The following is a 72,089-nucleotide window of genomic DNA, read 5'->3' on the forward strand; positions in this document are numbered from 1 at the left end:
GGCAACAAATATTAAGGTATCTACATCACATAGACATTTTTTATCACCATTATGCTAAAATACAATTAATAACAAAAATGTTTTAAAATGCTCACATACTTGGAAATTGAGCAGAAAACTTCTAAATGGTTAATAGCTCCGAGAGAAAATAAAAACCTAAATTAAAAAGCATTTAGAACTAAACAATAGTGAAAATACTACATAATAGTATTTATAGAATGTAGCTAACATGGCATTTTTAAGTAATAGTATTTAATAGTGATTTGGGAAGAGAAAAAATTCTGAAGAGTTTTCAGTGGAGCATGAAACACAAAAAGTTAGAAAATGGACAATGATAGTGCTTAGGATTGTGTGATATTGCTGAAGCAACAGATAAACAAAGAAATAGGATAGAATAGAGAGCCCGGAAATAGATCGATACATGTATAAAAACAGAATATGTGCTTAGAAGTCAATGAAGGAAAGGATGGATTACTTTGTCAATGGTAATAAAAGAATTCCTGATAGAACTAGGGCTTCATCTGAAAAATGCAAGATTACAAATTTTAGAAGAAATTTTAGAATAATTTTACAACTTAAAAGTAAGGGAAAATCTCTTAAATGCAAAACAAAAAGCACAAATCATAAAGAAAGTATTGATACATTTAGTACATTAAAATTAAGAAGTTTGGTTCATTAAAAGACACCATAAATAAAGTGAAATGTGAAACCATGACAGGAAAATTGATAATCTCAACTCTATGACTAACGAAGGACTGGTACCAGAATATATGAAGAATTCCTACCAATCAATAAGAATAAACTAAGCAATGAAGAAACTAGGGGAAATCTGTAAACTGGCAATTCATAGAAAACTAAATCTGAAAGGCAAATAAACACAAAAAGATGCTCAATATCACAGGTCATCAGGGAAACAAAAATTTAAAATGATAAGAAAATACTGCTCTGGTCTAAATATTTGTGTCTCTTCAATGTTTGTATGTGGAAACATAACCCCTGAGGTGATGGTATTTGGAGGTGGGGATTTGGGGAAGAGACTGAGTCCTAAGGGCTGGGATTAGCACCCTTATTAAAGAGCCTCCTCCCCCCATGGAGCTCCCAAGCCCCTTCCACCAGGTGAAAATGCAAGGATTAGACAGCAGCCCAGGAGACCCTCACCTGAGGGCACTGGAGCCCTGATCTCAGACTGTCAGCCTCCAGAACTGTGGGAAATAAATTTCTGTTGTTTGTAAACTGCCCCGTTTGTGGTCTTTTATTATAGCAGCCTGAACGGGCCCAAACAGGTACCATTTCACACGTATCAAAATCTAAAAAGTTTAAAAAGTACACAATACCATACACTGATGAGAATGGAGAGCAATGGGAATGTTCCTACTGAAAGTGGTAATATAATTGGTACAATGACTTTAGAAAGCATTGGGTAGAAGCTATGAAAACTGAATATATGCATATTTTCTACAATCTAGTGTAGTTTCCGGGGGCTGCCATAACAAAGTGCTACAGACTGGCTACCTTCAAACAACAGAAATTTATTCTCTCACAATTCTGGAAGCTAGACGTCAGAAATCGAGATGTTAATCTGGCCATGCTCTCTCTCTCTCTGAAGCCTCTAGGGGAAGATCCTCTCTTGCACCTCTGAGTTTCTGGTAGCCCTAAGTGCGCCTTGGCTTGTGGCAGCAAACTCTAATGTTGCCACTGTCTTCACATGGACTTCTCCCTCTGTTTCTGTGTCTTCTCATGGCCATCTTCATGTGCTCTTGGATTACGAGCCCAGTCTACTCCAGAATGACCTCACCATAACTAATCATTCCTACAAGCACTCTATTTCTTAATAAGGTCACATTCTGAGTACGGGGAGTTAGGGAGACTTCTTAGGAAGGTATCTGTTAGTTACAAATTCTAAAATATACACATGAAAACATGCATATAAATGTTCACTGCAGCATCTTTCATAATTTTGAAAATAGGAAAATATAAATATCTTCAACAGAAAATGAGTTCATCAGTTATGATATATTCACGCAATGGGATATTACATAGCAGTTAAATAAAATTAAGTAAAACTCACAGGGCTCCCTGGGTGGCTCAGTCAGTTAAGCCTCTGACTCTTGGTTTCGGCTCAGATCATGATCTCACAGTTTGTGAGATTGAGCCCTGCATTGGGCTCCGTGCTGACAGCATGGAGACTGCTTGGGATTCTCTCTCCCTCTCTCTCTGTGCCTCCCCTGCTCATGCTCTCTCTCTTTCTCTCCCTCTCAAAATAAATAAAAGGAGGAAAAAATAAAAAAGATTCATATCAAATGGGAAAACCAAAATCCATGATGATAATCATAAAATAAAAATCGAAAGTTTCCATCTTCAACAGTATAATAGATTACGTATTTCAGTAATGGACAAAACAGAAGAGTTTTCAATACATTGTAGGACTGATGCAAAAATAACGATTCTATAAAATCCAAAATGAAGTAAAACCAGAACCCCTGGAAAAGGTATGAGCAACAGAGTTGGTTTGGCCCTAAATGATTTACTTCATGTCTGTCTAGCACGTGCTGCTCAGAACCTAACATCTGTGCCAGTCTAGGAGGTCACACCTTTACTATGAGAGAGAATGGGGAATAAAAGTGACCATGCAGAAAGGAACAGCAAGGACTTTTGGTATCTAAATCTATCCCTGCATACATTAAATATGTTAACTGTGCATTCCAAAAAAAAAAAAAATCAAGCAAAAAATTGAAATGAAAGTCCTATGGTGGGAGCATCTGTAGGTGGCAGAAACAAATTTATACACTGAGGTGTCACACTTAACATAGGCCTCAAAGAATCACCACAGGTGAAGTTTTGTTTTGTGTTTTTAAGTTTCTTTAATTTGAGAGAGACAGAGCATGAGCAGGGGAGGGGCAGAGAGAGAGGGATACAGAGCATCCCAAGCAGGCTCCATGCTGTCAGCATGCAGAGAAGGACATGGGGCTTAAACACATGAAACCACAAGATCATGACCTGAGCCAAAATCAAGAGTCGGATGCTCAGCCGACTGAGTCCCCCAGGGACCCCCACAGGTAAAGTCTGGAGTGAGACAAACAACACAAACTCAACTTTCACCTAAGTATGATTACAAACTAACAGAAACAAATGACAGATGGCAGATAGCAGGTTAACAGGCACACGCAAACATGAGACATTGGAATTTAGAGACACAAAAATCTGAATAAGTATGTGTAATATGCCTAAAGAAATAAAAAAGAGGCTTGGCAATATCAACAGAATAGAAAATATAGAATACACCTGTAGATATAGAAGACAAAAGTGGACATATTAATGGAAAAATTAATCAACAAATACACGTAGCTGAAGAGAGAAATTTCAAACTGCAAATTGGATCCCAGTAATTACTAAAAATTCAGGCCAGAGAGATGATGAAATTAAAAAATATAAAAGAGAAGTGAAAATAAAGGAAAGATATAGGGAAAATCCAATATAATTAGAATTCCAGAAGAAGACAAAAGAGGGAAAAAAAGGAAGAAATAATGTAAACATAGATAATTTCTGAAAATACTCCAGAATTGTTGAGAGTCGCCAAGTCTCCAGCAGAGAAATTCTAATAAATTTGAAAATAGGTAAATATTTTTAGAAGTCAACGTCAAAATACATCAAAGTGATATGTGAGAACACTGTAGAAAAAGAGGACTCAAAAGCAAGCAGACAAGGAACGGTTTGATGACTTTTCTATAGCAACAGTGGGAGCCAAATGCTGAAAGAAAAGAAATGCCAAACTATAGTTCTATGTCCAGCAAAGTTGTCTTTCAAGAATGAGAATGAAATAAAACCATTTTCAGACCCAAAAAAGAAGAAAAAGAAAAAGCTTACCACCAAAAATACTCTCATTAACAGAAATTATAAAGGAATAGGGAAATAATCCCAGATGGAAACTCGTTACAAGAAGAAATGGTGTGGTGGGTAGAATAATGCCCCTAAAGATGCCCACATCCTGATCCTGGGATATGTGAATATATTACCTAACATGGCAAAGGAGAATTATGGTAGCAGATGGAATTCAGGTTGCCATTCAGCTGACCTTAAAATAAGGAGAACGTCCCGGATTATTGGAGTGGACCCAGTGTAATTACAGCGGTCCGTAAATGTGGAACAGAAGAGAAGACTGGAGAGACGGAAGCAAGAGAAAGATTTGGCCCAACATGCTGACTGTGAAGACAGAGGAAGACAGTCAGGAGCCAAGGAATGTGGGCACCTTCTAGAAGCTGGCAAGGGCAAAGAAATGGATTCTCCCTAGAGCTTCCAGAAAGAATGCAGCTCTGCTGACACCTTGATCGGGGTCCCAGTGAGACACATACAACTGAACCATAGAACTGCAAGACAATAACTTCGTGTTGTTAAAGCCACTGAGTTTGCAGCAAATTGTTACAGCAGCAATAGGAAACTAATACAAATAAGGAGCAAAGGTATTGATAAATATGTGTAAACAAATGTTCCCAGTGTAAAATAATAAGAGCATTGTCAATTTTGAAGGAAATGGGATTGAATTTAAATATTGGACAATAATAGCATACATACTGTAGAGAATATATTAGTCAGAGTCCTGACAGGAGATTAGAAACATCACAGTGATTTGAACACAGAAAATTTGGCATAAAGAATTATTAATGGCTACTGGAGTAATATGGAATTAGCTAGTGAGAGTGAAAAAGAGTTATAAATAATACAGGAATGGCAGATATAAGAAACAACCTCTGTCTCTTGGGTGGGCTAGATTGCCAAGGAAGAGTCCTCCATGTTTTCCCCAGAACTGAGATCCAGACACCACTGGAAAAGGCAAAGCCTGGCTCACTGGACAGCAGAGAATTCACTGAGGTGCAGTGCTGATAGGACCTGCTAGCATCTGCCTCTGGGGTGCCACTAAAGGCTGCAGTCAGGTGGGCATAAGCCTCAGAATTTGGGAGGTGCTAGAGGAAGTTGCTGCTGCTTCCTGCAAAACAGGAAGTGGAAAGGCCACTGTTGGTGGGAGTCTAGACACTTCTGTAGGCAGCTTCGGTCAGTGGTTCTAGGACAGCTGTGTGGGACAAAGGGCATGTAGAAGAGTCACTAGAAACTCTTATAATTTGCTAAGCACACATGCTGAAATAGCAGTGTAACCACCAAAACAGTAAACACAGAAGACATAACTGCCAAACAGCTACACTGATGAAAATAAAATTATAAGAATAAATAATATTAGCAACAGCAACTCAGTCAATCCAAAGAAGTCAAGAAAAGAGTAAGGGAGAATAGAAACAGAAACAGTGGGACAAATAGAAAGTACATACTTAGAGCTTAGACATAAACACAACTTTTTAAAAACATAAGCTCTTCAGTTACTAATTCTTCAGTGAAAAGACAAGGATTGCCTGATTAGAAAATAAATCCTACTATATATTGATTTCAGGAGATGTAATTAAACATATTGTCTAAAACATAAGGACTCGGTAAGATGAAATTCAAAGATAGCTGAAGCAAATGTTAACCAAAAGAACACAAGTAGTTCTATTAACATCTGCCAAAGTAGGCTTTCAGATAAAAAGGTTCACTACATCAATATCAAACATTCAATTCACAAAGAAGACAAAACAGTTCTAAACTTCTAGTTTCTTTTTTTTTTTTAATGTTTATTTATTTTTGAGAGACAGAGAGAGACAGAGCGAGGGTCGGGGAGGGGCAGAGACAGAGGGAGACACAGAATCTGAAGCAGGCTCCAGGCTCTGACTGGTCAGCACAGAGCCCGACGCGGGGCTCGAACTCACCAACTGTGAGATCATGACACGAGCCGAAGTCAGATGCTTAACCGACTGAGCCACCCAAGTGCCCCTAAACTTCTAGTTTCTTAATAACAGAGCCTCAAAGTACCCCAAGGTAAAATGTTGAAGGAGCTAAGAGAAAACAAGAAATATTTACCATTCACAGTAGGGAACTTAACCAGACTTCTTTTAGTAACTTCTTGTAGGCATTAAGTAGGTAAAAAATGAGTAAATGTATAGAAGATATAAATCGCAAATTACTAAGGTGAATAAAAAGGATGTTATAGCACATCACACCCAGCAATCAAAGAATATGCATTCCTTTCAAACACACAGGAACCTTGTGCATTAGTCAGGACTGCCAGTCTCCAGTCAATGAAAAGACTGACATATGACTGTTTTCTCTGTATTTAACACAATTAAGTTATAAAACAAAAGCAAAAATACAAGAAGACAAATAGCTTTAAATTTTTATGTTTGGAACCTGGAAGTCACAACAAAAACACTCATAAATCGAAGAAGAAAACATACCAAAATTATAAGACTGAACAAAAATATTAAATAGCAAACATTTGGGCACAGCCAAAGCAGCACTGAGAGGAAAGTTATATCCTTAGTGGTTATATTTGAAAATAAAATTATTCACATTTAATGAGCCAAGCAAAGAACATTAAAATAGCTTCCAAATCAAGCAAAATAAAAGGAACAATAAAGATAAAACGAGAAAACAATTAAATAGAAAGCACACAACGAAAAGAGGAACAATGAAGCCAGAATCATGCTTTGAAAACTATTATTGAACAAGGCAAAACTCTGAAATAATTAATCCAGAAAAAAAGAGAGCATACATAAGCAATATTAAACATAGGCAATATTAAGAATGAAAAGGAAGACAAAATTACATGTGCTACAGACATTAAAAGGATAAGAGGATATTACAAACAATTTATGCTGATAAATTTTAAAACTGATGAAATAAATTCCTAAAAAGCTGAAAATCATCCTCAAAATGTCAATATTATGACAGATATTTTTAACAGGCTTGGGAATCATTCTAGTGAGAAGAAAACTAAAGAAAAATAAAAACTGCAACATGTGATTATTTTCTTGGAGACTAGATCAATTTAAAAAATTTTAAGGGGTGCCTGGGTGGCTTAGTCAGTTAAACATACAACTTTGGCTCAGGTCATGATCTCGTGGTCCAGTCGGTGAGTTTGAGCCCCGCATCGGGCTCTGTGCTGACAGCTCAGAGCCTGGAGCCTGCTTTGGATTCTGTGTCTCCCTCTCCCTCTGCCCCTCCCCCCCAACTCTCAAAAATAAATACACATTAAAACTTTTTTTAAACCTATAAATGCTATTACTGTAACATTAGGGGAAATGTGAATACTATTGAATATTAGAGAATAGAGTAATATCAATACCAAATTACCTGTGACCTAATAGGAAAACACTACATGGTGAAGGATTCATGGGTGATATAGTATATCTACAGCTAACTCTTAAGTGACACACATAAAAAATGTATATGTATATATAGTCATGCATGTTTCTGTGTATCTGAGAGTGATAGAGGAAGAGGGGGAGGAGGAGGGAGTTCATGAAAACAGAACACAAATGTGGCAAAATGCTAACAATCAGTGGATCTAGGTGAAGGGTATATGAATGTTCATTGAGATATTCTTGAAACTTCTAGATAGTTTGAAAATTTTCAAAATAATTTAAATGTAAATGAACAATGTAAACATTACATACAATAGAATTATAATAAAAACACAATTAACAATATTAACTCGAACAATATAGGAAGTCATCCAGTAATTTAAATCTTCTGTCAACAAAAAGCTCGGCTAATGTTTTAATAAACTTTTAAGGAATTGATCATTCCAATCTTACATGAAATTTTCTAAATTATAAAAAAGCAAGCAAATGATTCCAAATTCATTTTGTTAGTATACATAATCTTGATGACCAAATCCAAGAAGGACAGTACAGAACAACGAAAATTACAAGACAAACTCACTTGTAAACTTAGATGCAAATATTCCCCTTCTCCAGAAAAAAAATAATCAAGCTGACCTAACAGAGTATTAAAAATTGGTGCTTATTTCAGAAATGCAAGGTTCATTTATTTTTAGAAAGTAGAGTAATGTAATTTACTACATTAACATATTTAAAGAAATAAGTGGAATGCTAATTTAAAAGATGCAGAAGGTATTTTTAAAATTCAATATATATTCATGATTTTTACAAAGTCTCAGAAAACTGTGAGTATAAAAACTATGGTGGAAACTTCCACATCCTCATCAAATGAACATATGTAATCTGTATACATATCTATATATGTAATATATATCAAACATGATATTTTAATACATGCATTAATCTTATGTTAAACATCATATTTAATTATGAAGCTGCAAGCTTTCCCTTCTGTGACCAACAATAAGGCAAAGATGCTGTCCTCACTTCTTTTGTTCAGTTTTGCGCTGGAGGACTTAACATGATTTTAAAAAATAAAGAAAGAAGAAGAAGGTATAAAGATTGGAGGTAAAAAAGGAAACAAACAATTATTGTTTGCAGATCATATGACTGAATGTGGGAGTAAAATAATCCATAGAAAAATCATTAGAGTCAATAAGAGCCTTTAGCAAGATTATTGGATACAAAACAAATGCAAAAATCATTTGTCTTTCTGTATACAAGCCACAATAATTAAAAATATTTCTTTAAAAACCATCAAAAAATAATTAGGAGTAATTATAATAAGAGACCTCTATAGAGAATGTTATAAAACATCAAGAGACATTAAATAGACTGAAATAAATGCTTAGGGATACCAAGTTATGAGATTTAAAGTATTTTTCTATATTAAAGATGTCATTTCTCTCTAAAAACTGTCATATCAATTCAATGCAATCCCAGTAAAAATCTGAAAAGGTTATTTATTTGTTTATGTAGTGGGACTTTATAACCTTATCTAAAATATATTTATTAAGTATAAAGGGCCAATAAAAACTAAGACATTCTTGCACAACAAGGTGGTAGATATTAAATGCTTGTTTCAAGAATTAGATGTTAAATCCTTGTTTCAAGAATTATTATAATGCCAGGCTCCTGGATGGTTCAGTCAGTTAAGTGTCCCACTTAAGCTCAGGTCATGATCTCACAGTTTGTGGGTTTGAGCTCCCACAAACAGTGTCGGGCTCTGTGCTAACAACTCAGAGCCTGGACCCTGCTTCAGATCCTGTGTCTCCTTCTCTCTCTGCACCTCCCCCACTCACACTCTGTCTCTCTCTCTCTCTCAAAAATATATAATAAACATTAAAAAAAATTTTGAGAAGAATTATTATAATGCTATAGTAATTAAGATAGAGTGCTATTTGCTCAGAGACAAACAGCCCAGTGTACTAGAATAGAGTATAAGGAAACATACCCATGCATATATGGATAAAAAGATATATGGATAAAGAGATATGCCAATGAGGACTTGATACCTTTTCAATAAATTGTGCTGAGACAATGAGATATGCATAAGGAAAGACCAATGAAATTCTATCCCTACCTTACACCAATTCCAAGTGCATAAAAAACCTACATGAAAGGCAAAACTATAAAGTTTTTAGAAGATAATACAGGAGAATATCTTCATGACTTAAGGGTAGAGGAGTTTTAAAAATACATATGTATGTGAAATGCTAATCATAAAATAAAAATTAGTAAATATGATTACATTAGCTTAAACATATGTTTTCACCTAGTATCATAAAAAGGGTGAAAATAGGAGCCACAACTGGAGAAGATGTTTGTGGTACATCTAACCGAACTAAGGTCTAGTATCCCAAATATATGTAGATTCTTCCTAATTTATAATGAGAATTATAACCAGCAGATTGTCCAAATGAAAAGTTTGCTCTTATCAAACATTAACGACAACCTGAAGTAATGATACTACCTTATCCTACTGATGGGGGTGGAAGGCGCTGCAATTCTTTGACAAACCGTTACAGAGTAAAATTGAAGATACATGCCCAGTGACCCAAAAGCACTACTCTATAGATATTTGCCCTGGAGAAACTCTTGCACACATGGACCAGGAGACATGTACAAGAGCACTTATTGCCACACACCATTTGTGACAGTTGCCAACTGCAAACAGCCCAAATGTCAATCCACATCAACAGGGATAAGCAAATTGTAACATCCTCACTCAATGGAATAAAATAAAGCCATGAAAATGAACAAAGTACGGCTACACACTCAAAAGCAAAACCGTGGATAAATCCCCAAAACACAATGTTGAGCAACAGAAGCCCAACACAACAGACTGGTGAGTTAGGGTAGTATGCCATTTGCATAAAATCTCAAACCTTGGCAAAAGGAAATTGTATTTCTTCTGGATGGATTCATATATGGTAAAAGTGTAAAGCAAAGCACAGAAATGATTATGACAAAATCCTGCAGAGCTGCAAGCCCCTGGAGGGTAGGAACCAAGTATCTTCCTCTTTATCTGCAGCATCTAGCACAGACTAGACACACAAGAAGTTTTTATTAATTAGATGCTATAGTGTCTACAATATAAATTATTAAAATTTAATTGTTAGACACTTTGTGGCCTAACCTCATCTCCATTCCAGGCCACACGTTCCAGTAGGACAATCACAAAACATTGTCTACTAGTCATGACTTTTCATGTAGTGTCTGCAGAGAGCTCTTATAGGCAACATTTGTATTTTAGGCAATGGATGAGGAAGGGAAGGGAAGGGAAGGGAAGGGAAGGGAAGGGAAGGGAAGGGAAGGGAAGGGAAAGGAAAGGAAAGGAAAGGAAGGGAAGGGAAGGGGAGGGGAGGGGAGGGGAGGGGAGGGGAAGGAAGGGGGGGGGAAGGGGGAGGGAGGAAGGAAGGAGGGAAAGAAGGGAGGAAGGAAGGAAAGAGGGGAGAAGAGAAGAGAAGAGAAGAGAAGAGAAGAGAAGAGAAGAGAGAAGGAAGGAAGGGAGGGAGGGAGGAAGGGAAAAGAACAGCACAGAACCCCAGAACTTCCCCACAAAGGTCTCATATCATGAAGGGGAGGCAGGAAAAGAGACAATGACACAAGAGGATAGGGCATTAAAGCATTGCTAATGATTACCAATGTTACATCTCTTACAAAAATGAGTTGCTTTTAACAGGACCTTCAGTCTTCTACCAGCACACACCAAAGAAGGTCTGGGTGAAAAAGTCTGGTCAGTGAGGAGGGAAGGGAGGAGAAATTGAAGGTAACCCAAACCTTACCACTTCTACTTACCCCTACTGGTTGCCAGTTACTTTTTCTAGAAGGAAACATTCTGAGCTCACCTGCCCCTCATCCCTGCTCCCACCACCGCTCCTCAGTGGACACAAGAGAGGCTGGGAAACTCGTGCTGGATTTTAATAATGAGAGTGGGGGCCAGGAAACCTGAGAAAGGCAGTGAGGGGCATCGCTCATGGAAGCAGATGGTCATCTGACAAGAGGTTGTATCTTGGACGGAGGCTGGAGGAGCCTGGAGTCGAGAGATTTGGATGTGCTGGCCAGAGTGCTAGGCAGAGATGGCCTCTGGTGAAGGGAGGTGGTCCAGGAGGCCTCCCAGAGGCCGCAGATGGACTGAGCTGCCAGTTACTGTGTGTTTATTTCCCTAGTGTTATCCAGGCACTTATCGTGGAGTCTCACTTAAATTATTCCTGCCTGTTGCCAGCTGCTGCCCACAGGGAAATAAGAGAAGAGCCGCGAGTCACTGGATTCAGAAGGGCAGTGACACTGCCTGAGGCCGCCGTGGTGATGCAGCCTTGACTTGCCAGGAGTCTCCAAGGAAAAGCTGAACATGGGAAGATGGGAATCAGGGCTGCTGAGCCCAGTCTCATCTCCTCTCCTCGCCTCCCCTCCTGAGCATCTCTGCCCACTGCCCATGTGACAACCCCCCCCCCAACATACACTGCCCACATGACAAGCCCCTTCAGCTCCATTAATGGAATCAGCAGGTCCTGCTCTGCCCGGGCAGCTGACTTCAGGGCAGCAGGAGTGGCAGAAGTGACCAGGGTGGCAGAGGGACTATGTTTCTCACTAGGAGACTGCATTTCCCAAGGAAGCTGGGGGACGTTGGAGTAAGTTGCACAGTGGATAACCACAAAGCGGGACAGATGGGGCTTGTAAAATCTCTTTTCCAAATATATCTCAGAGGGTTTTGGAGACAACTGTCAGTGCCTCCACAGGACGCAGGGTGCCTGATGGAGACACGGGGTGAGAACGGCCTAAAAAGCCAACATTTCTCTGCGGCCTAATTTGTCACTCTTAGGTCGGTAGGGGAGCAAGCATGGTCATGTTCCAGATTTAGTCTCTGCCTTGTCACTTTCTGAAGGAGACTTATCCCACATCCAGCAGATCTGCCGCTCTGTTTTCACAGCTGTGCACTGGTTGCTGTTACCAGCTCAAGGGAGAGATACTTCCAGCATAGACAGGACTCCCAGAAGAACAGAGAGGGAGCAGAGTCCCCGAACGAGGTTTTACAGACAACAACAATCAAATAGCTCAGATTTGAAAACTGGGGCCAGGGTCTTTCATAGCAGAGGCTGACTCAAAAGAACAACTTCACTTCCAGACTCCAAGATTCCAGACTCCAGAGGCTAACTGTCCTGGAATCAGGCTCCATGTGTAATCAAGGCTATGAAAAAAGGAGATCATCGTTGCCTGCCGGTTTTAATTACATTGTGGGGAACTAATGAGTAACTAGAGCCCAAGACAGGTTCTTAAAATACCAAGGAGAGCAGCCACATGCCATTTGAAGGTAGATTGTTGCCATCACAGCAGAAACAAAGGCATATCAGATGTCGCTCCCCGTCTATAGATCCTAGATCTCCAGTCAGGTTTCCCGTCGAAGAAATAACAGCAAGGCACTAAGATTCCCGCTCCAAATTGTTCCTACAAGCACTGCATCTCCAACTACATCCCATCCAATTACAAAGTGGGGTTTTAGGAAAATATATGATCTCATGAGTCTGGTAATATCCAAAGTGGCACATTGTTTTGAGACGTGTCATGGTAGTTCTGCTTAAATCTCTGCATGGGACATTTGCACAGGCAAGATCAAGTCAGTCGGGGGAAGGTGGAAGCCTCTCCTGGCTGTGTTGAGCAGGTGCGAGTGGAGTAGAATGGGGTGTATGTTGAGAAAGTCCAGGAGGCAGCTTGATTTAATTGATGCCAAGACCCTTCCTTCCAGATCACCTCTACTCTTGGTAGAGTGGACATGGCCCCAGCTGGAGAGAAACCTCCAAATCTCATGCCTATCCAAAGACTAGAGAGGAAAATAAGCCTCCATGGATGAGAAATGCACTAGAAAGAGTTGCAGAATTTTCCTATTTAATAAAAATAAAATTGGACCACCATTGAGGGAGATGAACACGGACTTCTGAAAAGGGATGAATTTGGTAGTTCTGACCCATGGAATGTGGTCTGACAGCTCTGAAAGAAGAGAGCACATATCCTGAAACACTGGTAACAAAAAAAAGATAAGGCAGTTATGGACAAGCTGTGTTCTTGTGGATTGGACAGAGATGTCCAAATTAAACTGGTTAGATGTTGGCCATGCGTGAGGAAGTGTCTGATTTGGCCATTTCCACGCAAGCCCTTGGTGGTAGGCAGTCTGGAATCCACTCTGTGCCTCTGTCCTCAGACTGTGATGTGCTTTGCAGGCCATTGATGCCTCCTAGCCTGGTCTGACAGAATAGTCTTCACAGAGCTCCAGGTTCTCCGCCCTCCCAACTGTGGAGCCCAGCCTGGCCTCGTGACTAGAGCTTTCTCTGTGCCATTTGGCAGCTTAGAAACAAATGGAAGTATACACGTCGGCAGTGTGGGCAGCTGGCCTCTTCCTCTTCCTAACAAAGAGGTTATGGCAAACGCAGGTCACTCCAAATGAAGCTAAAGATGATATGTAAATCTTTCCTCTTGTTGGAAGGTTGTTGCTTTTCAAAAGAAATTTAAAATGAATTATTCTGCATTACAAATGTGTCACAGAAAGTAGTAAGATGACCATGGAGTGGATATCAAATAAATAATTATATCTCAAATATTGGAGAGCCTCAGACGTATATACACAAAACCCCCCAATTTTGAGCTCTCAAAAAAACTAATCCCTTTAGCCTTAAAATACTCACCATGCACACATGCACACACACAAACTTTTTTTCCCCAGGATATGCAAACCTTATAAAAAAAAAAAACTGAGATTTGATTCGCTGATGTGGAAATAAACATGACTCAATCCTGCTTCTTAACAGAGTCCCACATGTGAAAATGACTTCAGTAGGAACAATAAAGGTATTATGATGATTTTCCTTGGAGGTTAATCTTCTGGGTCTCATGGGGAGTTTACCTTACCTAGATGCTGGGAGGCTGAGCCAGTGGACATCTTACACAAAACCCCCTTCTGGGAATGGCTGGAACATCCCTCAGCAGGCCAGGCAGCAAATCACAGGTCTCTGCTTGCAGGATAGTTTTCAATTGAATTCAGCAAGTATTTATCGAGCTCCTTGCTGTGCCCAAAGCCTGAGCTAGACTAAGCAGTACACAGGATAAAAGATAGAAATGGGATGGACTGATAGCTCTAGCCAGAGAGGAAGATGAACTAGGCTGTGGGTAGATCCCAACCCTGGCCTCAGCTGGGTTGGGATTTGGGAACATGTCAGCCTTTAGAGTGCGTTTCCAGCCTATTCACCCAGAGTCTGCCTGTGTCTAGTTACATCAGAAGCCCTTCAAAGGAGGCAACATGGAGGGAGAGGGCAATTCAAAAACCCCATCCAGAGGCAGAGGGAGGAGAAGAGGTGAGTCATGGCTGGACATGAACTGAGGAGTAAGGCTGGTGGCCCAGAAGGAAGGGGAGTGGGGAGCCACAAATGCAATCAGTTATGTGATATTGAAGGCCAAGCAGGGGAGCCCCTGAGCCTGTCCTCTCACCCGTGTTTTATTTCCAGAGGGCAGTTTCTCTGCAGTGATAATGGCCTTGGAATCCCAGCCTTCCTCATTGTGGTAGGGAAGGACTTCATTTCTGACAAAGAATGCAAGCTCCAGAGCAGATATGGTCGGGCTACATTCTGGCCCTGAGGGGTGCCTGGGTGGCTCCGTCAGTTAAGTGTCTGACTTCAGCTCAGGTCATGATCTCACAGTTCTTGAGTTCGAGCCCTGTGTTGGGCTGTGTGCTGCCAGCTCAGAGCCTGGAGCCTGCTTCGGATTCTGTGTCTCCCTCTCTCTTGCCCCTCCCCCACTTGTGCTCGGTCTCTCTCTGCCTCTCAAAAATAAACGTAATTAAAAACATTTTTAGGGGCGCCTGGGTGGCTCAGTCGGTTGAGCGGCCGACTTCGGCTCGGGTCATGATCTCGTGGTCCGTGAGTTCGAGCCCCGCGTCGGGCTCTGTGCTGACTGCTCAGAGCCTGGAGCCTGTTTCAGATTCTGTGTCTCCCTCTCTCTGACCCTCCCCTGTTCATGCTCTGTCTCTCCCTGTCTCAAAAATAAATAAAAGGTTAAAAAAAATTAAAAAAAAAACATTTTTAAATTCTGGCTCTGACACTTAAATTTCTAAACCTCCATTTCCTCACCTATAAAGGGGGTAATAGTAATAATACCTCCATGACAGGGATGACATGGGGCTGATGAGATCATCTCAGCACAAGGACAGGCAGACAAGAAGCTTTCAGTACACATTGCCTGTCATTTCATTCATTTCTCCAACGAATATATATTAAGTGCTTAGTAAAACTGTGTCAAGCCTGTGCTCTGGGCCTCACAGGAATAAACCCAACAGAATTACCATCCTGCAGGGACGTACAAAGCAATGAGTGAAGAGAAAGCAGTTATAGCACAGGTGGCAGATGCTATGAGAAAGGGAGCCAGGAGGCTGTTGGATCATGAAGGAAGGTCCCCTGACCCAGCCTGGGGATGAGCAAGGCTTCTCAGAGAGTTTGATTCCTGATCTGCCTTAAAAGGGGAACAGCAACAACTTGGTGTAGAGAGATGTGGAGAATCAGAAGGGCATCTCAGAAAGGGGACCCAGCATGAGCAAAAGTAGGAAGATTGTAAGCAAGCAAGTCAGTGTTTAGAAACAAAAGACAATTCGCCCAGAGCTACAGGAACATTCTGCACAGAGTAGGGGGTATAATAGCTGGGCAGGAGCTGGAGCTTTACAGGAGACGCTGAACAGCTTGGATGGTCTCCTGAGGAGGAAGTGGAGAGTCAGGAGAAGGGTCCCTCTGGTATTATTGACTAGCTCCCAAAAGAGAGAGCGAGCCTAGGAAGGCCAAATAACTAGGAATCCTTGGCAGTAATCCAGGCCAGGGATAATGGGGGCTAGACTGAGGGCAGCGGAGTCTAGAAATGTTCAGGAAGTAAAATTGGCAGAACTCAGAGGTTGGTTGGATGTAAACCATGGAGGGAGAAATCCAGGCCAGGCTTCTAACTTGGGAAGCTGAGTGATGGCCATGCCAGTGTCCAAAACAGAGCAAGCAGGAGAAGGGCAGATTGGGACAGGAGGGTAAGGAGCTTGGGTCTGAGGCAAGGTAGACTGGGCTGGCTCAAAGAACCAGCAGTGGGGCAGTCAGGAAGAAGCACTGGTGACCAAGGTGATAGGGCAGGACCACATACACGACACTACTTCCTTCTTTCATCTCCCAGCGTTCTCCACTGCCTTCACAATTCAAGCAAATCTCTTCATCGTGGCGGCTTGATAACTTTCTGTTCATACAGTATCTACATGGTTTTCAAACAACTAAATAGGAAAAGGAGAAAGTGTAACCAACTACCTGGATACTTTAGAACAGGTAGATATGGTCTCAGAATCTTACAGTATCTTCAGCCTACCATTCTATCAGGCAGTACCTTGGCCCCAAATATTGCCAAGTACTTGCTTGGCAGCTCTAAAATTCTAGTCCTAGAATTTTAGAAACTGGAGGACTCTTAACACCAGAGAATTCCCTATTTCCTACAAGGTCTTCATGTTTGGCTCCCTAATGTCACTTCTCGACCCTCCTCCCTTTCCATACCTACCGCCTTTCCTCAGAGAAATCCATATTAATGCAGGTCTCTGATGCTATCTTTTCTTATATCAGACTTCTTCTATACATGTTTTTCCTCTTTTCCTCTATCTTTAATGCCCTTTTATCACCCCCTCGCTTTTATTTTTGCCAGACTAATTACACAGAGGCCCAGCATGGAGTGGGCATCCAGAATAGATAAGTTAATTTCTCTGAAAGCCCATGACTAAGTTTGTTTCTCCATCATGAGCTTCATCTAGATGCCAGACAACTGCTCAACCCTAGCCTCCTCCAAAGAGTCAGCGAGGCCTGTGGTAGTATCAGTTTCTAAGCATGAAAACTCGTTAACACACCAAGGGGGAAGCCACTGTAGGAAGGATCATTTGCTATCGTGTGGCAGGAACACGATTATAAACTGGAGCAAGTGGTCTTTGGGGAGCGGCACCATTTAATTGTTCTATCTGGCCTTCTCCATTATTCTAAGAAGCTAAGGTAGAAAATGAATATGAAACACTATGTCATTCCCCAAAGTAAATAGTTTAATAACTTTATTTTTCGACAATGTCCACATGGTTTCTAAACAACTGGATGGAAAAGTAGAAAGTAAGTCCATTGCTCATCCATTTTAGACCAGGTAGGGATGGTCTCAGAATTCCCCAGCATCCTCAGCCCTTTTATTCTGGTGGGTGGCAACCTGGCCCCATCACCAGGCCCAACTCACCATGGAGTCCTTACTGGCATTTTAGGACTAGAAAAGAACCCCAGAGACCATATAATCCCACAGCCTCATCACAAATATCAAAAGAATGAATTCCCAGGCACACGTATCAGTCTTTGTGTAGTACACTCAATTAACTCACCAAACTCCATACCCGAAAAACAAATAATCCAGTGAAGAAATGGGCAGAAAACATGAATAGACACTTCTCTAAAGAAGACATCCAGATGGCCAACAGACACATGAAAAGATGCTCAACATCATTTCTCAACAGGGAAATACAAATCAAAACCACACTGAGATATCACCTCACTCCAGTCAGAGTGGCTAAAATGAACAAATCAGGAGACTATAGATGCTGGCGAGGAAGTGGAGAAATGGGAACCCTCTTGCACTGTTGGTGGGAATGCAAACTGGTGCAGCCACTCTGGAAAACAGTGTGGAGGTTCCTCAAAAAATTAAAACTAGACCTACCCTATGACCCAGCAATAGCACTGCTAGGAATTTACCCAAGGGATACAGAAGTGCTGATGCATAAGAGCACTTGTACCCCAATGTTTATAGCAGCAATTTCAACAATAGCCAAATTATGGAAAGAGCTTAAATGTCCATCAACTGATGAATGGATAAAGAAATTGTGATTTATATACACAATGGAATACTACTTGGCAATGAGAAAGAATGAAATATGGCCTTTTGTAGCAACGTGGATGGAACCAGAGAGTTATGCTAAGTGAAGTAAGTCATACAGAGAAAGGCAGATACCATATGTTTTCACTCCTATGTGGATCCTGAGAAACTTAGCAGAAGACCATAGGGGAGGGGAAGGGGGGAAAAAAGTTACTGAGAGGGAAGGAGGTAAACCATAAGAGACTTAAAAACTGAGAATAAACTGAGGGTTGATGGGGGGTGAGCAGGAGGGGAAAGTGGGTATGGGGATTGAGGAGGACACCTGTTGGGATGTGCACTCGGTGTTGTATGGAAACCATTTGACAATAAATTTCATATTAAAATAAATAAATAAAATAAAATATCACAAAACTGGAAAATCTTCTAATAAGGTCAAAAGACTAAAAATGTGCATCCTTCCAGGAGTTTTGAGCATGAGGTCTCTCCCTCTAGAAGTTCAAGTTCTGGTGAGGAAACAGATAATTTAAATGGTAATAAACAGATAACTAAATGGGAAATCATAAGGAAAGTACTGGAATCTGTGTAAGCACTGGTGGGAGGGGGCAGTTAACCCAGAGCAGGGAAAGCAATGCCAGCCTCTTATAAATGGAAATATCTGGACTGAGGTCTCAGACATGAGTTAGCCAGGTAAAGTGAGGGGTGGAAGTATAGTGTAGACAAAAGAAACTATATGTATAAAAGCCTTGAGGTGAGAACTCAGGGCAAATTTGGGGGATGGCAAGGGGTTCCGAAAAACTGAACCCTGAATTTGGAGATCGAATGGGGAACAATGGGAGGGGAAGCTGGACAAGAAGGCCAAGGCCAAATTCTGACAAGCCTTGTGTTGTAACAGTAATGCATAGTAAGACTGAGCAATTTAGATCTTCTCCTGAGGTCAAAGGGGAGACATTGAAGAGGAGTGACATGGGAAAATATGAATTTTAAAGTTTATTGATTTATTTTGAGAGAGACAGAGAGACTGAGTGGGGGAGGAGCAGAGAGAGAGAGAAAGAGACAGAGACAGAGACAGAGACAGAGACAGAGAGAGACAGAGAGAGGATCCCAAGCAGACTCTGTGCTGTCAGCAGTGAAGCCCAATGCAGGGCTCAAACTCATGAACCATGAGATCATGACCTGAGCTGAAACCAAGAGCTGGATGCTTACCTGACTGAGAAACCCAGGTGCCCCAAGATATGCATTTTAAAGTGATCACTTCACTCTGGTTGCTGGATGAGGGAAGGCCTGGATAACCAATAGGGAGCTACAGCCAGACAAGATGCAAAATGCAGCATGGGCAACAAGAACGGAAAACGGGGGAGGGGGGAGAAAAATTGTAAAGGTATACTTGAGAGTCCTTGATTATCAATTGATGTGGGAGGTTAGGGAGAAGTAAAGAATCAAGGGTGATAGTAGGTTCTGACTCAGGTGACTGAGTGATAGCTGTCACTGAATGAAGAACACTCAAGAGAAGGCACCAGTGTAGAGCAGAGAACATAAGAAAAACTGTCTTGCTTATTACTTATTGTTACTTATTTATTACTATATGCCAGCATTAAGATCAATGCTTTTCATGTTATTATTTCATTTAATCCTCACTACAATGTTATGTTAGGTAATATTATTATGCCTAATTTACAAATAAGATACTGAGGCACAGAGACATTAAGCACTTTTTCTCACTACGTCATAACTCCTGAGTGGCTGAGCCAAGATTCAGACATAAGATTGGGTAGAAATTAACAATATTGCTAAGCGTGAAATGCTAATTAGACACAAGAATGGAGCGATTGAAGAGGTAGCCAGAATCTAGATTTCAGGACAAAAAGTCCACCTGGTGTCTTGGAGGTCAAGTGAAGAGAGGATTTCAAGAAAGGAGTGATTGACAATGCAGATGTTGCTGACAGAGGAACCCAAAGACTGAGACTAGATTATTGGATTCAGCAACATGTAGGTGATTGAGGTCGACACGAGTGGAGTCAGTAAAGTGGTGAGGACAGCAGCTATTTGGAGTGGGCTCAGAAAAGTGGGAGGTGAGGTGTGGAGACTGTGAGTGTATACTCTCTCAAAGACCTTTGCTTTACAACAGGGAGCAGAGGACTAGGGCAGTAGAGAGGAATACGAGGTCAGGGAAGGTTTTGCTGTTAAGACTGCAGCAGGCTTGTATACCCATGGGAATGAGTCAGTAGAGGAGGGCATTTTCATATTACAAAAAGGAAAGGGAGGAAACCCCTAGGAGAAAATTCTGTCTGTAGGCAGAACGGTTGGCTTCCAACAGAAGCAGGAGGAGTGAGCCGACTGTCACAGAGAGAAAGGCAGAGCACTTGGACACGTAAGGTTAATGGGCATTCTGGTAGAAGAGCAAAGCAGTTCTCTTCTCCTTCTCTTTTCTTGGTGAAAACAAGTGCATGATTACAAACTGGGAGTGAGGAGATGCTGGAAGCTTGAGAAAAGAGGGAACATGGCAAATACTGTCTAAATCTGGGGACCCACTCGGGATCTTCAATGATAAATTTGAAGTGAGACCTGATGTGTCTCTCCAGCCATGTTTGTCTGTTTAGTTGCATGTGTAGAATGGATGGAAAGCTGGCTTCGACCAACAGGATTTGGGTTTCCTCCAGGGAAGTACAATGAAAGGAAAGAAAAGCAAGGGTGTGTTCAAGAGTAAATAGTAATAAAACATATGTTTGAAAATAAGCAAAGTAGGGCTGATGAGTAGGGAAAATGTGGCAGGACGCAATGTTAGAATCCCAGGGAGTCTAAGAATTGGTGGACTGAAGGCAGCACAGGAAACTGATTGGAAAGCTGGCAGTGGTCAGTTTGCTATGCTCTGAGTTACGACTTTGAGTGCGCAGTGATTACTAATGAGAAAGTCTTTGGTGTGCCCGTGGGAGGGGTGACTGAGGTGGAATGGATGAAAATAGCACTGGAGGTGAGGCAGTTAAGCAACTAAGAGGTCAAAAAGTTGGGTGCCTCCTTCCATGAATGTCCAAGCCACCAAAAATGATGGTAGTAATGGTGGAGGAGATAAATACAGTGAGCCAGGGACAAAAATCTTCGATGACTGAAACCTGAAAACAACTAAGAGGATAGTATATAATTGCAACAAACAAGATAGATGGCATATAATCTGAGGATATGCAAGTCAAACAGGGTGGTGGCCTGTCCAGGAAGAAGGAAAAAATGATCATCAGGAAATGGAATAAGGACAAAGAGGACATCAAGCTTGAGTCTTGGTTCTGAAGGGCAAAAGACGGCCTTCACTTGAGAAGGCTGCTTAGGAATCCGTGTCTTTGGAGGAAAATTGGGTGTCAACAAGAGCAAGAAGGTGGAGGGATCATTCAGAGAAGAGGTCTCTGCTTTTGAGGGAGCATAAGGGAGATCTAAAGGGGGGAAGTCAGTGGGGAGCCTCGGCCACACAGAGCTCACAGAGATGAAGAAAGAGATCCAGTGACTGAGGTCCACAGTGATGGAGGGTCTGATGAGGTAAATCCCGATCACCCCTTAGGACTGCTGTGTCACAATTTCTCTTTGGGTTGTCCCTCAGGTGACCACAGGGCAGCTGAGACATTGATGTCCAGTGGGTGGTGGGAGCTTCAGGTCTGAGACAGAAAAGAGAGACCACTCTGGGGACACAGACTTGGGAGCTGGAAGCTTGTAGATGGAATGTGTGAGACCACCCAAGGACGGGGACACTGTGGGATGAGCAGAAGACCTAGCACAGAATTCCCAGCAACACCAACATTAAGAGGCAGCAGAAATTAGAAAAGTCACTCAGGAGACAGGAAAAGATGGAGAAAACCAACAGTCTTGGGGCCATGGAGGCTGAGGGAAGATGCCCTTGGCAAATGCTGCAGAGAGGTCCTCCAAGGTAAGGAACACTTTCCATTGGATTTAGCACTATTCACTGGTGCCCCCAGGGAGAGCCACCGTAGTGGCCCCATGGAAGACGAAGCTGGGCTGCCATGTGGTGAAGTGTGAGTGGGAAGAGGTGGAGAAACTCCTCCCCCCACAGTGCAACTTCCTAGCTGCAGCACCTTGACCAAACTTCTTGACCTCTTTGAACCTCCATTTTTTTAAAACCTAGAAATAAGGGTATTAACACCAATCTTACGGGGTTGTTGTGATTAAGTGAAATTAGGTAAAACAATATGTTTGACAAATAGTAGGTGTGGAATAAATGCTAGCTGTGGTAAACAGGACACATATTATTGCTGCTGCTTGGCCATAAAGGATTTGAAATATAAGACTGGAGCGAGCATGGGATGTGGGGTTAATGGAATTATGTTTCGTTTTGTTTTTTTTTTTAACATGGAATAGATTCACTGGAGCATGTTCAGAGATGGAAAATATAGCTGTAGAAAGTGAAGAAAACTGTCCCCTGCTGAAATGAACCTGCGACCTTGGCTGTATCAGCTCTGGTTATAAGGAAACAGAGCTGACTTGAAAATCCTCAAATGTATTTGGAAAAGCCACTAGGGTTCCCAGAAAGCATAGCTGTTCAGAAACCTCAGGAAATGCCATCCGCAGTTTCAATAGGCCTTATCACTCCAGCTATAATATGCTTTCTGGAATGAAATGTTGTTGATTATACAGCCAGGCTATGATTTTCTGATTTGTGCAACAATATCTCTCTGGAAGGAAGATAGATTGTCATGCATTGAATTCCTAATCTAATGCCTAATTTTGTCCAAGGTACTGTAAATCTTGATGTGTTACCTGAAGGGAAACCTTCGATTTCCAAAAAATGAGTATTATAGAGTTTTCTATGACCCAAAGAGACTTGTGCTGCAGGCAGCAACCGCATGGCATGGATTTTTGCCAGCCGCATTAAGATGCTGAATATAGAAAACAGCAGATTCTGATCCTGACCAACTGTCACCCTGTGTCCGGCGGCCCCTCACCTTCAGCAAACTCAATTTCTGAAAGTCTGAATTAGCACCAGAAATAAATGAGAAGACAATGCTGCTCTTTATGCTGCACTTTAGCAGCATAATGCTGGACTTTAGCAAATAAAGCCCAGAAAGGTTAAGTGTGCGTGTACATGTCACTGGGCAATTTTGGTCTACCTAAGGGGTCTGCAGGAGAACCACCCAAACTTCAGTCACCTCTCCAGGCCTGGTAGGAGAGAGACAGTGGGGTCAGAAGACCACAAAGGCAGGTTTTAAAATGAGTTGCCAGGAAACAAACTTGCCCATAATTTTCTAACTTAATTCAATTGGCTTCTTCCAGGAAGTCTTCCCTGGTATCCTTAGGTGTAGTGTCTCATCTCTGTGTTCCCACAGTTTCAAGTGCTTAAACTCTTAAAGTTCTTATTTATTGAAGACTCCAGAATGTCTGTACAGGAATGGGTTAATGGGCTTCAATCTGGTGTGTAAAGGCCCCTGGAAGCTGTAGTTTTCTATCCTTTTACGAAGGATTGTGGAAATATCAATTGTCCACATCAACAATCGTTGGGAAGGGGCCCCTGGAAGATTAAGGAAAACCTCAGCAAATCGACACAGTGTCTGCATATGGTAAGGACTCCAGAAGAGTTCATGGGAATTATTTCATTGATGGAATGTGATATTTGTAGTCTGGATCACTGCTTGCCCTTCAGTGCTTTGAGCTCACTGCCCTGGGTGTGTATTCTCCTCCCTACTGTGGTCCTCTGCCTGCTGCTTTGAGAAGTTCTGGAGGAAGAGGGAGCTGGTTGAATTGTTGGCAATCAAAAAACGCCTCATGAAGAGATGGGAGATAAAGATGAGGGGTCATTGTAAGTAGTAAAACAAGACTGAGAAAGATGGCAAGAGGAGGGCTACGGTGAGAGCCATGGTACCTGGAGGATGAGGCAAGAGAGAGAATGGAAAGGAATGCAAGACCATACGCTGGGGGTGGGGGGTGTCTTGAATTCAGCTCCAGGACTTTGAATGTAGTTTAGTAGTCACTAGAAGCCACTGAAGTTTCTGGAGAATGGGATTCTGACAAAATTGTTACTTATAAGGCATGGTTTCCCAAGTTTGCATTAAAATGATAACTTTCTTAAGTATCCAAGTGTCAATACTAAGCATGTTTTAATAATTTTTTTCATGTCTATTTATTTTGAGAGACAGAGAATGCACACACATGTGTGTGAGTGGGGGAGGGATAGAGAGACAGAGAAAGAATCCCAAGCAGGTTCTGCACTGTCATCACAGAGCCTGATGCAGGGCTCAACCTCACAAACTGTGAGATCATAATCTGAGCTGAAAGTGAGAGTCAGATGCTTAACTGACTGAGCCAGGCACCCCAATACTAAACATTTTTAATACCAACCACTGTTTCTTGAAAAATGTTATTTATGTATGTGCTTCTCTGTAAGAGACAAAATAAGGTTGCCTGTATATATTTTCTACTATGAAAAGTCCATTTATTTGGCAAATTTGTAACTGAATCCCTACTACCTGTATCACACTGGACTAGGCACCCCGAGGATACAAGGATGTATGGAATCAGGTTCCTGCCCTCTGGGACCTTAACACGCAGAGGAAAGATGAGGTAACTATAAAACACTATGTGAAAATCCAAGTGAGTCAGAGGTGTGTGGTCATCAGTAGCAGAAGCCTGTTCAAATTAGTTTAGAAGTGGTTACAGATGTAAGCCATGACAGTGTTTGTGGTCAGGATTCAGATGTGACGGGGGCCCAGGAAAAGGCGGAGCAGCTGGGCCTCCCCGAGGGCTGGTTCAAGAGACCAGAAGCAGCTCCCCCTTGCCTTTCCTTCCACCTCATTTTTCTCTGTGGGTGAACACTCCCTGCAGCACAGGCCACATGTGGCTGTTCCACATGCTTAGCTCCAGCCACACCCAAAACACTGTCCGAAATCAATGACTTTCAGGCCCTAAGTAGGAGTCCCATTTTGGGTCAGCTGTCCAGCCTGGTCCAATCAGTGGTGGAGCAGATATGTAGAGATGGGTCACATGGTATAACCAGCTCCCAACGCCACCCTTGTGGCAATAGGGCATCACTCTGTCCAAAAAGGAGGAAATTGTGACGTAGACAGACATACATACGTAGGAGACAAAACATACCCCCTTGCCAGTGTGATTGCAAGAGCTTAGAAGGTAACTGGTTTGGGGGTTCAGAGGAGGTAAGATCCCTAACAGCTAAGGAATGTGTGGAACCTTCCAGCCATCAAGGATCAAGGACTTCCAGACACATGGGAGGGCATTGTAAGTAGTAAACACAGACACACACAGACACACACACACACACACACACACAGACATGCACTTGCATGCACACATACAAAGTAAAAAGACCAGTAAAGGTAAATATAGATAAGGGCTGCAAAGGAAGCCATTGAAATTTCAGCTATAAAAGAAAGGTCTACTTCAGATGGCCTTGCACTAAGTTGTCTCTCCATTCTCCCTGAGGAGGTGACATTTAAAGGAGAACTACATGATAAAAAGTTAGCCATAGGAAGTACCATTCCAGGCAGAGTTCAGCATGTGCAAAGGCCCTGAGGTTAATGTGAATTTATGTGTTGAGGTGGAGCCCAGTGACTGAGGGAGGGCCACCTGAGGTAAGAACAGAGAGGGGCAGGAGAAGGTCATGTTGGCCTAGCAAGCCATGGTAGGAGCTGGGTTTTGTGCAAAGTGAGATGGGAAGCTATTAAAAGATTGTAAGCAGGGGCATATTATCAGAAAATTTAAATGTTAAAGGGCAACTTCTGGCAGCTGTGTGAAGAATGGGAGGCAAAAATGAAAGGAGGAAGCCCAGTTTAGAGGCTCCTATGGTAATCGAGGTAAGAGATGATGATGGCTAGATCCTCACCTCCAGGAGATGGACAAATGAGGATGGATCAGACACAACTAATGGGACAAAATGCTGGTTGGCAGCAGGGGCTGCGGGAAAGGGAAGAATCAAAGGTGGCTCCTAGGTGTCTGGTTCTGGAGGGAACAATCAAGAGTTCTGATCTGGAAGGGTTAGGTTTTTCATGTCTTTGAACCTTCTAGTACAGTCATGTTTGTGCAAAACTGCAGTGTGGAGGGGACCTGTGGGCTGAACTGTGCATTGAATGTTGGGGAGAAACCCCTCAGGTGAGCTTAAGTAAAGTGGGGTTTGTTATGAGGACTCAGAGGAATGTCACCAAACCTGAGGGCACAGGTAAGCCTGGCAAGCCTTGTGCACTCCGGGAGCCAAAGCAGCCTTCCCATCTTTGTACACGCGACGAACTCCTACAGCCCCCACTGAGTCTGCGACTCCAATGTGTCCGTCTCTCTTTCTCTGCGTCTGCTGTGTCTGTCTCTGGATTTTTCTCCATGTCTATTAGTATTTGGGTTTTTGCGTCTCTTTCTCATTCTGAACGTGTGGCCACGTGTGTGGGCGTGTGCCTCTCCCTGTGTCTCGCACTCCATGATCATTTCTCTGCTTTTTCTCTCTTCATGCATTAGGAGTGCCTGTGCTTTTATCTGTCTCTGTCCATCTGTCTGTCTGTCTCTTTCTCTGGCTGCTCTGTCTGGCAACTGTCTCTTGCACTGTTTCCTTTAACATGCTTATTTCTTTCTCTCCCTGCAAATGATGAAATGCGGCTGCTCCTATCCGACTTTGACCACACCTTCCAACTCACCTGCCTAGCAGAGACTGACCACCAACTCAAAATTCCAATTTCAAATTCCTGGGGGAGAGGATCTAATTGGCCCAGCTTGGGTCAGGCACTAATTTCTAGTTCAATTCAGCTGTGGCCAGGAAGGCATGAAGCAGGGGCAGGGAAATGTCAGGTGCCATAAAAATGATTGTACGCTACTCATCAACAGAGCACTAAGGTCCTGGCCAGTGGCAAAGAAGATAAGAGACTTTGAAAAACAGATAAAATGCTCACTAGTAGGAAATATTATAAACATCTAACTAGAAACACCAGCAGAATCAAACAGTATAAAAGGGCTTGCCAAAATTGCTCGATTTAAGGGCAATCTCGGAAAATCACTATTGTTTCTTTACACCAGTAATAACCAATTAGCAGATATAATTTTTAAAAAGATATAATTCACAGGAGAAACAAAACCTGTAAAATATGTAAGAATAAATAAAACCTGGAGGAAGTAAAATTTTAAATTCTAATAAATACAAATACATGCATATATGACTTGAGTAAATGAATAAATTCCAAGGTCATGAATGGGACAACTTAATATTACAAGAATATCAATTTTTACCCTCAGTCTATAAATTCAAGACAATTACAATCAATTTTCCAGGTAGGGGTTAAAAAAAAACCTTTATACTTTCCATGAAAATAAAAAACTTGAAAGAATTTACTCTGAGGAGCTCTGGGCCTTCACAAGCAGTGTGTGCCATGTGCTGAGGACAGGGCGGAAAAGCTAAAACCTGTTGAAGTACCCTGGGCCTCAGCAGGTGCACCACGGCAGCCCTCTGAAAACTGGAGCAGGACAGGAGGACAGAAAAAGGTCTCCTCTGACACAAAGACAGGGAGAGGATGGAGACCAATGCTAACTCCCCATAGCAGAGAGTTCCCTCGGCACACAAAACTGGCAATTGAGCTGTAAAGTACAGGGATATTCAGGGCCCTGGGTCCCCAGGTCCCCATTTCTCCTAAAGGGGAAGTCCTGATCCAACCCTTTGAAACCAGTGGTAACTGAATCAAATTACAGATACAAGGAAACCCTGGACTCAGTTCTATTAGAGGTGAGATTTATTCAGCCTTTCCCATCTACTAGTGGCCTGACAGAAGGTCCATGCCTGCCCTGGGAGATAGATAGATTTACCCCAGACTCTCTTGCTCTTTTTCATACTACATCTGCAATAAAATTATTTTTTAAAGAATCTATATGTAAAAGAATATGGACTAACTCCATTTATGTGAGGTTCCAAAACAATCATGGCAGGGGATGGAATTGGCACAGGGCACAAGAAAAATTTCTGGTGTGGGAAACTATTCTATATCTTAAGGGTGCCTTAGCTTAATTCTGGACTTTTATTCTTTGTGTACATTTTTGAGATATAATTTTACACATAACAAACATGGAAAGATCATAAGTATTCAGCTAAATAAATTTTGAAAATTACATGTAACTTTTGATTTATGCCTCAATAATTTCTATGGAAGGATAAAAAAACTATAGTTAATTGGGACAACCTTAAAAAAAGAAAAGAAACTTGCTTTCTCTGATAATATAGTATACTATGAAGCCCTGGTAATAAAAACAGTCTGGTATTGTTCTACAAGCAGATAACGGCCAATAGAACAGAATAGAGAGCCAAGGAAGTCCTATTATCATACCTCTTACATGGTAAAATAACACCATAAATCAAAGAAAATACTGGTTAGTAACAGTGTTGAGAAATTGGGACACAAGAAAAGCAAAGTTGGATTCCTACCTAATATCACTTTATTCCAAATAGTTAAAAGATCTAAATGTGTAAGACTAACATCTAAAATGAATAAGATGTAGACTATTGTTTTGACATAGAAGGAAGAAAGCAATTCCTAAACAATACCTCAAAAGCACAAACCACATGGCAAAAGTCAGATGGATTTGATCAGATCAAAATTATGTATTTTCCAACTCAATGAAAGAGATTGTGGCGTTAATAGATGGCAGAATGAAAGGACATACTTGTGGCATTTAACATCAACAGAGAATTCATTATTTAGAATATGCAAGAAACTCCTGTAAATTTAAGGGAATATAGACAGCAACCCCAAATTAAAAATGTTCAAAGGATATGATTTAGCAATTTACAGAAAGAAAAATTCAAAAGGCTAATAAGCATGTAAAGAGATGTTCAAACCCATTAGTAATCAGGGAAATTCTAATTAACAAAGTGTCATCTCTTTATACTTATTAGACTGGCAAAATTGGAAAACTGGATAATGCCAAGTGCTGGAGGGGTTGTGGGATATGCAAATTTCCATGTATAGCTGCTGGGAGTGGTGTAGCCATTCTGGAAAGGTTGGGTGAGTACTTAGTCGATTAGATATGCAAATACCTATGACCCAGCCACCCTGTTCCTTGGGTCTATATCCCAAGAAATTCTCACAGAGTCCAAGAGACCCAAATATGAGGCTGCTGAGTTATTCTAGGGTGCAAGGGGGTGGAAGTGTGGCTAGGTAAGTTGTGGTGGACGTGCACATCATGGCATAGGTACCAGTCAGCAGTGAGGAGCAATGAACCAAATAGGTACATGGCAGCAAGGATGGATCTGGAAAACACAGAGTTCGGCAAAACAAGAGAGAACATGAAATATATGATACAACACTATGTAGGTTCATTTAAAACACATGTACACAGAACACCTCTAGGCCTTTGCAAGAGGACACACAATGAACACTCAGATGATTGGCTGGGGTAAAAGGAAAGGAGAGTGGGAGAAAGGAACGGAGAAGAAGTAAATAAAACAAGGGGTGGGGAGGACCTTGCACGCACCATGACGGTTATGGGCCACGCACGCTGATGACGAGTATGAACTCAACCCTCTGCACCCGAGGCTTAACACTGTTATAAGGGTTCCTTCTCAGGGGGAGAAGGACAATACCCAGGAGGGGGATGGGGGGCTGTCAAGTCACTAGGTCCCTGAGGGCCTGCAGTGCACCAAGTGACTGTAAAAAAGGAAGCGACTTCATCCTTGATTTTCTTAGAAGAAATTTAAGTTCAGAGAAGCTAAAGAACTTGCCCAAGGTCACAGTTTGTAAGAAGCAGTGCCAGAATTCAGACTCAGTATCAAAGTGAGTCATCATTCTCCCGCCGTTGCCCTGGCCCAAGCACACATGGTGGCTCATCTGCACTGCGGCCACCACCTTCTCGCTGGCCTCTCCATCCCCCTCCACATACACACACGCAGAACAGCCAGAGCCGCTCTGTGGAAATGTGAGTCAGATCACGTCACTTCCCAGCTCAAAACCCTTCAAAGTGGTCTCAGTCCCACATCATTCGGAACAAATCCAAAATTCTTACCTGCCCCCAGATGGCCCAGCCCCCCGTCCAAGCTCTCCAGTCTGCTTTTCCAGCTCAGCCACATCAACCTCCTTGCTGTTTCCTCAACACTCCCAGGACATTCTAACCGCAGGACCTGGCACTAGCTTCCTCACATTTCCACTAGGCCTATGCATCACTTCACTCAGGTCTCTGCTCATGTGACCTGCCAAAGAAAGCCTTCCTGACCATCTTATCTGTAATGCACCATTTTCTACTTACCATTTTTGATGCTTCCCTCTGCTTCGTTTCTACCACTTATCCTTACCTGGCAGCAGATTACCTCTATTTTCGCTCGTTGGTTTATTTTTGTCTTCCACATTAGAATGAGGGCAAGATACTGCTCTGAATCATGTGCTGTGTACAATCCCTGGCCCATGGCAAGCCCTCATGCAATGTATGTGGGTGACTGGAGGTCTGAGCCCAGAACCCATTCTGTCCACGGTGGCACCATTCATGGCTCCCAAACTCAACTTGGGGAACAGATTGTGGTGCAAATGGAAGCAACAGCAAAGGTCAAAAGTGGCCCTTTACTAGGAAGCAGGTGTGCAGGTCAGAGAGAAGGAATCCCAGAACCTAATGGAGCTGAACAAAGTGGGGACCGGGAAGAGGAAACAGCAGGCATGGAGATTTTAGGGTGTCAGTTTCTCCAATCTTTCTGTTTCTGCTTCCGGAAAAGATGACAATCAAGCTGACCAACCAGTTCCTCCACCCCCAGAGCCGCCAAAGGCTGACCCTGTTCTTATGAGCCTCGTGGGGGAGAAATTTCACAACTGCCCTACAAAATCCCCTTCCCAAGTCTGATGATTATAACAATATGAAATCAATTCTTATTAGTAGCATAAATGTCTCTCGCTGCAATTTTATCCCATTTCCTCCAAGAAATGTACTATGTAATTGAGAAATAAATAAGGGGGTAAAGTGCCATAGAAATCTAACATCATGTACACAACTCAAATAAGAGATTTCCCCCCTGGATTGTAATTATGTCTCTTGTTAATCCCAGCTAGCTCTCAGAATCTAGCTCGTAGGGCTGAACTTTGCAATCAGCTTCCCTAAAAATACCACTTACTGTAGGTCTCTCCTAAGAGACACCATCGACACGACCATTAAGAGGAGAGACTCCTTGGTGGGAAGAGAGAAAGATCTTTTCTCAATTTATTGCCCTTCTGCTAAAAGCACATCCACTATTCATTTTTACCCCCACTAAATGATGTTCTTAGGATCCCTGGAAGAACGCTGGCCTGGCCACAAAACCCAATTTGGCCTGCAAAAGGAGACCGGGCTACTCTCCCTCCAGCACCATGTGAAATGCCACCTTCATGGATTCATCCCTTGGAGTTAAGTGTTTCCCTCCTTCAGGTTCTGCATCCAAAATGTCAATAGCTGAAGATGAGCCGCAAGGCCTTAATGTATCAGCATAATGGGCATTTATTGCTTTTGCTACATGTGTTCAGCCATCCTTCTTCTGGTGTCCCCCGCCCCTGCATGCACACATCCCAATTCGCTTGCAACAGTCACCTTCAGTAAAAGTTTTTAACACGCTGCATAACAAACAATCACAAAACCTTAATGCTCACAGAAATAAGCATTCATTGCTCACATACCTGGGATCAGGTATGTGTTTCTCTTTCTGGGCTTCTTTACACTTCTGGGGGCCACCTGGCTGTTTGCTCCTCCAGACTGGCCTCTGCTAGACAACTGGAATGATCTGAGTCTCTTCCATGTGTCTGTCACACTCCTGGATATGTGCTCATAATGATGGCAGAGGTGCAAGAGAGCAACAAATACACCTACGTTCAGAAATGACACAATCTCAGCAGCTGTGGAATAAATGCAAACTTAAATGCAGGTCACTGGAAAGATAAATGTTGAGGTACAGGGTTGGTGAAATGATGTTGGATGTTCTCACATTTGGTGGAGAGAGAACCAACTGGTAAATCTCCTCATATGGTGATTTGACAAATGTGCAGTCCCTTTGGCCTGGACATAATACTTCTGGGGATTTACCCTTAGCAAACCAAGAAGTGTTCAGAGATAGGTGACTAAGTACACCTAACACAACAGTTAAAAATGGAGACAAGTTAAATGTCCAGCATCAGGAGATGGGTGAAACAAAGTATAATATTTCCATGCAATGGAATATCGTCTTATATATATATACATGGTATTATACATATATGCAAGAAATATTTACTCTACAGTTAGGTGAATATAACATGTTGTGTGAGACTACTTTTCTTGAGAAACCACACATAATTTATAGAGATATATATTCATTGAAAAGAAAAAGTTTAAATGAAAATACCAAAATGTTAATTGCAATTATCTATCTCTGGGTGAAAAATTATAAGATATTTTATTCCTTTTGCTTGTCCATATTTTCATATTTTTCCACAGTGGACCTCTATTATCCATTTAATTTTAAACCTTATTAAAATGGGCCTGATTTTCCAATCCGATTACGGTCTAACACATCTTTTTTAGGAATGTTTCACACACAGTGGACTCTAAACCCCCCATCCCCTTGGCCTGGTACTTTTTGCTAAGGCTGGCATCATAACCATAACCCTCTCCAGTTTCATTACTGTGTGGGCTTATAACCTGTAACCAATTAATTCAGGGATGGGAACTTTGGAACACCAGTGGCCCCTGCCTCCCTAGCACCACCTAGAGTATGCAGCCTGATGACAATGCCTGCCCCAGGGCTGTGGTTTCTATTCCCAATGGCAGGAAACTAACTCAGCTTCTTTCTGCAAAAATCTAACTGTACACAATTAAAGGTGCCTTCCTCTGGAGGATTCCGGGTCCCAGAGCTGCTGCTGGCTGCACCTTGGGAACAGGAGCCCTGTGCAGAAAGCACTAAGGAGCTCATTACTCAAAGGTGCCTTGTGGCAAACCATTCGCAAAGCGAGCAAGCTGTTTGTAGAGTGAGTAATCACTCTAGCGTTTGAGTTTCACTCACAAGGAATGTTAACACCACATTGTAAACATCATTCATGTTAATACTATTTTTTCAATCCTTCATTTGCAGAGTGAAACATTCCTTCATCTGTCCCTGATCCAAAACTTATATATACTTGAAAGAACGTATCAGGTTGGCAAATAATGTTTTTCAATTTGTTTTCCAATATCTGGATTGGCTGGGATTTGGCCTTAAAGACTTGGCTGACCTTCCTAGACGACCGGGTGACAGATTCTTCCAGAAATGCAACTAGAATGAGCACAGAGCAAAGGTAAAATGTGATGCTCATATGACCTTCACTGAGGTGTCCCGGGGGCAACTGGAAACAGGCTTCACAGACCCCAAATCTCTCTCTTCCCTACCCACTCCCATTTATGTCTTAGTCCGTTCAGGCTGCGATGACAAAAATACAATGGACAGGGCAGCTCAAACACCACACATTTATTTCTCACATTTCCCAAGACTGAGAAGTGGAGCAGATTGTGTCCTCAAGTGGGAGAGCTCTCTGGTCTCCTGTAAAGGCACTAATCCTACTCAGGAGAGCTTTACCCTCATGACCTAATCACCTCCCAAAGGCCCCGCCCCCAAAGATCGCCACACCAGGGACTAGGTTTCAACATACGAATTGGAGGGGGACACAAACCTTCAGTCTATGGCAGTGTGCCTCTGTGCACAGGACCCATGAGCCTGAGAGCCCTGGACTGATTTTTGTCTGCTTTATCCAGCAGTGTATAGTAGCTCCTTATTAACACTTCCTACTAAGACTGGGGATTGTCCATTTCTCCTTCTAATCCTGTTTTTTAGGCCATGTTATTAGGAGTGTAAGGTCATAATTATATCTTGATGAATGACACCATTAATCATGCAGCATCTAATGCTTTTCACCTTAAAATCTATTTTGTCTCAAAGAGCAGCTTTCTTTGGGCTAGCATCTGCCTGATAGACTGTTTCCACTTTTTATTTTTTTATAATTTTTTAATGTTTATTTATTTTGGAGAGAGAGAGAGAGAGAGAGAGAGAGAGAACATGAGTGGGGGAGGAACAGAGAGGGAGACACAGAATCCGAAGCAGGCTCCAGGCTCTGAGCTGTCAGCACAGAGCCCGATGCGGGACTCAAACTCATGAGCCATGGGATCATGACCTGAGCTGAAGTCGGATGCTTAACCTATGGAGCTACCCATGTGCCCCTCCATGCTTTATTTTTAACTTTTCTGTATTTTTGTCTCTTATGAGCAGCAAACAAATGGATTTTATGACTTTGATTTTTAGTCAACATGATAGTCCCTGTATTTAACGGGTTAGTTGAAAAACTTTACACCTAGATTAGTAATATATATTTTTTATTGCTTATCTTGTTTTTCCTGTCAATAATGTCTCTCTTCTGAGCTTCTCTTTATCCACTGATTTGATTACATTTGACTTCTCTTCACCCCCTCCCTTTTTTGTCCTTCGTTTGATGGTTGTAATATCTGTTTCTATTACTTAAGTGGTTGCTCAAAAAATTTTAATAGTACCTATCTTTCATTGGGTATATTTTCTAACAAAGTCCAATGTTTGGGTGTGCCATACTTTCTTCCTTCTAAACCACATGGGATCATCTTCAGTGTTGATACTGGTGATCTACTCTGTTGAGGAGGTGGGAGACAGGAAAGGAACAGGATGGAGGGTAAGCCTCTGACACTAGGAATATCAAGAACACTCGCTTACATTTGTTTTCTTTTTTCTCTTTTTTTTTAACGTTTATTTATTTTTGAGACAGAGAGACAGAGCATGAACGGGGGAGGGCCAGAGAGAGAGAGGGAGACACAGAATCTGAAGCAGGCTCCAGGCTCTGAGCTGTGAGCACAGAGCCCAACGCGGGGCTTGAACTCACAGAGCAGGAGATCATGACCTGAGCTGAAGTCGGACGCTCAACTGACTGAGCCACCCAGGCGCCCCATATTTGTTTTCTTTACCACAATTAAAATCCCTTTACTGTATCTGTCAGGATTTTTCACAATATATGTGTAGTGTAAACCATTTTCAAACAATACATAAAAGTGTAAGAGAAATGAAAGTCACCCAAAATACTTTCTACCCTGAGATAACTAGATTTAGGTGACCATCCATTCATTCATGTATCTCTATATGCAGATATAAAGATATATGCACATATCTTTATATTTTCATACATAAAATTTTCATAAGTGGACTTATGCATTTGCTTTTTAAATCCAATGACTGCTTCTATTGAACTTGAGTTTTGCCTGCTTCTCCCCTACTCCAATGCACACATCTTATATAACCTATATATTAACAGCTTACCTTAACATCCTATCTTAGCTTTTTCCAGGTTCACTTAATTGTAGGTAGGTGAGAGAGAGACAGAGAGAGAAGACAAATCTACATAATTTTAGTCATTATTTTATAAAACTAGGATTATGTTATACTCCTCTGAAGTTTGCTTTTGCCACTTTATAATTTATTATGTAAATCCTCTGTAGTCAGCTGTAATATACCTAACGTATTCTTTGTACGTGTTTTATTAAGAAAATACTCATACATACACAAAAGTGAGAAAAGTGTAATGAACTCTCACATATCCATCACCCAGCTTCAACAGTTATCAATATTTACATTTTGCCAATCTTGTTTCATTAATCCTTCCCGTGCTAGGCATCATAATAGCCCCCAAAAGGTGTTCACATTGTATCCTTTAAGAATATGTTACTTTACATGGCAAAAAAAGATGTTGCAGATGTGATTATGTTAAGTACACTGAGATGAGGAGATTATCTTGGATTATCTAGGGGGGGCCCACCTCATCATGTGAATCCTTAAAATTGGAGAATCTTTCTTGACTGTAGTTAGAGAAGACGTAACCATGGAAGAATGACCAGAGAAATGCAACCTTGATGGCACTGAAGATAAAAATGGCAGTGAACCAGGGCCTCTAGGAGCTGGAAACAATAAGGAAATGGATTCTTCCCTAGAGCCTCTGGAAGGGAGCACAGCGCTGACAACACTGTGAGGTTAGCCCCTGGAGAACCAGGTCACCCTACTAACCTACAGGACTGCAAGGTAGTAAGTGAATGGAGTTTTTAGGCTACTAACTTTATGTTAATTTATTACAACAACAGTGAAAAACTAATACCCAATTAAAAAAATGAATATACCTCCCTTTCCTTTCTTTTATTTCTTTCTCCTTTCTTCCCTTCCTTCCTTCCTTTTCTTTCTTTCCCTTTTTCTTCTTTTTCTTTCTCTTTTTCTTTCTCCCTGTCTTTCTCCCTCTCCTTTCCTTCTTTCTCTCTTTCCTTACTTTCTGGTTGGTGCTGCAGATGGTGCTGCTTATATTACCTATAAATATTTCACTTACCATAGATTTTTAACGTGAGGATTTTTAAAACAATCACAATACTTGTTATACTTTACAAAATGAATAATTGTTTAACATCATCTAATAGTCTGTGTTCAGATTCTCCTTGGTGTCTAAAAAAAAAAAAAAGCCTCTCTTGATACTTGTTTTACTTAATCAGGTTCTTTTTTTAAATATAATTTGTTGTCAAATTGACTTACATAAAACACCCAGTGCTCACCCCAACAAGTGCCCTCCTCAATGCCCATCAACCACTTTCCCCTCTCCCTCATCAACCCTCAGTCTGTTCTCTGTGTTTAAGAGTCTCTTATGGTTTGCCTCCCTCCCTCTCTGTTTGTAACTACTTTTTCCCCTTCCCCTCCCCCTCCCCCATGGTCTTCTGTTAAGTTTCTCATGTGAGTGAAAGCATGATACCTGTCTTTCTCTGACTTTTAATCAGGTTCTAAAGAAAGTCTTCAAGTTACATTTTATTGATACTTCTCTTAAGTCACTTTTAATTCATAAGTTTTCTCTTATCTCCCTCTAAACAGGTTTTTTTTTTTTTTTTGGTGGAAAAACCTAGTCATTTGCTCAGAATTTGCCACATTCTGAACTAAGGTGACCACAGCCTCAAGGTAGCAATTAACATGTTCTATCTTGAATATTTCCTATAAAATGGAAGTTAGATCTAGAGGCTTGATGAGATTTATATTCAATTCTCTTGGCTTCCTGTTGCATTACATGTGATTGTTTTGCTTTGAGTGATAATGAAATGGATTGGTGGCTCATGTGTTGCCAGCCTACCTATCCTTCATAAAGTTTCCCAAAAGCCTTTCACCCTGTGATATGGGGAGTCCACTGCCTAAATCTATCACTTCATTAACATTCTTTTAGCATCATTAAAACTCATTTGCATATATTTGATGCATTTTTACCTTTTGCAATTTTTAAAAATTACTCAAGCTTTCCCAACGTTAGCCAATGGGAGTCCCTATGATTGGCTCCTGCATTCTCTTGACATGCACCATTAATGCTCAATAGCTGCCACTTAGTATGAAATGCCATTTGAAGAACACAACCTAAGTGGTCAGGGTTAGCTCACTCTTTTAAAGCCTGAACGATAGTTCATGCTATGAACATCAGAAATTGCAGGTGAGTCCACTCAACTGTATTCTAATCCTCTCAGTGTGTCTTACGTGACACATGCCAACAACTACATCTTCTCCCTCATAACTATACTAAATTCCTCATTTGACTGAGTTTCTACCAAACAGGCCTGTGAGAGAGATTTGGAAGCCAAAAGCATGGAAAAATTTTGCTCTGGCCTCTTCTCTTAGCACAGTCGTGGAGGCTGAGACACGGGACCTGTCCTAGAAATCCCAGTGACTGGTGCCTAGCTTCATGGATTGCAAGGGTCAGGGCACAGGGCAGTTATTTTGCTGTGTTATACAACTGCTGCAGTGTATATTGAATCTAGCAACTGGAGCTGGAGCTTCCTGAACGTCTAGCTTTATTAGCTTTTACTAGGTTATGATGCTTTAAAAAAAATTCTTGGTAGTTTAAAACAAAGGGTGATTTCTCCCTGATATCGTGCACTGGCTGTGGGTTTGATTTGACTCTACCCCTGTGTCTTCATTATTCTAGGATCCAGGCTGACCAAGGAGCACCTATCTAGGACATGCCATTGTGACAGATTAAAAAGAGAGATGGTGGAACCATACGAAGGCACTTAGAGCTTTTATTTGGAACTGGCACACATCCCTCCCACTGACATTTCATTGGTCAAAGCAAGTCATGTGGCCAAGCTTAATGCTAATGGAGTGGAGAAGCAGAATCCTCTAACAAAGAAGGGGAGCAAATAATTGAGAATAATGCAATCCACCACTGTTGCTATGTTCATGCACAGAGAGCAACAACTGTGGGCAAGTTATAGGCTGATGTCCTAAGAGTCACTCCTGGAGACTCAACCTAGACCCCACTCCTCCAGCCCTCCCAAGGACTGGGCACCTGCCCAGTCCTCCATATCAACTCCCTTTCTCCCCCAGTCAACTGGAACTGAACTCTGCAGCCACAGAATGTAGCATTACAGTTTATTCATTCCACATTGGTAGACAATCATTTTGTTTCTAGGTTTCGTTTTTTAATTTTGCTGCTAAATATAATGCTGCAACAAAACCCTTTAAAATATAGACTTAGATGCTGTATCTTTTTTTATACCTATGAATTTTGAGTTCTAGGTATAGGATTACAGAGCCAGAGAATATAGATGTTTTTCATTATAATCATGATTTCCATATTTATTTTTTAAAAAGCTAAAACAATTATTCTTTCTCCTTGCATGTTTACCAGTAATATTTAACTCTTTTTTTTTTTTTTGCCATCTGATAGGGGACAAATGTTATTTCTTTGATCCTCTAATTTGTAAGTCTCTGTCCACTGGTGAAGCTAGACATCTTTTTATTACAGATTCGAGGTATAATGTACATACTATAAAATTGATCCATTGCAACTGTACAGTTGAATGACTGTAGTAAATTTATATTATTGTGCAACCATCACCATAATCCAATTCTAGAACTTTTTCCTCACCCCAAAAAGTTTCACCATGCTTGTTTGTAATCAATTCCTGCCCCACCTCCAGGCAACCACTAATCTGCTTTGTGCTTCAGGTTTTCCTTTTAGGACATTTTATATAAATGGAATCATGTAATATGCAGTCTTTTGTGTCTGGCTGCTTTCACTTAGACTGCCATCAGTGTTCATCCCTATCCATGTTGCAGAGCCTACCAGTAGTTTGATCCTTTTCATTGCCAAATACTATTCCATTTATGGATTATACCACATTTTGTTTATCCATTCACCGGTTGATGTACATTTAGATGGTTTCTACCTTCGGCTGTTATAAACAATGCTACTATGAAAATTTGTGTACAAGTCTTTGTGTGGGCATGTATTTTTATTTCTTTTGGGTAGATACCTAGGAGTGGAATTGCAAAGTCATAAGGTATTTATGTTTAACTTTTTAAGTGTCAAACTTTTCCAAAGTGGTTATACCAGTCTATTTTCCACCAGCAACGTACAGGGTTTCTGTTTCTCTGTATCATTGTCAGTACCTGACTTTGTCATTTTGACTAGAGCCATCCTAGTGGGGTTAATGATATCCCATTTTGGTTTGAAATTTCATTTCCTTAATAATTAATGATATCTAGCACCTTTTCAAGTGCTTAGAAGCCATTCCCATATCTCCTTGGTGAAATGTCTACTCAGATCTTTTACCTGTTTTTAAATTGAGTTGATATTTTATTATTGAGTTGTAAAACTTCTTTATATATTTTAAATATGAAACTTTTACATATCTATAATTTACAAATATTTCCTCCCAGGCATGATTAAGCTCCTGATGTTCAGGCTACACCCCACCCTGGTTGAACCACCTGGACACCCAATCTTAAAATGAGGGAAATGAGGAACAAGAATAGTCCCAGGCAACAGTGCTACAGACTCCCACAGTGCTTACCTCAGGGATGTTCACATGAATAAGCACTTCTCAATATGTTGTTTGCCCTGGTCAATTTCCAGACTTCTGAAATGGTTGTTCTGACAGTTTTTTCCCATTTCTTAGTTGTGTTTTGAAGAAAGGATTTATAGATCTCTTTGATCCTCCATGCTGGAAATTGCTAGGCAATTTTTTGACGTCACTTTTTATGTTTATGATGGGTTGGAGCTGGGCTTCTTCCTCAATAGCTCCAGAAGCACCAGGTTGTGGTTTTTTGTCTAGGACTGGGATTGGGTGGTGTGCCTATCCCTGAATCACTCACAGTGGCCATGGAACACACAAGCCTGAGTTCAGGGATGGCTGGGCCTCCAGAAGTGAACTGTACCCCAATTCATGGTGCTAGGACATAATGCTAGGTAGCAAAAACAGTCAATATTCACCACAGCCTCCCTTTAGAGTTGTGATTCCGCATGTGAAGCCCTTACATCACGGGCCAGTGACCAACACCTACAATGTCCATCAGCTTCAGAGGGACCCCGCCTGAGTATGCGGCCCTGCTGAGTTCTTAATAACACTAGGCAAAGACTCCCAAGATTCAGGTACAGAAACCCGATTTAGAAGGGAAAAGATTTCAGCCCCTCCCCCCCCAGGTCTCTTCCAGCTGTAAGCCTAAGAACTTATCATTTGAGTTTTCTCTTTTGTTTTACATTTTACTTTTTCTTTTTTGTTTTGTTTTGTTTATTTATTTGAGAGAGGGAGAGGGAGACAGAGTGTGAGCAGGGGAAGGACAGGGAGAGAGAAAATCCCAAGCAGGTTCCACACTGTCAAAAAAGAGCCCAATGAGAGTCTCAAACTCACAAAGGCATGACCTGAGCTGAAATCAGGAGTCCAAGGCTTAATCAACAGAGCCACCCAGGTGCTCCTATATTTTACTTTTTCTTATGTTTCCTTTTAGTCTCTTGTCCCTTCTTCTCAGCAATGTTCTATTTTAACATTCCTTTACCTTCTCATCTGAAAGACTTCCCTGTTCTGTTTCTGTCATTCTCTGCCTCTGTCTTGCTCTCTTTCTATTATCAGCATCTATTTATTGAACACCCACAACAGTCAGGCACTGTGCCCAGCTACACGTTGCAAAAACAAAGATGTATTAACTATAATCCCTTCCCTCAAGTTCACAGTATCTTTGCCAGAAAGAGCCTATCGTTCATGGTGAAGCTTATAGCACAAGTGTAACATGTAAGTGCAAAGTGAGTGATGCTGACAATGCAGGCTGTGCCTTCTCCCCAGGCTGGCCTTGTGCACAGACAGCTTAGCTGAAGGCTTCCATAACATTAAGAAGGCCTCCAAGCCCCAAGAATATCTTACTCTTCCCAGGGCTTGAAATTCCTCACTTCACTTCTTCCCACTCATGAAAAATTCCTATAACGTGACAACCACTAGGGTGCTCGATGCCAGGCATGTGACATAGGTAAGTTCCGAAAGGTTGCTTCCTTCTGAAGATGAGTGGTATCAACCAAAAGGCAAGGCGGCAGCTTTGATGTGGTGGAGGATGGCTTCTCTAGTAGATATTCGTGTTAGAGAAGTGGGCCTGCATGGGGAATCCCTAAAGGGTATCCTGTGCCTGTGATGCAAGATAACATGGGTACAGAAGAAGGATGAAGACCCGGAGGGGGACAGAACCTCCAAATGCTGATTCCATATACTTCATTTCTGGACCACGGGCCACTCAGAATTCTGCCCATCCATTATTCCCTGTTTAATTTTCTTCTTTTGTTCTCTCACTTAACTGCCAGGTGATGGGCAATAGTTTATATGTGATTTAGAGCTCACTGACCTAGACAAGGCACTTGAACTTCTGTTGAAGTTTAAAAATTGTTGCAATTCATGTGATCGAGCACTGCTAATGTCACAGGCTGGTGAATAACTGTAAAGAAAAGCAAAATCTTCCATTCTATCATGGGCTCCTTGCCCACATAGTGAGTTATCACAAGGGCAAGCCAAGCGCAGAAACACCCCATTGGGGAGGGGACAATGGAGAGACTTATTCATGCTATGGAAATTTTGAGAAACTGAAAAAAAAAAAAAGACCCTAGACAAGGTGGGGCGGGGCGGGGGGGGGGGGGGAATCACACTGTGAGAGAGAAAAAACTTCACCTTTGAGTGTGAGATTCGTTTACCTTTGTTAAGACACCCATCCCATGAACACTATAAATATAGCATCCTGATTATTTAAGAGAAAAACTCTAATTTTCAAGTTTGTGCTATTTCTAGCGATTCCAATCTGCTATGCAGGAAGCGTGAGAGTGCTGATAATTAAGGAACACTATGTTAGGCGATGATAACACACCGCCTCTGGATCCCGGCTCACAGTACCTTGTAAATGTGACAAAATCAGATCTGATACTGCTAAAATGTCAGGAACACACGTTAGCAATCCTCTGATTCCAATACAATTCAGTGATGCTTAAGTTCGCACTGCAATCCTTGTGTCACTGTTCCTTGTCATAGATAATATGAATTGAAGATAATTATTACAAGGAAATATCAAAAAGCCACAAGCTGAAATAATTTACAAATCACTTCCCCCCTGCTCCACTTTTTGTCACTGACCTGCATAAATTGCACAACCGACAGTCATGAAAATGAGGGCGTTTGACTGAACTCCTCATAACCTTCAGGACTGTAAAGCAACAGAAAATGAATTAATGATTTTCTCTCCCCATCCACCCACGTACTGATAGCCATCAGCCAAGCCCCAACCTGGTTGTATTTCCAGATTCCTCCTCTCCTCATGCCAATCACACTAAATCCTATCAAGTTTACCTACTTCTCCAACCAGCCCCAGGTTCTGTTTCAGGTCTTCCACAACTCTCAAAGTCATCTCCGGTTTCTGGTCCAAGCCCTCCATCTGGCTGCCTGAACGAGGTATCTAAACCGCAAGTCTGGCAGTGCCCCTGCCCTGCTTAATAACCCTGCAGAAGCCCCTTTTACCCCTAGGTTCAAGGTCCAGTTCTTTGGCATGCCTATGTGATCTTTGGCGATCTGCCCCTGCCCATCTCTCTGGCTAGATCCCCCAATCCCTACTACCTACACCTTGTACTTTATACCCAAACCAGAGGGACCAAACCATGTAGGTACATGTACCTACATTCCCCATGCTGCTCTGGGGCATGCTTTCATGCCAGTCTCCCTCACTACCTTCACATAGAGAGCTATACTCATCCTTTAAGACTGTGCAGGAGGGGCACCTGGGTGGCTCAGTCGGTTAGGTGTCTGACTTTGGCTCAGGTCATGATCTCGCGGTCCGTGAGTTCGGGCCCCGCGTCAGGCTCTGTGCTGACAGCTCAGAGCCTGGAGCCTGTTTCAGATTCTGTGTCTCCCTCTCTCTCTGACCCTCCCCCATTCATGCTCTGTCTCTCTCTGTCTCAAAAGTAAATAAACGTTAAAAAAATTTTTTTAAATAAATAAAATAAAAAAAATAAAAAAGACTGTGCAGGAGGCATCTCAAGAAAGCCTTCCCGGAGTTCACAGAGACAAATAGATGTGCTTTCTTGGACTTCTCCCATTCTCCTCTCTGTCATATCGTCTTGCCTACCTTTCCTTCAGCCCCGATGGTTGGGAGGCCCTCAGGGCAGCGGCTGGATCTCATTCACCTTCCCTATGCCCAGCACAGAACAGCAGACCAGGGAAGTTGTAGGCATTCTGGAATTTGAATCAGAGTAGAAATTTAATTAAGTTATTGGTGAAAATTGTAGACTGTAGATTGTAGATTCGGTGGTTGGCAGGGGACCATTTTCTTCAATCCCTGAAATTCCTGTATTAAGGGAGCAGTGACTTGATGCAAGCCTTTATTCAAATATGTCATAAAATTATAAAGTCATGGACCATATGTTTATTTATATACAATATACATTGTTCCATGTTCTAGAACTGATATAAAAGTGTCATTCTTTATATTTTTAGATATGTCTTGCTTTTTCACTCAATGCATTTTTTAGATTTATCAATGTTGATACATTTTCATTGCTATGATGTATTCCATTATATGAATACATCATGACTTATATGTTCATGACTGTTTTATTACTGGAATATGTGATCAATATGTAGGACTTTTTATTCCTAATAATATTCCTGCCATTAAATTCTGTTTTCTTATATTGAAAATGCCATATAGATTTCTTTCTTTTGATTTATACTGGTGGGTTTACCTGGCCCATTTCATTATTTGCAAATATTTGTGTTATGAATGTCTTTAATGAACAACAAAACTTGATTTTTATTATTTGTACTAAATCAGTTATCTCTACTTTTGGTAGGTGATTTTAAACTTTTAAATGCTGATATATTTAGACTTATTTATTACCAGGAAATTTTTAATTTGCTTGCTTCTTTGCTTCTTTTAGTTTCATTTTTTTACTTTCTTGTCTTCTGTTAAATTACTCAGGCTTTGTTTCTTTCCTGTTTCCCCTTATGTGATTTATAAGTTATGGACTAATCTTCTTTACTCTATTTACCTTTAAATTCTTATAATAAAAATATTTATTGAGATATAATTCTTACATAATTTACCCATTCAGGGTGTACAATTCAATGATTTATAATATATTCACAGAATTGTGCAGCCATCAGCCCAATCGATTTTAGAACATTTCATCACCACAAAAACAAACCACATGCCCAGTAGCAGTCACTCACCATTCTCCCTGGACTCCTACCTCTCAGCCCTGGGCAACCCTAATCTACTGCCTATCTCTATGGATTTGCCTAAACTTGGCGTTTCTTATAAATGGAATCGCATGTTATGTGGTCTTTTGCAACTGGCTTCTTCTTTCGCTAAGCATAATGTTTTCAAGTTGCATTGATGCTATAGCATGTACTAATCATTCCTTTTTGTTGCTAAATAATATTCCATCATGTGGATATACGACATTTTATCTATCCAGTGATCAACTGATGAACACTGAGATTGTTTCCACTTTGGGGTCATTATGAGTAATGCTTTTATAACCATCCAGTTACAAGTTATTGCGGGAACATATACCTTTCTCTTGGGTATTCTAAGGAACAGAATTTAGATATTTAACTTGTTGAGGAACTGCTGGACTGTTTTCCAAATGGCTGCACATTTTACATTCCAGCTAACAGGGTGGGAGAGTGCCAATTTCTCCACAGCCTCACATTTGCTACCTGGATTTTTACTTCTAGCCAGCCTACGGGGTATGAACTGCTACCTCATGGTGGTTTTGATTCATACCTCCCTGATGGCTCATGTTGTTAAGCATCTTTTTAGGTGCTTTTGGCCACTTATGTATCCTCTTTGAACACAAGTCTATTCACATCCTTTGCCCATTTAAATTTTTTTAGAACTTTTTATTACTGAGTTATAGAAATTCTTCATATATTCTAGATAAAGTCACTTACCTGATCTATAATTGGCAAAAATTTTCCCCACTTGTTAAATTTTTCACCTTCCTCACATGTCCTTTGCAACACAAAGTTTTTTTAAGTTTAATTATTTTCAATTTATCTACTTTTTCTTTTGTTGCTTTGTGCTTTTGGTGCCATATAAGAAATTATTGCCTAATCCAAGGTCAGGAAGATTTACACCTATGTTTTCTTCTTCTTTTTTTTTTTTTTAAGATGCATACTTAATTGTGCCAACATTTCCTTTATTCTCTTTTTTCTGAAAAATCTAACACATTTCAAAGCCTCTCCATGTCTCAACTGACTTTTTATTTTATTCCTTTTATGCTGTGTTTCAAGTGAATTCAAGTCGACTACCTTCCAGTTTCTTCAACTTTCAATCTGACGTTGACTCCATTAATAGTTTTAATGTTCTATTTGTTTGTATTAACAGGATTTCAAATGTATTTTTTCATATCCACTGGCCCTGTTTCATTTTGCCTATTTAATTTCATAAACTTCTATTTTATTAATAGATGCCATTTCTTCATCTCTTTGAGGATCCTAAATATACTTTTTTTAAACTAATTTTCACACTGTCATCTTTGTTTCATCTGTCGTGGATTTCACTCACAATTGTCAATATTTCTTAGCATTAGATTTTCTCTTGGATTTTGGAATTTTTATTTATAGGTTCAGCTTGAGTAGGAAGGTTTACTTTTTTAACCTCTGTCTCTGAACTCAACTCCTATCTGGAACAAGGACGCATACTGGTTGCTCACAGTCCCTGTCTGTAGTGATGTTTTGGATATTTCCAAACAGTCAGGAAGCACTCCCTGTGCCTGCATCCATGCACCTGTCTTCCAATGCAAAGGAGCTTCACATCAGACACTGCTCCAAGCAGCAGGAACTTATGTATCAAATTTCCTTATTTCTTTTAAAAAAAAATTTAATGTTATTTATTTTTGAGGGGGGGGCGGAAAGAGAATCTGAAGCAGGCTCCAGGCTCTGAGCTGTCAGCACAGAGCCTGACGTGGGGCTCGAACTCACTGACGGCAAGATCATGACCTGAATTGAAGTTGGAAGCTCAACTGACTGAGCTACCCAGATGCCCCTCAAATTTCTATTTCTAACTGAGAAGACCAAGGTTCAGAGACATTAAGAAGCTAACTCAAGATCACACAGCTGATAAATTGTGAGACTGGGGTTTGAACTTACTTCTGGGACTCCGAAACCCAGGCTCTTCCCAGAGCGCTGCACTGTTCTGAACAATGGTAGCAGCAGGTGATCTTTACATGGGCCCCAATCAGAGACAACATCCACAGCCACAGGAAACAGAGGACTACGCTGAGGATAGTTGTAATTAAATATCTCTCTGTTTGAATGTATCAAGTGCAAACTGGTTGCCACTCCCTGGAACAGCTTGATGTGCCCAGGAAGAGCTTTCTAGTTAGAGTGACTTTACAGCAACACAAGTTCTAGCCCAAATCTGCCACTTATTTTCAGGGTAAGTTGGAGATATTATATTGTCGCAGACTATGAGTCTGAAGTTCTCTCTTGTCCAGCAAGAGAGCGGATATAGAATTGAATACGAGAGGCTAATATCCAGGAGGAGACAAGAGACCCAAACGGGTTTAATCTCCGTATTTACTGAGTTCACAAGGTATTACCCATGTGATGAATGAGAAGAAAACAAGATCTTACACAGGTGAACATGGAGAAAACAATGAGACAGTAATCATTAACTTGTGTAAGAAGCAAAGGGTCTGGGGGGCAAGTGGAGGTTGTGATCAAGGTACATTGGCGCCAGATGGAAAGTAATTTCCTGCAGGTGATATAACAAGTTTCTCGGGATCCCATTACAATATCTCACTAGCTAACCTTGGGTGCTTTCACCCCATTGTGGCGGCTTTTTGCCCTGAGCTTTTTTCTAACCCACTTTTAAAAGTTGAACCTATTTCCCCGCATTATATCACATCTCTGAGCCTATGTACTAGCTGTGTAGTAGGGACAATAATGTTTATCTTCACAGGTCATGGCAAGGATTCTATTAGCTGACTCACCGAGTAGATGTTCAGTGATGGTGGTTCCCTTTTCCCTTTCGATGGACATGGTCACTTTTGCATAGGGACCTGCGCAGTGCTGGGAGCACACTTTTCCCTCCTCCTGTCCCTTAAATCTCAAGAAAGCACATGCCAGGAAATCCTGGGCACAGCACATCAGACTTTAACATACCCCCTTCTATAAGATCTATTTCCCTACTGATTGGGGGTATGGGCATGAGAACGAGTGGGTAGCAGAGGAAGGCAAGGATCAGTGCTCATGAAGGCTCCCATTCTAGTCCTCATGAGAGAACATTTTCCCTTGATAGCCTGGAATATAACAGAGCCTCTGGGAGGCAATAATTCTGGGTGACAGCTCCAAAGGCTGATCCAGACTATGAAGCAAGTCTCAAGAGAATGCAACTATTTCAAAGAAAATAGGAATAAATCAGAGACTTGGGATTTTTCCTGAATAATGTACTTGAGTTCTGATTTTGGACAGGCTTGTACACCAAAACTCCTTAAAATAATTCTTGTGCCTTGGGTTAGGCAAATATTTCTTAGAAATGACATCAAAACCATAGACCATTCAAGAAAAAAGTTAACAGTTTGGGGTTCATCAAGATTAAAATCTTCAGATGACAGAGTTAAGAGAATGAAAAGACAAGCCAAAGATTAGGAGAAAATGTTTGCTAACTATATATTTGATTTTTAAAAAACCATGTATCTATAATATGTAAAGAATTTTCAAAATTCAGTAAGAAAATAAAAACAATCTTAAGGGCGGACAAAAGATTTTAGCAGGCACTTCACCAAAGAAGATATATAAATGGCTACAAAACACATAAAGAGGAACTCAGGATCATTTGTTATTGAAGAGATACACATTAAAAACACAATGGGGCACCTGGGTGGCTTAGTTGGTTGAGTGTCTGACTTCTACTCAGGTAATGATCTCCTGGTTTGTCAGTTCCAGCTCCGAGTTGAGCTCTGTGCTGACAGCTCAGAGCCTGGAGCCTGCTTCAGGTTCTGTGTCTCCCTCTCTGTCCCTCCCCTGCTCACACTCTGTCTCCCTATCTCTCTCAAAAATAAGCATTTAAAAAATAGTTTTAAAAACACAATGAAATACTGCTGCACACCCATTAACATAACGAAAATGAAAAATATTCACTATGGCAAGAGTTGGCAAAGATATAGAATTTTCACACACCACTGATAGTAATATAAAATAGGAGAACCACCTAGAAAACAGTTTGGCCGTTTTTTAAAAGACAAACAACACTTATCATGTGATCCAGTTGAACTCCTAGGTATTTACTCAAGAGAAGAAAACATGTGTTTATACAAAGACTTGTACTTGAATGTTCATTGTACCTTTACTTGTAATATCCCCAAAGTAGAAATGAGCCAAATGCCCCTTCACAGCTGAATGGATAACAAAATGTGGTATATCCATACAATGGAGTATTACTCAGCAATAAAACAGAATTACTATTCATACATACAACGTAGAAGAATCTCAAAATGGTTTTGCTGAGTGAAAGAAGCCAGACCAAAAAAGAGCACATACTGTGTGAGTGCACTTATATAAAACTTTAGTAGAAGTAAACTAACACATTAAGAGAGAAAATTGACAGTGTTTGCCTGGAGATTGGTGGGAGAGAGGGAAAGATTGCAAAAGAGCATGATGAAATTTTTGAGGTTGATGGTGGTGCTGCTTAAATGAGTGTGTGCACATGGTGAGACTCATCAAATTTCACACCTTAAATATATGCAGTTTATAGTATGCAAATTATATTTCAGTAAAGCCATTAGGAAGAGGAGGAAGAAGAGGAAGAGGAGAAGACCTAGGTTAACAAGTGCCTCCAGGACACTAGCAAAAATTCCAAAAGGGGAGAATATTTTCTCAAATTTGAAAATTGTTATTGGAAACTCAAGAATATTTAGGGTCTTTCAGGCAGTTTTTATAAGCTTAAGGCGTTTTTAAAAATTGACCCTTGAGAAGTGTGTATTACATAGGACTCATTCCATCCTTTGGAGTCTTGGATGGAACTACCATTCAACTCAAGCCTCTCTTGTGGTCCCAGTCATTTTCCTATGACCTTAATGCATACACAACAATGTGCCTTAACACTATCATGACAGTTGCCATTGCAAACACTCCTTCCACTTCTCCAACCTGCTCCCCTTCAAGTCCTTGGCCCTGAAATCGTGTCTCTGCCTGCAATTCTTGGCCTGCTTCTGCCCTCTAAGCTTCTGGGTGTGCTCAGCTTTTTATGCTCTATTCTTTGTCCTTTGGCTCACCATTCCTGGTCACCTGTGTAGGTGCATGGCCCCAGCCACAGGCTTCTAGGATCCAAACACTGACCAGACCTACCTGGTGCCTCTGCATAGGGGCTGAGAGTAAAACTGTGAGGAGGTAGTTCAGATTCTCTTGAGCTGGATTATTTTCTTACCTGTGCATAATATCACAGGTTTCTTCAGCCCAAAGGTGCACAGTTGGCTTTCCCAGTGGAAATCTTCCTGATCCCCACTGAGTTGGGTCTCCTATCCTCTAAGATCCCATGCTTCCCTTTATTATCCCACTTTTTTTTTTTTTAATTTTCTTGCTTTTCCCCAATCCATACCCTGTCCCAATATGGGAAATTCTGGATACAGGAATCTCATCTTACACATCTCAGTATCCTCAGCATGTAGCACACAGACAGCTAAACAGCAGATGTAGTTAGAATACTGATACCAGCAGAGCCTGAGTTGGTAGGTCTTGGGGATTATCTGTGTTTACTTCAGCTTCTATTACAAATGTGGTTCCTTGACTTTTGATTTTTATCAGTGTAGTTTGGAAAGAAGCATTAGCCTTCTTCTTCTCTGATAAACTGTATAGATTGTCTAAGCCTTAAAGACATATAAACACTAAAGAAGAATCAATTTATTCTTCCCAGATGAACTTTAACCTGCTTTCCAAATATATTACATTTCTCAATCGTATTCAGCAGTCAGAAAGCTTTGTTGCATTTCTTAAGATAGATGGCCAATATTTGCATCCCAAATCTCTGGCCAATCTACTTCCCACATGTTTCTGCTAAATCCTACAAGCAGAATAGAATGACAACTCTAGGAAAATTCACTTCAGAAAAATACTGCTTCCCAACTACTCCCCTACCTGGGGAGTGGGCTAGAAAGTGAGAAACATCTAGGACCCCTCCTGTCCCTCTGATTTGAGTCCTGTACCAGAGGCCCAAGCAACTGTCCTGTTCTTGCCCCAGTTTGCCTCTCTGGTTGCTGCTGGGATAATGCCCATTGAGCAGGTCTCACACCTGTCTGACCACAGCACCCCTGAGAGGAAGACAACAGATGTTGCCCATCTTTCCTCCTTCCATTTATGGCCCTAACTCTTAATCCCACTCACATCCCTGTGAAACAAGGTGATGGTTCATTAGAGTCCTTGTTCTTGACCAGTTCTTGGCCCAGACCTGAAGGGAATGGAGTTAGGAACATGATTACAAGTACACGCTGGACAAGGACAAAGAGGGAAATCTGAGAAGATAGCAGCCTGACCCCACATTTCTATCCCATATTTGCCCTCTATCACCAAATTCCCTGCAGCAGTAACACAACAAGTGAGCAAAACTGACCATGAAGATGGGGTAGCCCTATTGCTGAATCCCAAAGAGCTGTGACACTTGTCTGAGGTGTCAGGTTCCAAGGGGACTGGAAAGGGGTGGGCAGTGGGATGTGCTTCTATCACCTGCAGGATGTGGGCCCCAGTGATCAGACAGGAGGGACCCTTTCTGGCAAAGTTTGAGGTGAAGACATCTGACCACCCAGCAGCACGAGCAGGCACAAGACACTGAGCTGCGAGCTCCCCAAGGCACACAGAGAACTGAGCTGCCACCCACTCACTGCTGGCAGCACCAAGAGAAAAACACAGCCCTTCATTTCTTCCTGCTTCTTGCCCTCCAGTCCTCCAACCCTCTGCTGTCTGAGACCCTCAGCCTGATCTGAACAGGTGTTAGAGGAAGCTATACCCACTGGCATAGGCATGGAATGAATATTTCAAGTCAAGAGATGGAATGGGAAGAGAGACCAAGCAAAGAGCCAGACCACTTCCTAATGAGGAAGCTTTACTAAAAGAAACAGAAAAAAAAATTAAATAAAAATCATAGAACTGCATAAAACTACGTAGAGAATTTTATTTTTTAAAGTATTTATATATTTATATTCTTTAATATACAAGATAGTTATGCACATAAATGCACGTACTAAGTCTATAATATAATATACATGTGTATGCAGTTTTGATATTTGTGAGGGTTTTTTGTTTGTTTAATATAAAAACATACAGTGTTTGCAGTGTGCTCTTGGTTTTGGGGGTAGATTCCTGTGGTTCATCGCTTACATAAAACACCCAGTATTCATCCCAACAAGTGCCCTCCTCAATGCCCATCACCCATTTTCCCCTCTCCCCCACCTCTCCATCAACCCTCAGTTTGTTCTCTGTATTTAAGGGTCTCTTATGGTTTGCCTCCCTCCCTCTTTGTAACTATTCCTTTCCCTTCCCTTCCCCCATGGTCTTCTGTTAAGTTTCTCAAGATCCACATATGAGTGAAAACATAGGATATCTTTCTCGGACGCATTTCACTTAGCATAATACCTTCCAGTCCCATCCACATTAATGCAAATGAAAGGATTTCATTCTTTCTCATTGCCAAGTAGTATTTCATTGTATATATAAACTACATCTTCTTTATCCATTCGTCAGTTGATGGACACTTTGGCTCTTTCCGTAATTTGGCTATTGTTGAAAGTGCTGCTATAAATATTGGGGTACATGTGCCCCTCTGAATCAGCACTCCTGTATCCTTTGGAAAATTCTTAGTGGTGCTATTGCTGGGTTGTAGGATAGTTCTATTTTTAATTTTTTGAGGAACCTCTACACTGTTTTCCAGAGTGGCTGCACCAGTTTGCATTCCCACCAACAGTGCAAGAGGGTTCCCACTTCTCCACATCCTCGCCAGCATCTGTAGTTTCCTGAGTTGTTAATTTTAGCCACTCTGACCAATATGAGGTGGTATCTTAGGTTGGTTTTGATTTGTATTTCCCTGATGAGGAGTGATGTTGAGCATCTTTTCATGTGTCTGTTGGCCATCTGGATGTCTTCTTTGGAAAAGTGTCTATTCATGTCTTCTGCCTATTTCAAAGCTTCAGTAAATTTTTTGAAAACACACACTGAAAAATGCAGTTGCAGGAGCTCCTGGGTGGCTAGGTTGGTTAAGTATACAACTCTGGCTCAGGTCATGAACTCACAGTTCGTGAGTTCGAGCCCCACATCCAGCTCTGTGCTGACAGCTCAGAGCCTGGAACCTGTTTCAGATTCTGTGTCTCCCTCTCTCTCTGCCTCTCCCCCACTCATGCTCTGTTTCTCGCTCTCAAAAATAAACATAAAAAAAGAAAAATGCAGTCGCAGAACTAAAAAATAGAATTCAATTGGACATGGAATTCATAATCAAGTCAAAGAACTATCTTACTATGGAAGAGCAAAAAAAAAAAACAAACAAATAAATAAATAAATAAATAAATAAATAAATAAAAAGGTAAAGGGAACAGAAGACATGGAGAGTAGATCCAGGAGAATGAAGACGCAAAATGCAGAGTTGCAGGAAGTGGTAATCAACAGACCTAGGAGAAGCATGAATGTAAAAAAAGGAGGGGAGGATTCTTTTGAGTTGAAAAAGATATACATTTTTATACCGAAAAGGCACATATAGTGCCAGGCAGAAATAATGAAAAATCAGATACACACGTGATAAAATTCCTGAACTCAGGATAAAGAAATTTATTTACAGGCTTCCAAACACAGTGAGCAGGTGCATTTCAGAGACAGAAGAATCAGAGAAGCAACAGATTTCTCATCTGCAACTTTGGACACCAGAAGATAGTGGCATAATATACAGTTTTCAAAAAAAAAAAAAAAGCATGTGATCCAAGAATCTTATATAATCCAATATAACATTCATATGGGCAGAGAAAGGTTTTTTTTAATCCATCGAGACTTAAAGGTATGCCACACAAGTGTATATCTAAGTAAATTACTTTAGGGAGAATTCTAATTAAAAAAAAAATCAGAATAAAAAAATCTCAAGGTAGGATGAAATATTCAAAAAGTAGGAGTCAGTCAAAAAATTTTTTTATTAAGTCCACAGTTTGTTCTAGGGTAGAGTGGTGACAAGACCGAGCCCTCCAGAAGCTCCTATTCAGAAACTCAGTATTGTGAAGAAGATTTAGTGTGGTAACAAGCAAGAGAGGGACAGGTACACTGGTGCTGTTTCGGCAGAGTTGGAGACAACGTTTGATTTGAGAACAGACTATAAGGAGGAGGCAACTTTGCCTACTTAGAGAAGAGCTCTCTGAGCAGAAGATACATAGTCTCTGAGAAGGACACATAGTCAAGTGTCCCTACATGCAGAGAGAAAACAACTGTGGCTGTGTGTGGGGAACTTGGGTGGGAGGAGGCACTGTGGCAGAGACTGCCATCAGCTCACTAAAATCTGGTTCTTCCTCTTATTCCTGGACGTGTGGTTAGACCACCTTCCTAGCCTGCCTAGAAATGGGGTGTGGCCATGAGAGTTCCAGCCGGAGCAATGTGAACAGAAGTGACATTCAATTCTACCCCCCTAAAAACCACTGATATGCACTCTTCTTTGTTTTCCCCATCCAGCTAGTTAGAATGGAAATGGCCCCAAGAGTAACTTTGAAAGAGCGCCGCATGTTGAAGATGAGGACAACCTGTATCTCTGAATGGTTGTGCGTAGAAAAACTTCACCAACCTGGTCACCTACCTCAGTGCTGCTATGTGAGCAAGAAACCAAAAAATGCACTGTTTGAGCCATTGTTGAGTATTAGGTAGACAAATCTATTACAGCAGGTAGCAAACCCTGACAACCACAGGTAGGCAGGATCATGAGGGACCATAGTATAGAGTTTGAACTTCTCTGCCAGTGTAATAGAAAGGGCTAGGGTGTAATGGGAATGTGTGGGGGAGGTTGGGGGGGGGAAGTTCAGGAAGGAAATGACATAATCAGATTTACATTCTAGAATCTAGAGGCAGGGCTCCTGATCAGTCAGGGGGCCACTGCCATAGTCTTAGAAAACATCACTGTGGCTCAGAGCAGAACTCTAGAGAATGGGAAGCTATGAAGTAATTGCATTGGGGGAATTCTGGAAGTAGAGATGTTTTAGAAACATCAGATGTAAGAAAGGGGAAGAAAGGATGACTCATGAATTTGAGGTAATTTACTAAAGTGCAGACAACTGCAATAGGGAAATTAAGATTTGTTTGTTCCTGTTAAATCTGAGATATTTCTTAGGCATCCAAAAGAAATGAAGGAGTACCACTGAGGTAGGATAAAAGCCTGGCTAGTGCAGGCTCCCAGGAGCTTAGTGGGATTTTTCCAGTAATGTTTGGTTGTTGGCGTGTAAGTGAGGAGTAAGTAAGTAGTTGGTTTAAATAGTTCAAGGCTTTTCCAGGCAGGTGCTTAAGCAGGTATGTATTATTTTCCCAGGACTGCTGTAACACATTGGTGGCTTAAAACAACAGAGATTTGGGGGGCCCTGGGTGGCTCAGTTGGTTGAGCATCTGACTTCGGTTCAGGTCATGATCTCACGATTCGTGAGTTCAAGCCCTGCGTCGGGCTCTGTGCTGACAGCTGGGAGCCTGAAGCCTGCTTCGGATTCTGTGTCTCCCTCTCTCTCTGCCCCTCCCCTGCTCACACACTCTCTCTCTCAAAACTAAATAAACATAAAAAAATATTTTTTAAAAACCAGATTTGTTCTCTTACAGTTCCAGTGGTCAGAAGTCTGAAATCAACATGTCAGCAGAGTTTGGTCTTTCTTGGACACTCTAGAGGAGAATTCACACTATGCCCCTCTCCTAGTTGCAGGTGGCCATCAGCAATCTTTGGCAATCCTTGGTTTATAAACACATCACTCCAATCTCTGCCTCCATCTTCTCTTCTTTGGGTTTCTGTGTCTTTTTCCCTTTGTCTTCTCTTCTAAGCACTTGTCATTGGCTTTAGGGCCCATCCTAATCCAGAATGATCTCATCTCAAGATCCTCAACTTAATCACATCCGCAGATTTGTTTTTCCAAATTAGTTCAAATTTACAGACTCCACGTGGGCATACCTTTGGGGAGGAGTCACTCTTCAACTCACTACAAGGAGCAGGGATTAGGGGTGTGGGGGAGCAAGTAAGTTAAAAGGATTTGCAAGGAAGATATAGGGCTGGATCATGGAATCCAAGCTGGAAGAGTAGGGAGAAGAAGACATGAGAAGGTCATGGAGAAGAAAGAGTAGTGAGATCCGACTGGAGAGTGGTTGAGCAGGAGAACCAGAGCAAGGGGCTGAAGGGAGAGATGACATTACAATGGCTGACGGAACTTACTTATGGATGATGACAGTCTAGGCATGGGCACCTGAGTCAGTAACTGAAAGGACATCTAGAAAACTCCACTGGAGGAGAAGAGGGCATGAACTCAGAGAGTGTTGGCTGGGTCACCAGCACAGGTGATGAAGCCCTCAGAAAGAAGACCACAATGGGGAAGATGGAATGGCAAGCCCAGTGCCTAAAGCATCAATAAGCAAGGGAACAGGACAAAGGCATGAAGACAGCAACTGGGAGGACTGAGCAAGTGACAGTGACAGCTAAATCAGAATAGATGAGTGTAAGGGGATTGCCAGCTGCAATATAAGGATACAAAAATAAAGAGTAAAAAAGGAGTCCTACAACACTCAGGAGTTAGAGGGAGAAGAAGGACAGAGGGAGTGGAGAAGTAACCTAACAGCTTCATTCTCATGTGGGGTATGTGGCTGGAACTGAATTGAATAAATCTGTACTAAAAGTCTCCTCTTGAGAAATTGAGACGTTTAATATATTGATAGAGAAATGCAGACGTGAATATACTCTTCAAAACATACATACCCCCCTAAAAATACAAACACCTAGAAAAGCTTCCAAATCGCCAGAGGCCAAAATAGTAACTAAAAATAAAAACTCTATCAATGCAGTAAAAATTGGTTTAAGGAAAAAAGAAAGGAACAAATAATATGTAGTAGTGCTAAAAATACAAAATAGGATAAAATAAGGCCAAATGTGTCCTTTATTTCAATTATGGCCACTGTATTTAATTGTCCCTATTAAAAATGATAAAAATCATTAGGAGGTCTCTAAAAAAATCATCGTTGTGATTACTTCATGGGTCTACAATTGTGCACTTTAAATATGTACAGTTTATTGTACATCGGTTATTCTTCAATAAAGCTGTTTTTAAAAACAGCAAAGACTAAGATTGGGTGAAAAAGCACACTCCAATTTTATGCTCTGTATAAATACCTAAAAATGGTGGAGAGAGGTTGAAAAGGGGTGGTAAGAGCAAACAAACGGAAAGCTGGGATGGCAGTATTATGTCATATAAAGTGGATTTTAAAACTATATATATATATATATATATATATATATATATATATATATATATACACATATATGCATATATATACATACATATATGCATATATGTATATATCCTGAAATGATAGATAAAAGGTAAAATCCATAATGATATTCTGACAGGAAATGAGGAAAATTAGGAAATGAGGGGGGAAAAAGCTTTAATGAACCAGTAACATAACTTTAAAATATATAAAGCAATAACTTCCAAAAATACAAACAGGCAAATCCACAATCCTATTAAGAAACTAATACACCTTAAAACACTCATCTCAGAACTTATAAAATTTAGTAGATAAATATGAAATAAAATTATAGAGGGCTTGAATAATAATTAATAAACTTAATACACACACACACACACACACACACACACACACACAACATTTCATACTCAAATAGAAAATGTTCATTCTTTTCAAACATCCTTAGAACTCTGATTATATATTTGGGCACAAGTAAAAAATCAGCTATTTTTTTCAAATAAATAGATATCATACAAAAAAACTAGAAAATAACAAGAAAAATTTAATCTGTAAAAAGTAAACTAAAAAAAATCCATTAGGAAATTTTGAAACCTCTTTTCTAAATCACCTGTGAATTTAAAAAATCAAAACCAGAATTCTAATTAGAAAATATTAAGATGATTGCATATTAACATCTTATGGGAATCAGCCAAATAGTGAAATCTAATAGAAAATGTATAACCTTCACATTATGTGTTAGGAAATAAGAAAAATTTTAAATAATGAACTAAACCTCTAATCCAAGAAAATGGAGGGAGTACAGGGCAAAGTGAAAAGAGACAGAATTAAAAAAAAAAAAAAAAGAAAAATTATTGGAATACAGAACAAAAACAAAATCACGGTCATAAACTTTTTCTCCAGAACAAACCTCATTATTTAAGACAATGGAGCCTTTCACAAGAGTAAAGACAGTAAATGCCTTGAGAACAAGAGAAAAAATTACAAACACTACAAAGAGTTTAGAATTAAGGCAATGCACTATGATAACTACCTTGAGAATCTAAATGTAATGGTGGATTTTCTAAGAAAACATACATTACCAAAATTGACTCAAAAAGTAGAAAACCTAAACAGACCACAAAAACAGGGAAAAAGTTAAGCTGTCAAAGATGCCCCCCTCCAAAAAAAAAACCACTTGGCACATTTTAAATTCCGAGTGTGATAGCTGAGACCAAAGATTTGATTTTAATCCTTGCTCTGCCACTCACTGATTGCTGCACTTGAGTATGGTGGCCAGATTTAGTAAATAAAAATACAGTACACCCAGTGAAATTGGAAGTTTAGATAAACAAATATTTTTTAGTATAAATATTCCCATGCAATATTTAAGACACAACTTACTAAAAAAAATTGCTCATTGTTGGTGTGAAATTCCACCTTAATTGGACATCCTATATTTTACTGGCAATCCCAGAGTTTAGACAAATTGCTCAACTTTCCTGTACTTGTTTTCTCATTTTTAAAACGGGGATGACAGGGGCGCCTGGGTGGCTCAGTCAGCTAAGCATCCGACATCAGCTCAGGTCATGATCTCGTGGTTCAAGATCTCGTGGTTCTGTGCTGACAGCTCAGAACCTGGAGCCTGCTTGGGATTCTGTGTCTCCCTGTCTCCCTGCCCCTCCCCGACTCGTGCTCTGTCTCTGTCTCTCTCAAAAATAAATACAAACATTAAACATTTTTTTAAAAATAAAATAAAATGCGGATGATCATCATCATCCTACCTCACAAAGATGATGGGAGAGGTAGATTAGAGTGAATATCTGGAAATCTCTTAGTGGCAATAATAAGCACTCTGTCAGTGTCAGTTATTTTAGTGATAGCTCCTTATTCCTGCCCCTGCACAGCCCATCCACCTTCATTCTTCAACAAGCAAGTACTGACCACCTAGCAAGGGCCTGGCCCTAGGCTAGATACTAGGGCAGACACACGAGTAGTAACATGAAAAGCATTCTCCCCATTTTTCCCTTCGCTCACCACCCCCACAAGCTCATAATAGAAGTGGTGCTGGCTAATCACAGCTCTAGGTGTCCTTCCCGTTTGGACAGCAGGACAGGAACACCACACTGACACACTGTCACCAGAATCCCACACCAGCCCATGGAGGCGCATCGTCGGGGCCTTACATTCTCAACCTGGGGTTGTCTCACTGGAGACCCGACAACCTGGGGCCTTACTCAAGGTGACTTTATCCCTTAAAGAAGACACTTAAGATAACAAACGTACCTTAGAGTCTCTCATACTAGTAGCTTTCTCTTACACTGAAAACACTGTGACAGTCAACCCTTGTGTGGTTTTACCAGCATAGGTTTTGCCTGTAGGTTAATGTTTATGTTCGCCCTTCTCTGCTGAGAAATGGTGATTAAGACAGAGACTCTGCCCAGTCTCTGTCCCAGGCCTCCTTAGGGAGCCTCTGTCTCCCTTGGATAGAGCATTTTGCTTGGAGGTCAGGTGTTAGAAACCACGCGAAGACCACTGCCTGCTCTCCCAGATCGTGCCCCTCTCCTGACGGACCCTTTCCAGCTTCAGCCCAATTCAACTCCTCAACCAGGCCTTTCTCCGTCAGCTGCCCAAGGTGCTGACACCTGGCTCACCTCAGCTCACTCCACTCACTTCCAGGGATACCTACCCTGTGGTATTTCAGCAGGAGTATAAGAGAGGCTCCTTGCATGACCGCTCTGGGCTGTTGTGATGATGAAGTCCACCTCCCTGGTGCCCCAGGACTTCTCTTCCCTCCTCAGTGCTCACCTGCCTGCTGTGCCCAGCGGCCTCCACTTGCACTCACTCTGGTATTCCGTCCTGGTGCGCCACAGCTTTGCTCGGGGATCTTTCATTTGCACTTTAACGTGGTGCAGGAGAGGGAGAATTCTTCCTCTCCCCTTCAGGGCCCTCCACCTGGACGTAAAATTAAATTTACATGAGACAGGTTAACAAGAGGAAGAACACCAAAGTTTTATGACACGTGCACAGAGGCCCAATAAGGAAATTGAGACCCAAAGAAATGACCACAGCAGGCCGTTTTTAAACCTTTTAGAAAACGAGATGATAAATTTGTGAGGAATTTACAGGATAAGAAAGATAGTTGGGAGCCTTAGTAAGGAATTCTGAGTGGAATTTAGGCTAAGGTGGTAGATTAGTAGAACAGTGACAAGGTTTGTTTCTGTAGTTTTCTCAGCTTTGAAGTTCCTCTTTGGTGATAAGGACGTCTTTTCCCTTCTTAGCACAGGGAGGGCATTTTTCACATGGGAGGTTGGTTTTCTGCTTCCAGGGGGGACACAGGAGGGTCTGAGTGTCCTTGAACTGGCTGTTTCCCAAATAGCTTCGATTCAAAATAATCAGTATGCCACTGTGTCACACTGTGGGTGCCAGCCCAGGGCCCCGCAGCAGCTGCTGCACAGTAAGGACTGCATTTTGCTAGTGGAAGGAAAGGCTTTGTTTCTGCTCTAAGAAGAAAAGTCCTTATCGGCTAAGTTCCTACTATGTGCCAGATGCTGGGCTAAGCCCTTTTCCACACATTTTTTCTCATTTAATCCTCTAGAATGTGTGAAACAGGCATCAGTACCTCCAGTTTACAAATTCAGAAACACATGTTCAGAGAGGTTAAGCACTCACCCAAGGTTTACACGAGTCAGTCTCAGTGCTGGAATTTAAATTCAAGTCTCCTTGATGCTAAGAGCAATGTTTTTCCCACTACCCCTCACTGATGGCCACATTATGGGAGATTTGCTTATGTGTGTGTATGTGTGTGTGCTATGATTTTTAAAATGTGCTTATTTTTAAAATGTGAGTTATCACATCACACCTGTCAGAATGGGTTGTATTTAAAAAATGTGAAATAACAAGAGTTGGTGAGGATGTGGAGAAAAAGGAAACCCATGTACACTGTTGCTGGGAATGTAAATTGGTTCAGTCACTGTGGAAAACAGCATAAAGATCACTCAAAAAAGTAAAAAAGAAATAGCATGTGACCCAGTAATTCCAATACTATTTACCCAAAGGGGAAAAAAACACCATTTTGAAAAGATACATACACCCCTTTGTTTATTGTAGCACTATTCACAATAGCCAGATTATGGAAGCAGCCCAAGTGCCCACTGATAGATGCATGGATAAACTGAGGTGATATGGAAGCAGATCACTCAGCCATTAAACAAGGATGAGATCTTGCCATTTGCAACAATACGGATAGACATAGAAGGTATTATGCTAAGTGAAGTTGGAAAGAGACAAATAACATGATCTCACTTATATGTGGAATCTAAAAAACAAAACAAACAGACTCTTACATACAGAGAACAAGGTGGTGGTTGCCTGGGAGGGGGGTAAGCAGGATGGGTGAAATATATATTAAAAAAAAAAAAGATTTTAAAAATGGCACCTAGATCTGGGTCAAGTCCATTTCCTCTAGCTTCTTGGCCTCTCCCTGCTCTTTCCTGCTCTTTGTCGTAAGTTTGTGCCTTTTCCCTCCTGTCTATTCAATCCCATGGCCAGGCAGGCCCAGAAGGGAGACAGGGGCCAAGGTACAGCAAAGTTGCCCGTAACTTCTTGCTGCTGCTGTGTAACAGATCCCAGAATAACAGCCTGAATATGAAAGCAGTGTCTTGTCTTCTCTGAAAGCACAGACCCTTACTGATGGGGAGCAGCCAGACTGGGATGCACCCTCAGCCTTGAACTCTGTCTGCTGCACCCATCAGCCACCACAACCATGTCCTTTTTCATTTTACTTCCCTCTCTCTCTCCCCTTTCTCATCTTTCTCTTCATTGCTGGGGCTGCCATCACAAAATACCACTGACTGCCTGGCTTAAACAACAGAAATTAATTTTCTCACAGTTCTGGAGGCCAGAAGCCCAAGGTCAAGATGTTAGCAAGGTTGTCTCTTTGGAGGCCTCTCTCTTTGGCTTGTAGATGGCTGTACCCTCCTTGTGCCTTTACACAGTCTTTCCTCCGTGTATGTCTATGTCCCAATCTCTTCTTATAAGGTCATAGATGCTTATAAACTCTTAAACTAGGCATACTGGGTTAGGACCCACTCTAATGACCTCATTTTAACTTAATTACCTCTTTAAAGGCCCTATCTTCAAATATAGTCATACATAGCCTGAGCTACTGAGGGCTTAGGGCTTCAACATAGAATTGTGAAGAACAGAATTCAGCCCATCACACTCTTTCTCTCCTTCTCTCACACACAATACACACCTAACAGTGCTTAACACAAACACACACCTATTAAAAGAAGACAAATAATAGCTTGAGACAGAAGCTACACCGGTCTCACTGGGGATTCCTGTCTCCCAGGCTCTCAGGAAGAGAAACTCAGTGCCTCGGCCACCTGCTCCTTATTAATGAGGAAGAGCAAATGGTACTGGCCAAGGACTGGGTATGGGGAGGGTTTCCTTGGGTACAGATTGGTTCAAGGGATCCTGGGATCTCAAGAAGGGGTTCTTGGGCCTGGTGCATTTCTTATCTGTGGGTTTGAAAGGCTGAGATCAGGGTAGGAGATTTGGGGCCCATGGTTGAGCGGTTTCAATAATTGGAGTCCACTATCGTATTCACAGAGTCTTCAATGCCTCAATAAGGATAATTTTTTAAATTTGTGTTAATTTCACTGATCATCTAAGAACATTAACATGAGGACATCTTGAAATATCAAGATGACCACCAATATGCAAGGACTGCCTTGCCATTTCAGAGCCTACGTTTGTGTTCATTTCCATAATGGTTGGTGCCAAAAAAACACTATTGTAAGTGCTCAGAGCCAGAAAGTAACATATTTGAATCTATGCATAAATGTAATGTTTATGCAAAGTTAAGGCCAAATAATGTCACAGCACATGGTATAAATTGGAGTTTAAGTTATTTAGTTGCTGGAATAGAGCAAAAAGATAGGAGAATTGAAGTATCACAAAGCACAATTAAAAATCTGATATATTAGGACACAGTCACACATCATAATCCATCATTTGTCATATTAAATCAACAATAATTTTAACTAATGATTTTTAAATTTATTAAATTTGTTAATCAAACTTGTTAAATTGGCTTAAATTTATTTGTTTTTGTTTTTGTTTCTATAAGCCTATCAATATAATAACCTTGATCTAGTTTATGATTATACACATTTAAGAAATATATTAAATTTAAGTCCAGACTTACACTCCCAGATAAGATGGAGTAGAATGTATCAAACTAACTCTATGGCTAAGAAAAAACTAGAAGAGATGGACCATAAACCAAAAACATCAGAGAATAACCAAAGTATCCAAGACTTGAGGGGCCAAAATCTCTGAAAAAAGCAATATATAAAAATATACACCATTTTGCGAGAGAATTATAATGTAAAAGGATCTCTGAAAAGAGGAAATGCTTTGTGGTAAGCACTGCATTCATCATAGTCTTTTTCCCCTTGAGTCAATTATCAATTCCTGGCAAAGAATATAGACTGGCGGGGGCGGGGTGGGGGTGGGGAGGGAAGCAGTGGTCTGGAGCTGACAGCAGTTTCACTGGGCTTGATAGGCAAAAACGGAGTTCAAGTTACAAAGAAACCAAGACGTGAGGTCCAAGATCCTAAAGAAAAAGGAACCACAGACAGGTGAAGCTGACATTAGGTCTGAATTCACTGGAGTCATTTTATGAGTTCCAAGCTTCCTGTTGGTAAGACTGAGAAGCCAAGTGGAAGAAGCTGCCAAGACAATAAAAATCTAAGCATGGCATGTTGTAGCCTCCCAGTGCTAGAAAGCCAGGAATTGGAGTTTGGTGCCTACCATGAGGAAGGCCGTGGTAAACACCCAGGGGTTCACATGAGACCCCAGGAAAGCTATTTCTTAGGAGTAAGGGCAAATCAGAAATAGAAGAGTCTCTACCAAGTCGAGGTGATTTTGCCATAGCTCATCTGCTTGCAAGAAGACTTATTCCCTTTCCAGTTCCAGCCTGGAGAGAGCAAATTGCCACAATCTGCTGAGCTCCCATGTGTGGGAGGTGGAGCTATGGTTTCCCCCTGCACCTCCAGGCCACTGAGGTCTGCATCAACCCTGGGGAGTTCAACTCCAACTTTAGAGCATGTGTGATACCCAAGGTGGAGTGGGAGGCACTTTGAGAGGAGCCCAAATAGTCAGTCTATAGGTATGAGCATGATGAAAAATTTCTGCGGAAGATACACCACACACTGTAGGAGGTAGATACGTCGGAGGGAATTCTGCAATGTCCAGAGTCTGTTTCCATCACCGGTGGGATCTCTAACATGCCGCTGAGCAATGGGGAGACTGACACTTAACCATGCCAGGCACGAGCTTTTCATTCTGTGACATGTGTATCTTTGCTTATATACTTCCTGTTTTGCTGGCTCTATCATATGCAGACTTGACCTGTGACCCAATGACACATCAAACACACATTTTCTTGAACTTGACACAGATAGGTATATTTTTCTCATTAAAGTTTCAGAACAAAACAAAAGAAGAAGAAAAAAAGACATTTCTCTCTGGATAGAGAAAACATCATCCCAAGTCTCAAAAACTGTTTAAACACAATGTCCAGAATTCAATACTTAGTTTACCAGGCATACCAGGAAATAAGACCAATTATGAAACCCAAAATAAAAGAGTCAACATATTGGCCCATAAGTGATCCAGATATTGGAGTTGTCAGACGTGTACATTAAAATAAATTACTATGATCAAGAAAAAATATATATATAAATATACAGATCATTTTACCAGAGAATTACAATCTAAACAAAATAAAAACAAAACAAAACCAAAATAGGAATCTTGTACCACTGACCTCTCAGTAACTCAGTTTAGAAACCTAGGTCTGATTTTTGATTCCTATATCTTCCTCAGCCTATCAATACACTTATGCTTCACTATCCATTACTCACTGTCATTTCCCTAGTTAGGGCCAACATCACCTCTAGCCTGCATCCATACTCCACACCATGGAATGAACTTTCTCTGTTATAAATTCCATCATCACCTGACCTTTGCTTTCCTCTACACTTGCTACTTCACCACTCCAAACCCCAGGGAGCACTTGTCCTTCAACTACAGTAAGTTAATTTTAATTATTCAAATGCACCATGTTTTCACCACCTCCTGAAATGTGCATATGCTGTTTCCCTTTTATGACACCTTTACTCTCTTGCACTTAGCGTATTCTCACCCAGTCTTCAGAAAACTTGTCTTTCAATAGGTTCTCTCCGGATCTCTCAGGACCTCTTTAGATCCCTCTCCTAACATAACATGCCCCTTATCGAGCATTATCATGCTGTGTGGTGATTATATATTTACATACATACCTCCCACATTAGAAATTCTTTGATGGCAGGGACCACATTCCCCTGGCACTTTGCACAACAGCTAACACATTACAGGTACATTTGAGGATTGGTGGCTGAGACATGGCGTTGCAAGCAGCATCCTGAGAACAGAAGCTCAGCATTTTTTTTTAAAGATGCAGTCGTCCCAGAACTCAAGCAAGGACTCTGGGACTATAGTTGTTTGCCTGCACCCACATGGGTCCCCAGGGAGAGGCCAGTCTCCATGGAGTGCTGATAATTGCACTCAACCCCAAAGCCTCTGGAGCCCCACACCCCTTTGCACCAACTCAAGACCAGCATAAAACCCCAGGGTTCCGTTTCCAAACCCTGTGAAGGTTGTGAGTATAAGGAACACACTCCCCGAGGCCCTTCTTCAAACTGCAGGCAAAGGGTAAAGCTAGCTGTTATCTGGCTGCAAGTGCTTTCCAAATGATCTATAAAAGTGTGTGCTTCTCCCCAAAGTGATCTCTTCCCTTAAAGCCTATGTGGGTAATCAGTTCTGTCCTACCCACAGGACTGGAGTGAGGAATGTGCGTGTAGAAAGTTCATTCGGAATGATCGTACAAACATAAGGAGCAGCTAATACTCTTTTGTGGTTGTTGCACAGACTGGAACAGATGAGGCTGTTCTCCTCAATAACGAATCTTTGATGGTCTCCGTGCCCCCTGCTCTCACAGCCCCTGCACACGCTGATCCCTGCAGCACGCTGGGAGTCTCCTCAGAGGTGGCAGCTGATAGAGTAACAACAGTAGCAAATAACCGCTGCTGAAATGTGTATGTGGCAGTGAGCCTCTAAGCTGAACATTATTATCTCTACTTCGGAGGGGAGGAAAATGAAACTGAGAGGCTGAGTAACTTGTCACACAGCTGGATGCTGCCAGGACTCAAACTCAGGTGAATCTGGCGATTATCTCCCCCTTACACAGAAATACATTTTTTAGGGGTACCTGGGTGGCTCAGTCCGTTAAGCGTCGGACTTCAGCTCAGGTCATGATCTCATGGTTCATGGGTTTGAGCCCCGTATCAGGCTCTGTGCTGACAGCTCAGAGCCTGGGGCCTGCTTCCAATTCTCTGTCTCCCTCTCTCTCTCTCTGCCCCCTGCTGCTCATGCTCTGTTACTCTCAAAAATAAATAAAACATTAAAAAAATAAAAAACAAAAGGAATAAATTGTGCAGAGCATCCGATCCTCTGTTCCTCTGATGATGCTCTGCACTCCATCTGCAAACAAGGTGCCTGGGAAGAGACTAACACAACCTTGAATTCTAAGCTCATAAACCTAAGCTGTAACATTGGAATAGGGCAACGGCCAAAGCCATTTCAGCTCTAGGACCACGTTGCCAAACAGGAATCTACTTCTGCTCTTTGAAAGGTCTCTCTTTTCAAGAACATCTCTGCTGTCTGCATAACATTTGTGCCACGCAAACTCCCTTGTATGAGGAGCCCCAAGGCCCCACCGAGACCAGTAAACCAAATGTTTGTGTGCCTGCAATCTTCTTCCAAGGAGCACAGCCCCTCCTAATCCTCTGATTACACTTGATGGTACAAGATAAAGCAAAAAAGAAAGCTTCCTAATGATGCACTGCTTCCTGCCGAAACTGTAGGAATGAAAAACTCATGGCCTAATTTGCAAGACAGCCAGCAACAGCCCAAGTTCATTCCAAGGTACAGGCATTATTAACTTGTGACCCAGCCTAGGAACCAGGCAGCTGTGAAATAATGTTTCAGTTAAAAAACAAAAAAGTAAAAGGGGAGGAAAAAAAAAAAAAGCCTCCAGAACATATTGCTGATAAAATGTTTACACTTGGTTTAACAAATTTTATAGTAATGATGCTTTAAAAATGTGTTTCTCATGACTGGCTTTTCGATACCGAATGCAAATAAAGAAATAATGAGTTTAGAATTGCAAACAGATTACCCCTGCCCCAAAGTTGATGCTATCAGCACAATACTTACCCCAAACTCACGTGCATGGGTTTGCCACGTGACTCCTGGCAGATCCTATAAATTGCACTGAGCCACTTAGTCAAGTCACGTGGTTACTCACCACTGGAAGGTTCTCTATGCCTTAGGCCCATGGCAACAGATCAGACTCCCTTTACTCCTGGAAAAGAACCAAACAGCCTAGGGATTTCCTAGTTGGCCATATGAGTACCATGGAAACAGGAGAAACTGAGGAAAGTGTTAGGACTCCAGACCAACCTCAGAATGTTTGGCCTGGAATAAATCTGAAACAGGGAGAAATGCCAGTTTTGCAAAGCAGCAGCAGAGACGCTATTTTAACCCAGGGAAACACAGCAAAACTTCTACCTTCTGATCGGGTTTCTAAGGGGGCTGCATGCTAAAGTAAAACCCTAGGCAAGGCTCTATCAGACTTGCAGCGGGACCCTGAAGACTATATAGCAACACCTGTGTCTGGGAGGCTTTCTGTCTCCGTAAGACGCTGGAAACACAAAAAGGATGCCGCTCAGGTGACTCATCCATGATAACTCAAACTCACATTCACTATTCCTAGGCAGGCGTGCTATGCAGTGTGCTCAGGCTTCAGCTGCTAGCCGCTTGGGGAAGGCGAGATGGGGATGGGGGGTGGGTGTTAGCAAGCAGGGAATTCACATCAGGGTGCAGAGGACCCAGATGCTGGAATGAAGGGAGAATCTGGGTAATCAGTAGGGTGACCACCACGCGCCGGTCTGCCCGGAACTTGACCGGAAGAACTATCCCGGAAGCCTCTCAGTCCCTGGCAGCCCCAGCAGCCGCCCACTCGGGTTAGACAGAAGCGCAAGCCGCAGCCTCAGCGGCCTTTCCCGCATTAAACCTACAGCAGATCGTGCAAAGCTCAAGGGAGGATCGCGGAGCCTCCTCAGAGGCTGTGCTTCTAAGGAGCGTTGAAGACTTGCAGAAACAAAGACCATGGACTTGGCACTGAATGCCTGGAGGGAAAAGGTGGAATTCCCAGCGCAGGCAGCTCTGGAGGTTCCCCAAAGTCGTGAACAGGAGAGGCTGGAGGAGGAGGAGGAGTTCCTGCCAGCACCCAGGTTCGCCCGAGTTCCCGCGGGACGTGGAAATGGGACTCAGCACTCACGACGAAGCTTGTAGTTTATGTATAGAACTCTGACAAGAGTATTTATTTCTTCTCTCTGTGTGGGCCGGGCTCAGTCACGTTCAATACAGTTCTGTGTCCACCTCACCAAGTCCTTAATTAAAGAACCCTCCCGGATCCTGTCATACGTGAGCGGACGTGGCCTGACTCTTGGAGTAACATTCTGGTTAAAATGCCACTTTAATTACCCCTGGTCTTCCCCCGCTTCTGCATCTCCTTTATAAAGTTCTGTCTTAATGAGGCTCAGTGTGTTCCCTATGATACAAATAGGATTTTGCAGCCCAGGCGGTGATAGGGCTCAGGGAGAGGCAAAAGTGATTCTCCTAGTGGATCCAAGTGTAGGTTTATACATCATTCATTCCTGACAGAAGCCACATATAAAACTACCTTTAAAAAAAAAAAAAAAAAAAAAACAAAACAGGCTGAACATCACAAGACCCCGTCGTTGATACTACACAAGGGACAAATATTGTTAGTTATTATTGTTGCTGGGGATTAGAGGAAAGTATGGTCTCTTCTTCTCGTCCCTCCTGCCCTTTTGGAGTCTGGCAGATGGAGAACATTGCAAGAGATGGAGCTAGGAAGGGACATGCAGATATTTTACTCATGTGTCAGGCACAAGAGCCCCTGGATGAGCTGGGCCAAAGACGATGCCATTCTTTACTGTCCTCCTGTGACTGGAAGACCACAGCCTCTGAGAAGCTGAACAGAGAGGAGTGCACTGAGCTGGGCCTCCAAAGGCAATGATCCCTCCAGAATGGAGACTTTCAAATGTAAATGCCCCTGGTGACTGGGGGTTGGCCAGTGCAAGGACAGGAAAGGGTACTTAGGGCAGCTGTGTATGGCTGTGCAGGTTGTGCACTGCACAAATGCATTTCCTGAGGGGGCAAGTGGGAGTGCAGTCTAGCCCCAGCTCCATTCACCAAGCATCCTATGGAAGCAAAAGGGCACATTTGTCCTTGCACAAATACGTCATCTACACACCAACCCCTGTTCCTGTCAAACCTTGCCCACCCAGATGGGGCATCATTTTTGAATGCACACAGAGGCACCTTGTTGTCTGTGAGCAGTATCTTCAACATTCCTATTCTTGGTCAACACATGGCCTTCCGAATATTAGCAGCTCTGTCGTCCTTGAGACAACTGAGTTAGCAGATGGCAGGGAGGAAGCCTCTTCTCTGTGGAAATAGGAGATAGGCAGGATAGTGTTGTGCCCTAACTCCCCCCGGAGTCTGCCCACTGCTCCAAATGGGCTGAACAGCCAAGCCTGTGGTCAGCCCAGGAACACCTGTCCTCTCAGGGAGGAGAAGGCCAGCAGAAGAGCTGTGCCCTCACAACTTCCGGCCACACTGCTCATCACTACCCAGGGTCTTGGGATGGGCAGCTCAGCTGTTACCCCCAGAAGCCCCTGAAATGGTCAGAACAGGGTATTAAGTAAAATCATTTCAAGTCTCCCCTGCACTCTAGGCCAAAAATTCACCCCGATTATATTTCCCATCTCAAGTTTCAAGCCACACTGTCCAATATAGCTCAGCAGAGGAAGCCATACCACAAACACCACATGATAGCGTAAAAATACCCCAAGGAGCACCATACCAGCAACTTAAAAATACCCTAAACTTGAGCTCTGTGGAGCCTGCTCCATTATTAAATTCTAAGAGAGAAATCAAAATTCAAGACTGCCATTCCCTTTCTTTTGCACATTAAAATCCCAAGAAATAAAAGCCCCTCCCCCATCTGGATTTGAATCTTCCCAGGTATCAGCCAGTGAAACTCCCCCAGCTAGAGTCTGAGTGTCTCCTCTAGGAGCAGCTGCTCTCTGCCTGGTCTACCCGGAATGGGTGTGGCTCCCAGAAGGACAGGGAGGTCAGATTTATCCAATCTCAAATCACTCATGTGTCCCGCTTTTCAAAAAGTTTGAAAGTCAATAGGGCACCCAAGAATATCTCAGCCCCAGCCCCACACCCACCAAATTTAGACAGTAACGTGATGTTCTCAGAACCCATGTTTCTGCTGCCAGCCATTGGGATGTAGCAGATGCTTGGTGACATCTGGGGGAAAGGAGATGGAGAAAACAAATGTGAGACAGAGAAAGAAAATATTCTGGCTTTCAGACTCACTGGAATTTCCAGTAAGACTGCCATTGGCCAAGGTGCAACCCCTTACCTCCATGTCTTACTGGAGTTTCCATCTCAGCCGCATCCAACCCATACAGTATTTATAAAACCTCCTAATTCCCACTGATCCCTTAGAGCCTTATGTTCCTGGTACCTTTGGGGCAGCTTTGTGTGATGGTCTTGCCTGTCCCTTCCTCCCTGAGAGCAGGAACCAGCCCAAGCCAAATGTGTGTGGCTCTGCTTCTCACCTCCCCCCATTCTCTACCACTGTCCCTGTATCCTGATTATTTTCTCCCTTTGCCCCGCATTCACTGCTGTTTCTGACTCCTGCGCAGGCCTTCAGGGCCCTGTATATCAGGGCATTTTCCTTTTCCCTAGTTTTTGACTCAGCTGCAAGAACACCAGAAACCAAAGCTGCTGCTGAAGCTTCTGGAGAAGACCATCTTTTCGTGCCATGGGCTCCTTCCCAAACCTCACCTCTCCTCATCTGGTTCCTTCCCACCGCCCCCTCTCCTGCAACAGTGGGATAGCCCTCTGGCGCTCCATCTTCTCTGGCATTCCCTGACTCCTTTCAGGCTAAGTTTGAAAATGTCTACTTGCCTCTTCGGTTCGCCTCTTTCCTTCTCTCCCCTGTGTAGGGCTAGTGCTGTTTGCTAGGTCCTAGGGCTTTCTTTTGCTTTCCTGTTTCTTTGTTTTCAGCCCCAGACATTTATGGTCCTAGCCTTCCCTTGAGTGGTTATGTGTGGCCCCACATAGTAAGAGAGAAGGTCAAGTTAGAGGCAAAAGTATCCATTATGCAAACATAGCCTGCCTATTTTTGTCACTTCCTCTTTGAGAAGCAAAATAGGCCAGGACGCACCTTCTCAACAGTGATTCATCCAGCGAATATCTATGGAGGACTCACTATGCTCTAGGAAGCGTCCCGGATGCAGGGAGACAGCAGCCAACAGGATCAAGTCCCTGCCCTCCTGGGCTTCACGCTCAGGAGGGGACCAATCTGATCTCTAACCTAGACTTGGCTCAGCCGTGACTATGCTACCCGGACCCCCTGGCTTCCCTGCCAATCCTAATTCCAAGTGTTTTCTGAAACATCTCTTCAAAACTTGTGCCAGGCTCCCTTTCCTGTTGGTGGTATCCTGTCTTGAAGTTTGCTTGACTATGCTCCACTCATTCTCCCAGGGCTGTTCTCTTCTTCCCCTTTCCAATCTATGCAAACATTCTTTAGCCTACCCGAGTCTTCAAGCAGGGCTTCCCCAATAACTTTTAGCACAAAATCTATCTAGCTAAAGCTTTTACTTCTTTTCTTAGGCATAGAGTTCATAATAATTCCATTTATTAATGTTTGGCACCTTAATCCAGGAAAATGGCATATGCCTTGTATAACCAGAATCCTCATGCGTCTTTATCCATGCCTGGATTAAAATCCTCTACTTCTCTGAGGAAAACTCCACATTTCAGGTCCCTGAATCCACCAGGATATTCAGACCTCATGCAAAGAATAATCAAAAGCCAGCTTGAGAGCATCAGAGAGGAGGTGGCTCCAGGAACCTGTGAATCACACACATGGATGTGAGATCGACTCACAAGTATCTTTCTTGGTCCTGGATGCAGTTTAACACAAGACTCCAAATAACACTATGT

General features: G+C 41.8%; 1 long non-coding RNA gene across 3 annotated transcripts; it reads left to right on the forward strand.

Annotated features, from left to right (window-relative positions):
• The first annotated feature begins 21,792 nt into the window (after window positions 1-21,792).
• Window positions 21,793-38,166, forward strand: LOC132683155 (uncharacterized). Of its 3 annotated transcripts, none has more exons than XR_009612072.1 (4): window positions 21,793-22,068; window positions 33,184-33,385; window positions 35,961-36,174; window positions 38,093-38,166. It is a non-coding gene; the product is annotated as an uncharacterized LOC132683155 (long non-coding RNA). The 3 variants fall into 3 exon arrangements; XR_009612070.1 differs by lacking the exon at window positions 21,793-22,068 and adding an exon at window positions 24,463-24,713; XR_009612071.1 differs by lacking the exon at window positions 21,793-22,068 and adding an exon at window positions 24,463-24,713 and having other exon boundaries at window positions 35,961-36,125.
• The last annotated feature ends 33,923 nt before the right edge of the window (window positions 38,167-72,089 follow it).

Source organism: Panthera onca, chromosome C2, assembly GCF_046562875.1.
Source record: "Panthera onca isolate mPanOnc1 chromosome C2, mPanOnc1 haplotype 2, whole genome shotgun sequence".
Taxonomy (NCBI): domain Eukaryota; kingdom Metazoa; phylum Chordata; class Mammalia; order Carnivora; family Felidae; genus Panthera; species Panthera onca.